This window comes from Ahaetulla prasina, chromosome 10 (genome assembly GCF_028640845.1).
Source record: "Ahaetulla prasina isolate Xishuangbanna chromosome 10, ASM2864084v1, whole genome shotgun sequence".
NCBI lineage: Eukaryota > Metazoa > Chordata > Lepidosauria > Squamata > Colubridae > Ahaetulla > Ahaetulla prasina.
In genome coordinates, this window is record NC_080548.1 from 26,922,561 (window position 1) to 26,985,320 (window position 62,760).

The window sequence follows — 62,760 nt, forward strand, 5'->3', positions numbered from 1 at the left end:
TCTAGGACAACAGGACAATTGGCCATGGGACAATTCAATGCTGTATTAATCATTTCATTCAGGTATTCCTTTTTATTGATGACCACACTTTCGTTGAAATTATTGTAACTCTTGGATTGACCTTTTTTTAATTTTAGTGTTATGGGTCATGGCTCCGTCAAAATTACAGGTAGTCCTTGGCAGTTTGTTTAATGACTGTTCGAAAATACATTTGAGGACAGACTCTCAGCCCTCTTACTCAACTCGATAGGTCTCCCTAGAAATATTTAATTGTCCCAGGTTCTACCTCAAGGAATTTCATTCGGTGGATTTTGTAGGGCAATAACTTAGCCTTCCTCAATTTTCAAAGGAGGGTGTGTCCACAATAAATCCAACAGGTTGATTTTCCTTTCATACCGCACTGCGTTTCCTTATTGCTTTTTTATGATCACAAAGGACTGGAAAACTCATGTCACCATCAACTTTTCACTTCAGGCATTTATGTAATCTACCCATCCTAAAATCTGCTGCTCCAGATGGATAAATCTTCTGATTTTTGGCATCCTAGAAACTCCACTGAGCAGACTTTGAAATTGCTCTTAGTCAAAGCCCTCTAACTAGGTGAACAAATGGGTCACAACTGATGCCATTTCAAGATAGGTTGCATTAAAGAAACTAATTAAAAACCATCACACATAAAATGGTTGCCAAATAACTTGGTGGATGTGTCCATGAGAAGCACCATCCATCCAGCTCAGCTCCTGTAAGAGGCTGTTTAGACTTAAGATTTATTAAAAAAAATTGCGAGGGGAGAAGAAAAGTGGGGAGACGGAGGGAGGGAGGGAGGGAGGGAGGGAAGGAAGGAAGGAAGGAAGGGGAGGGGAGGAGAGGGGAGGGGAGAGCGGGAGGGAAGGAAGGAAGGAAGGAAATAAGAAAGGAAGGAGAAGGTGGGAGGGAAGGAAGGGAGGGAGGGAGACAACTGTACGAAGTGGATCAGGTTGAGTGAGAGGGAGTTCCCAAATTCACCCAACCAGCTTTCATGCCTAAAACAGGAATAGAACTCATGGTCACCCGGTGATTGACCCAAAGTCATTAAGCCGGCTTCATGCCTATGGTGGGACTGGAACTCTCCATCTCCCAGTTTCTAAGATAGAAGATGCTTCAGAGCTGAAGATTTACCTAATGCCTTGACTATTCGTTTCTCTTCCAATGCTGCCAATAGTATTAGGACTTTTCCACAGCCAAGATTAACATGATTAAGGTAAAGGTTCCCCTTGCACAAATGTGCTAGTCATTCCTGACTCTGGGGGTGTGTGCTCATCTCCGTTTCAAAGTCGAAGAGCCAGCACTGGCCGAAGACGTCTCCATGGTCATGTGGCCGGCATGACTCAACACCAAATTCACATGGAATGCTGTTAACCTTCCCACCAAAGATGGTCCCTATTTTTCTCCTTGCATTTTTTATGTGCTTTCAAACTGCTAGGTTGGCAGAAGCTGGGACAAGTAACAGGAGCTCACCCTGTTATGCGGCACTAGGAATTCGAAATGCTGAGCTGCCGACCTTTCGATCGACAAGCTCAGCGTCTTAGCCACTGAGCCACTGCATCCCTCTCATAACATGATTATTTATTTATTTATTTATTTATTTATTTAGTCGAATATATATTAAATAATATATATAAGTATAAGCATGAATTGAATGTATAAAATGAATACAATTAAAGGGAACATTAGGACAGGGACGGTAGGCATGTTGGTGCTTTTATGCACGCCCCTTACAGACCTCTTAGGAATGGGGTGAGGTCTACAGGAGACAATCTTAGGTTAAAGTTTTGCGGATTTTGGGATGAGACCACAGAGTGTGGTAGTGCATTCCAGGCATTAACAACTCTGTTACTGAAGTCATATTTTCTACAATCAAGATTGGAGTGGTTCACTTTAAGTTTGAATCTATTGTGTGCTCGTGTATTGTTGCAATTGAAGCTGAAGTAGTCTTCAACAGGAAGGACATTGTAGCAGATGATTTTATGAGCTATGCTCAGGTCATACCAAAGGCGGCGTAGTTCTAAATTTTCTAAACCCAGAATTTCAAGACTGCTGGCCTAAGGTATTTTATTGTGAGCAGAGGAGTGGAGGACTCTTCTTGTGAAATATTTCTGGATGCACTCAATTGTATTAATTTCCGATATGCAGTGTGGGTTCCAGAAGATGAGCTGTATTCGAGAATTGGTCTAGCAAATGTTTTGTATGCTCTGGTTAGTAGTGTAATCTTACCGGAGAAGAAGCTACGCAAGATAAGGTTTACAACTCTTAATGCCTTTTTGGCGATGTTGCTACAACGGGCTTTGGCACTTAGATCATTTGATATGAGTACTCCGAGGTCCTTGACAAAGTGAGGGTCATCTACAAGGTCATGTCCACCTAGCTTGTATTTTGTGTTCTGATTCTTTTTGCCAATGTGTAAGACAGAGCATTTGTTGGTTGAGATTTGGAGTTGCCAATTTTTTGACCATTCCGACACAAAGTCAAGGTCTTTTTGAAGGCTAGCAGCATTGCTGGCAGTGTTAAATAGTTTAACATCATCGGCGAAGAGAACGCAGTTACTTATAATAGGATCACAAAGGTCATTTATGTATAGTATGAAGAGTGTTGATCCTAGAACGCTGCCTTGGGGGACACCACTATTAACAGGTGCAGGATTTGATAGGGTGCTGCCTATTTCGACCACTTGTTGCCTGTTCGACAGGAATGCAGTTATCCAATTACGGAGGGGTCTGGAGATTATCATGTCCTATATCCAAAAATGACTAGAGTGCTCAGCGCAAACATTTTCTTTTTCTTTTTGACTACTAGTCCAAAGGCAGAATCTTCAACACTGTAAGAAAATCCAGTTGTTGCAGTTTATACATTGGGGTTTGATGGCTTAATCTGTGAATCAACAAACCAACATTTAAATAAACCATGGCTTTCCCTTGGCATGACATGCGGCCTTCTCAGACTTTCCCAAAGAAAAAGGGTAAGAAAGGAAATGAATGGGAAGTTTTATGAGTAAGAAAAACACACCCCTACGAGTGGAGAGCTAATCTCTAATTTTTTTTATTTTAATATTGCGACAAATCAATGAGAATTACAATTTCGGAAAGGTAGAAAAACGCTGAAGCTGTTTTTCCAGAGAAAGAAAATGCCTGCAAACAGTGGTCTCAAACTGACCAAAGGATATTAGTCTATTTCGACAACAATTGCAATTGCAGCCTTTGGGTGGGATTCTCGACCTCATGTCAGGAGATGGGGCACAAAATTTGCTGGGGCAGGACATTTATACCACATTCATTGTAATTCCATAATAAGGGGATGAAAACTTACATGGACGGCAGTTAATAATTCCAATTTAGCCCATAATTTCTCCTGTTAAAAAATATAGATAGATGGCAACTTTGAGAAGGACATTAAGAGTGGCAACGGAGAGGTATAGAATTTTTGCAGCATAAATTTAGTTGTGGGCTCCTCGATGTTCTGTGAGCTTGGTGGTTTTCTTGTAGACGTTTCGATACCAAACTAGGTAACATCATCAGTGCTTAAAGGGAGGGAGACTGACCCCAACCTGATCCTTCTTAAGACCTTTGCCAGCTACCTTTGATTTAATTTGGAGAGAATTTTCACAGGAAAGATCCCAAGGATGCATGGAAGGAAGAAAGACACCTGAGGCCCAAGGTCCTTCTTCTCCAGAGTGAAAGCCAGGCATTACAACAATGGAAGAGCCACGTTGGCTTTAGAACACTGAAGCTTTTTAAATGTAAATATGTAAGTCCCACGCTGGACTGACTTCCCTTCAAGGTCACAAACCGATCGGCTGACACAACCTTTTCCAGCAAAAGGGATTTTTGCATCTAAAGCAGAAGGAAACAGTGATTTATTTTATGGGCTTGTTCAAAGTATTTCTACATTTTCCTCTCATCAAATGTATGAACGATTTCTAAACTAAGGGCAGGAGCACCAATCAGTGGTGGGTTTCAAAAATTTTTACTACCAGTTCTGTGGGTGTGGCTTGGTGGTGTGGCAAGGCTTGGTGGGTGTGGCTTGGTGGGCGTGGCAGGGAAAGGATACTGTAAAATCTCCATTCCCTCCCCAATCCAGGGGAAGGTTACTGCAAAATCCCCATTTCTTCCCGATCAGCTGGGACTTAGGAAGCAGAAAATAGATGGGGGTGGGCCCAGTCTGAATTTTTACTGTGCGTGATCCCCCTGCGTTCCATCTGCTTTTGGTACACGACGACAAAAAGAAAACTGGTGGGCCCAGTAGGCCCATTTTTCACTTTCCCCAGGCTCCAGAACCTTTCTTGGAGCCTGGGGAGGGTGAAAATGGCCTTCCCCATCCCCCCCAGAAGCCCTCTAGAGGCCGGAATTGTCCCGTTTTGCCGAATTCCGGTGGACTCACAAGGCCCAAAAATTAGCTGGCCGATGCACGCATGTGTGCTGAAGCTGAGTAAGGGCAATGCTTGCGTGCCATCTGTGGCACGCATGCCATAGGTTTGCCATCATGGATATAGGGTTTCCTATACTGAGTTGGAATAGAAGACCACAAGGGTCCCTTCCAACTCAATTATTCTGTTCCTATGAAGTATGTTTTACTCAGATTTGGAGTACAAATCTACTGCGTAATGTAGAGTTGGTTCATATATTTTTTTTTACAATCCACACATCTGAATCCCTAAAATTCAAGAGATGTAAAAAAAAAGTCTATTTTTTTAGTGCTGTCGTAACTTTGGTCACTAAATGAATAGTTAAAGTCACGGATTACCTGTATATTCTAATCAACTGAGGTTTTGTGAATTTTTATGACCTTTAGCGGTTTTGAAGTTGGCACTTTGTCCCTGGCAGGCTGCACGCCATCCAGTGGTGGGATTCAAATAAAACCAGTTCTCTGCCCTAATGACCAGCTGGGAAGGTGTGGCTCGGTGGTCATGTGACTGTGTGGGTGTGGCCAACTCAACATTACGTCAATGGGCGCTTCGCCTGTTACAATGTAATAAGGGTTAACCAGAGAGGCAGTTTCTGTAAGGAGGGCAATAAAGATTAGGCTAGAAACACCACCAGAACATTTCCTTCCTGCCTTCCTTACAGGATTAGCCCTGTAAAGTGGGGGGAAAAAACAAAATAAGATTTCTTCCAACAACCAGTTCTCGGAACTGCTTAGAAAGTTAACAACCGGTTCTCCCGAATAGGTGCGAACTGGCTGAATCCCACCACTGACACCATCATATCTGTAACATGTTCTTAGCATTCCGTAGCTTTTTAAAAAAACAAAAACTGAAGATACTGGCTGGCTTAATATAGCTAACAGGAAAGAGAGTTTAAATAGAAGAGGAACAATAAAGACAGCTTACCAGATCGCATACTGCTTATTTCTCCATTCACTTCAATACAGTTCACTAAATCACCCATACAAAGCACTTCTCCTTTGCTTGTACAGTTATCGTAACCTGTTCTGAAACATTTTGGGCAAGATTTCCCATTTTCATAGATGCGCATGCTATCTTCTGCAAGTCACAAAATAAGTTCATGTAGCAAAAGAATTAATTTTTTTTATTATTAAAAAGTTTTACAAAGTTTTACAAATTGTCCTTCCACCCTTCCCTCGTCCTCTCCCCCACCCCCCTCCCAGCTTCTCCCAATCCCCCCAGACACACCTCTCGGACTTCCTGGAGCAAAATACAGGATATAACATCTAACAATCATAAACTAAACTACGCTAACTATCCATAAACTCCCATCCCTCCCCTGGAACCTTAACTCCCTTCTTACATTAAAAAAAAAAAATACAGATACAATTCTTACATTCTATTCATTCAAAAGTTATATGATACTGCTTGGTCTGATATCTATTTTGAATATAATCAATTCATCTTCTCCATTCCAATATATATCTTTCTTGTGAGCGGTCTTTCAAATACGCTGAAATTTTTGCGATCTCTGCTAAATTTGCAACTTTTAATATCCACTCTTCAATAGTAGGTAATTGTTCCTTCTTCCAATATTGCGCTACCAATAGCCTAGCGGCTGATATTAAATTTAAAATCAATTTACTCTCTATTACCGTACAGTCTGTAATTATGCCCAGTAAAAACAACTGCGGGGTAAACTTTATCTTCTCTTTCAAAATATTTTGCATAATCCACCAGATTTTTATCCAAAATGATTTGATTTTTTTACAAGTCCACCATATATGATAATAACTAGCATCGTCACAATCACGTCTCCAACATTTAGCTTGTAAATTCGGGTACATGCACGCTAGTTTTTTAGGCTCTGAATGCCATCTATAAAACATTTTGTAGAAATTTTCTCTTAAATTTTGTGCTTGTGCAAAAGAATTGATTTAAAGCACTGATCAACACAGCTTGTTTTCCCTTTCACTGACTTTTTTTTACTCCTGGGGAATCTGCTAAACTGTAGAATAATTAGATTTCTAACCATTTTGGCTTTTTGATGTTCTGATGTCCCTTGAGCTCTCCTGCCCAAATATTTGGGTATTCTCTTCCAAATGTTTTTAACACTATCCAGTTATCTCTCCTTTCACAATTAAGAGTAGCTTTTTGAGATTTTTATTTTTATTTAATTTTGTCACAACAGTATACACAAACATTGTCATAAGTAAAAAAAACATATCATGAAGAAAATATATATATATATCTAAGTAAAGAATATGCATCAGCTATATTGGACTATACTGGACTAGGTTTTTTAAATTTATATGGGTTTTAACTGGGTTTTATTGTGTATATTGTTATTTTTAACTATTAGGCTATGTTGAATAAGTTTTTTAATCTGATGTTTTATTTTGTATCCTATATGTATTTTTATTTTGCCTGTGAACCGCCCTGAATCCTTAGGGAGATAGGGCGGTATATAAATATGAATAAATAAATAAATAAATAAATAAATAAATAAATAAATAAATATTAATTTGATATAATGAAGGGAACAATAGGACAGGAACGGTAGGCACTTTTGTGCTCTTATGCACGCCCCTTATAGTCCTTTTAGGAATGGGGTGAGGTCAATAGTAGACAGTTTTTGGTTGAAGATTTTGGGATTTTGAGTAGAGACTATGGAGTCAGGTAATGAGTTCCAAGCATTAACAACTCTGTTGCAGAAGTCATATTTTCTGCAATCAAGACTGAAGCGGTTGACATTAAGCTTGAATCTATTTTTTGCTCTTGTAATATTGCGATTGACGCTGAAGTAGTCAGCATTAAAGATTAGAAAGATGTCATTGGAATTTTCCTGTACATAGATTTCTTATGTCAACCATCCCAATAGAAAAGTGCCAAAAGCAGAATGAGATTCAAAGGCTTCAAAAAGGTTTACATACCTGCAAGGCCATCGGGGCAGTATGTGTCTGGATCATCGCAAACCTGAGAATCAAACTCAAAAATAAGTCTGTCTCCAAAATTGAAATGGAAGGCGCCCTCCAAATGATTTGCAGAAGCTACACAGGTTTTGGCCAAGGATTCGGATAAACCATGCTCTATTGAGAAAAATATAATGATTAAGGAATGTAATCAATTGAGGATCACATGGCACTGTTTTCCAACCAACACTATCAATGGAATCAGCCAAATGTCATACTCTGAAGCTTCTAACACTCATTTTTGGGTTCCTTTGTGGCCTTGTGACAGATACTCTACACCCCCACCACCCAGTCCCCCAGCTGACACTGACCCCCTAAAAATGAAAATTCTATTAGTTTTTCCCTTTGTTGGTTTTCTTCAGAGTTCTGCGCGGTGTGTGAACCCCTCAACATGAATAACTATATTGTTATAGTGCTTTTACAGCCCTCTCTAAGCAGTTTACAGAGTCAGCATATTGTCCCAACAACAATCTGGGTCCTCATTTTACCCATCTCAGAAGGATGGAAGGCTGAGTCAATCTTGAACCTGCTGAGATTTGATCTGCCAAATTGCAGGCAGCTGGCAGTCAGCAGAAGTAGCCTGCAGTACTGCACTCTAACCACTGCACTACCCTGGCTCACTAAACAAGCGGTTAAGAATATTGGGTGAATACCAGCCAGTGACTGGTATAGTGCAACAACACTCACTGAATATCTATGGGTACTTCCCAACTTTCACGCTGTACAGGCGCCACTGAAGATAAGGATATGCCCCAGTGAGCATCCTGAAACACCCAGGTGTGTTGCAGCATTAAAGCAACCTTCCTGTTATTGTGTCAGCTATACACAATGGAAGAATGGGATGTAAAAGAGCTATATGCAAAGTTCTCACTGCAGCAGTTAGCCCTCACAGCTGTTAACAAATTAGCCCTATAACAATTATGTATTGAATGGAAAGAATAGAATTGACATTGGCGAGTATCTAATCAGGCATTCACTTCTAGGGAATCCCTGACTGATGGGCCATCCAATCACTGTTAGTGAAAGATATCCATCACAGCTGACTCTACCATGACAATTTTTTCCATTGTTGAATAGTGCAGGAAGAAATCTGGTTCAGTTCCAAGCCAGGAGAAAGACACTGGAGACAAAATGAAGGCTGCTTTGAAAGAGGGTTTAATGATGAAGCAGAACCACCAGCAGTCCTGGGTTCTGATCACATGGAGATGAGAATGTGAGGTTTTTCTACTTTCTCTTGGGCTTTGAACATGAGCTTCCTGTTCCTGGGCAAGAATACGTATTTTATTGGCTGTTGTCAGACTCCCATGTGGCCATGTAGAAGAAATCCATGATTTCTCATCCTGTCTTTTGGTATAACTCTAACATTTCTGCTTCACCTTCTACAAGGCAGCTCTTCAGACACCCGAAAGTAGTTATCACATCTCCCCAATCTTGTGTTGAAGGCCCTTGATAGAGGACCTGAGATTGAGAAAGACATGGTCCACTATAAGGGTGAAAAAGGGATTTTTATACACCCAAACACACCCAAGTACCTATACATGGATAGACATACTTTAGATCAATATTTCTCAAAATTCTTGGAGCTGAAGTCCACGTGTCTGAAAATCGTCACATTTGAAAAACTCTGCTTTATATGAAACCAAACTATCGTGGAGGTAGATATGTCCATATCATCCAAATTAACCTAATAAAAAAGATGAACATAAAAATGAATCCACCTACCTCTCGACAACTTGGCCCTAGAGATAATACCTACGCACTTTTCTCCATCTGTGCAGTTTCTTTCCTTGTTACTGCAGTAAATTCCTACATCATTGAAGCACTCAAGACATTCTAGAGAGAATGGTAAGGATAAAAAAAAAGGAAATACATTTGTTTGAGACGCCTTCAGATTTCAGTTGCGATACAAATACACTTTAATACTGAAGTGGACACTAGACCTCTTCCAATTTTATTATTCCCATCCTAGCAGAAGGCTGGAAAGAAATTCCCTAAATGGTTTAGGATGAAACTCTAATCACAGAGAGGAAGACAGCCATGCTTGGGGTGGAATGAGAAACCATCCTCCAAAAATAAAAATCAGAAACTTACAAACAGACATGTGCTTTTTAGTGACACATGCATACACACACAGAGAGAAATACAGAGAGATATTACACCAGGGGGGAGCAGAAAGATACCCGCAGATGAACACACCTGGCTGAATTGCATATAACTTTCTTTGAAAAGAAGATAAAACAAGCCAAGTCAAACCATGGGCTAACCCCAAAGTAGCAGTAAGGTAACGACAGTAAGAAATGACTGTAACTATCTGCCGAGGTTCTGACTGCGCTCAACTTAGCTCGAATTCCATTGATTTGCATTCTCTTCCATGCAAAAAGTTTCTGCCTAACCCAATCTGAATGATTAATTTTATGAAATGCTCCGACGGCCAACACCGTTCCACGTTCAGAGGTCTAACTCAATCCACATTTCAGTATGTGTTCCAATATTGGTCCCGGATTGTTTGCTGCCTGAACTTCCAACTAACCCTGCTGGCTCAAGGAATCCCATTCCACCTTCCTTGCTTCCCCCCATCCATCCACTTGAAGGCCACCTGAAGTTGGTCACCTTAGCGGGCTTGCCTTGGAGACCCTATTCGCTTGATGCAATCTGAGAGGAAGAAAGAACTGCCTAACACAAAACATTGGTTGTCCACTAGAAAAGAGCTACAACTGCATCAGAAGACAATAAATTAATTCAAAGAACCCCAACGTACTTGTTGCCTCTGCATATCTTGCCACAGGAAGGAGGAAGATGGTGAAGATGAAGAGCACAAAGGAAGCCATCATGCTGCTATTCAGGTCGGTCTGGGTTCTGTGAGATGGAGATCTTTGAGTGAGGTACTTATAGGCAGGGAGTGGTTGGGAGCCCTAAGCCTCTTGGCAATAAAGGACAACAGGGTTCAGAATTCAGTTTATCTCTTAATAGCAGTTATATTGTCCAAGGACATCATAACGGTGATAACTAATTACATCCGTAATACCACTTTGTGCAACTCTGTAATAGGTCCACCTGGGTGGACCTATTACAAAATTGCCCTGTTCAGGGAGTGGTTGAAAAATCCCAGGTAGTTGGGCTTATGTGTGTGTGTGTGTGTGTGTGTGTGTGTGTGTGTGTGTGATGCACCCAGGGAGGACAATTTCTTCCAGCAACTCTGGTGTTTAATTTTTTATTATTACTTTATCATTAATCGAAAATAATGAGAAAGGAAGAATGTCAGGCCTGGAAGCCCTCTTTTGCATTGGATCTTCAGGCCTGCCACATTTAGTGCTGTGGGAATCTGGGAGGGGGAGATTGTATGGAGCAGGGAAGATATGTAGTCATAATAACATTCCTTTCTCAGAGAGTCGAGGACATCTTGCGCTGCATCTGGAGTGGTGTGACTGGGAGGCATCTCCAGTTGGGACGGTGCATTGATTGGGCCATATGGTGGACATGTAGGTGCTGGGCAGGGACTTGGACTTTTCTATGGGTGAGGAAAACCTGGAGGGTTTCCGATTCGGGTTCTCCCAGATGTGCCAATTTGACATCTCTAATAAAATGGAACTTTGAGGAACTTCTAGGCTTGGAGTCTTCTTTTGTTGGGCATGTTACTTGGAACCCAGACAAAGAGAGGAAAAACGGAAGAGGAAGGGGAAAGAAAAGCATTGATGTTTTTAGTGCAATAGAATAAGATAGTAATATATCTTAAAACATATGATGAACAGTTGCAGGAACTAGGCATGGCTAGTTTAATGAAAAGAAGGACTAGGGGAGACTTGATAGTGTTCTGATATCTCAAGGGCTACCACAAAGAGTCAAGCTATTCTCCAAAGCACCTGAGGGTAGGAGAAGAAGCAACGGATGGAAACTAATCAAGAAGAGAAGCAATTTAGAACTGAGGAGAAATTTCCTGACATTCAGAACAATTAATTATTAGAACAACTTGCCTCCAGAAGCTGCAAATGCTCCAACACTGGAAATTTTTAAGAAAATGTTGTATAACCATTTGTCTGAAGTGGTGTAGGGTTTCCTGCCTAGGCAGGGGGTTGGACTAGAAGATCTCCAAGGTCCCTTCCATCTCTGTTAGTCTATTCTATTTTGGCACGCAACAGCAAAAAGGTTACTGGTGGGCCTTGTAGGCCCGTTTTCACTCTCCCAGGGTCTAGAGGCTTTCTTGGAGCCTGGGGAGGGTGAAAACAACCTCCCCACTACCCAGAAGCCCCCCAAATGGCCTCCAGAGGCCAGAAACAGCCCATTTCCTGACTTCCAGTGGGACTAGAAGGCCCGTTTTTCACTCTCCCCAGGGTCTAGAGGCTTTCTTGGAGCCCGGGGAGGGCAAAAATGGCCTTCTCCCCTCCAGAGGCTGGAAACGGCACATTCCCACAGTATAATGTGTGGCAGGCCTGAAGGCTCAAAGATGGCTCCCAGGCCTGATAGACATCTTGCTCAGAGATGAAAAAAAATGTATTTATAGATGAAGGAGGTACTTTTTTCTAACTCCCATCGGTTGTGAAAAAATGCTCCTGAGGGACTTAAAAATCATTTTTACATGTTCCACTAGTGGCTTATCAATTCCAGGGTGGCAGCCATCTTAATAATGAGTGAACTTCCACATGGCAGCCATTTTATGACAACGTCCATTGCATTCTCTGGGAATTTGATCCATCACCTAACCAAAAAAAATCCTCTGGTTTATCTAGTGAGGCTCTAGGACAACAGGACAATTGGCCATGGGACAATTCAATGCTGTATTAATCATTTCATTCAGGTATTCCTTTTTATTGATGACCACACTTTCGTTGAAATTATTGTAACTCTTGGATTGACCTTTTTTTAATTTTAGTGTTATGGGTCATGGCTCCATCAAAATTACAGGTAGTCCTTGGCAGTTTGTTTAATGACTGTTCGAAAATACATTTGAGGACAGACTCTCAGCCCTCTTACTCAATTCGATAGGTCTCCCTAGAAATATTTAATTGTCCCAGGTTCCACCTCAAGGAATTTCATTCGGTGGATTTTGTAGGGCAATAACTTAGCCTTCCTCAATTTTCAAAGGAGGGTGTGTCCACAATAAATCCAACAGGTCGATTTTCCTTTCATACCACACTGCGTTTCCTTATTGCTTTTTTATGATCACAAAGGACTGGAAAACTCATGTCACCATCAACTTTTCACTTCAGGCATTTATGTAATCTACCCATTCTAAAATCTGCTGCTCCAGTTGGATAAACCTTCTGATTTTTGGCATCCTAGAAACTCCACTGAGCAGACTTTGAAATTGCTCTTAGTCAAAACCCTCTAACTAGGTGAACAAATGGGTCACAACTGATGCCATTTCAAGATAGGTTGCATTAATGAAACTAATTAAAAACCATCACACATAAAATGGTTGCCAAATAACTTGGTGGATGTGTCCATGAGAAGCACCATCCATCCGGCTCAGCTCCTGTAAGAGGCTGTTTAGACTTTAGATTTATTAAAAAGAATTGCGAGGGGAGAAGAAAAGGGGGGGAGATGGAGGGAGGGAGGGAGGGAAGGAAGGAAGGAAGGAAGGGGAGGGGAGGAGAGGGGAGGGGAGAGCGGGAGGGAAGGAAGGAAGGAAATAAGAAAGGAAGGAGAAGGTGGGAGGGAAGGAAGGGAGGGAGGGAGACAACTGTACGAAGTGGATCAGGTTGAGTGAGAGGGAGTTCCCAAATTCACCCAACCAGCTTTCATGCCTAAAACAGGAATAGAACTCATGGTCACCCGGTGATTGGCCCAAAGTCATTAAGCCGGCTTCATGCCTATGGTGGGACTGGAACTCTCCATCTCCCAGTTTCTAAGATAGAAGATGCTTCAGAGCTGAAGATTTACCTAATGCCTTGACTATTCGTTTCTCTTCCAATGCTGCCAATAGTATTAGGACTTTTCCACAGCCAAGATTAACATGATTAAGGTAAAGGTTCCCCTTGCACAAATGTGCTACTCATTCCTGACTCTAGGGGGGCGGTGTTCATCTCCGTTTCAAAGTCGAAGAGCCAGCACTGGCCGAAGACGTCTCCATGGTCATGTGGCCGGCATGACTCAACACCAAAGGCACACGGAATGCTGTTAACCTTCCCACCAAAGGTGGTTCCTATTTCTCTATTTGCATTTTTTATGTGCTTTCAAACTGCTAGGTTGGCAGAAGCTGGGACAAGTAATGGGAGCTCACCCTGTTATGCAGCACTAAGAATTCGAAACCTTTCGATCGACAAGCTCAGCATCTTAGCCACTGAGCCACTGCATCCCTCTCGTAACATGATTATTTATTTATTTATTTATTTATTTAGTCGAATATATATTAAATAATATATATAAGTATAAGCATGAATTGAATGCATAAAATGAATACAATTAAAGGGAACATTAGGACAGGGACGGTAGGCATGTTGGTGCTTTAATGCACGCTCCTTACAGACCTCTTAAGAATGGGGTGAGGTCTACAGGAGACAATCTTAGGTTAAAGTTTTGGGGATTTTGGGATGAGACCACAGAGTGTGGTAGTGCATTCCAGGCATTAACAACTCTGTTACTGAAGTCATATTTTCTACAATCAAGATTGGAGTGGTTCACTTTAAGTTTGAATCTATTGTGTGCTCGTGTATTGTTGCAATTGAAGCTGAAGTAGTCTTCAACAGGAAGGACATTGTAGCAGATGATTTTATGAGCTATGCTCAGGTCATACCAAAGGCGGCGTAGTTCTAAATTTTCTAAACCCAGAATTTCAAGACTGCTGGCCTAAGGTATTTTATTGTGAGCAGAGGAGTGGAGGACTCTTCTTGTGAAATATTTCTGGATGCACTCAATTGTATTAATGTCCGATATGCAGTGTGGGTTCCAGAAGATGAGCTGTATTCGAGAATTGGTCTAGCAAATGTTTTGTATGCTCTGGTTAGTAGTGTAATCTTACCGGAGAAGAAGCTACGCAAGATTAGGTTTACAACTCTTAATGTCTTTTTGGCGATGTTGCTACAACGAGCTTTGGCACTTAGATCATTTGATATGAGTACTCCGAGGTCCTTGACAAAGTGAGGGTCATCTACAAGGTCATGTCCACCTAGCTTGTATTTTGTGTTCTGATTCTTTTTGCCAATGTGTAAGACAGAGCATTTGTTGGTTGAGATTTGGAGTTGCCAATTTTTTGACCATTCCGACACAAAGTCAAGGTCTTTTTGAAGGGTAGCAGCATTGCTGGCAGTGTTAAATAGTTTAACATCATCGGCGAAGAGAACGGAGTTACTTATAATAGGATCACAAAGGTCATTTATGTATAGTATGAAGAGTGTTGATCCTAGAACGCTGCCTTGGGGGACACCACTATTAACAGGTGCAGGATTTGATAGGGTGCTGCCTATTTCGACCACTTGTTGCCTGTTCGACAGGAATGCAGTTATCCAATTACGGAGGGGTCTGGAGATTATCATGTCCTATATCCAAAAATGACTAGAGTGCTCAGCGCAAACATTTTTTTTTCTTTTTGACTACAAGTCAAAAGGCAGAATCTTCAACACTGTAAGAAAATCCAGTTGTTGCAGTTTATACATTGGGGTTTGATGGCTTAATCTGTGAATCAACAAACCAACATTTAAATAAACCATGGCTTTCCCTTGGCATGACATGCGGCCTTCTCAGACTTTCCCAAAGAAAAAGGGTAAGAAAGGAAATGAATGGGAAGTTTTATGAGTAAGAAAAACACACCCATACGAGTGGAGAGCTAATCTCTAATTTTTTTTATTTTAATATTGCGACAAATCAATGACAATTACAATTTCGGAAAGGTAGAAAAACGCTGAAGCTGTTTTTCCAGAGAAAGGAAATGCCTGCAAACAGTGGTCTCAAACTGACCAAAGGATATTAGTCTATTTCGACAACAATTGCAATTGCAGCCTTTGGGTGGGATTCTCGACCTCATGTCAGGAGATGGGGCACAAAATTTGCTGGGGCAGGACATTTATACCACATTCATTGTAATTCCATAATAAGGGGATGAAAACTTACATGGACGGCAGTTAATAATTCCAATTTAGCCCATAATTTCTCCTGTTAAAAAATATAGATAGATGGCAACTTTGAGAAGGACATTAAGAGTGGCAACAGAGAGGTATAGAATTTTTGCAGCATAAATTTAGTTGTGGGCTCCTCGATGTTCTGTGAGCTTGGTGGTTTTCCTGTAGACGTTTCGATACCAAACTAGGTAACATCATCAGTGCTTAAAGGGAGGGAGACTGACCCCAACCTGATCTTTCTTAAGACCTTTGCCAGCTACCTTTGATTTAATTTGGAGAGAATTTTCACAGGAAAGATCCCAAGGATGCATGGAAGGAAGAAAGACACCTGAGGCCCAAGGTCCTTCTTCTCCAGAGTGAAAGCCAGGCATTACAACAATGGAAGAGCCACGTTGGCTTTAGAACACTGAAGCTTTTTAAATGTGAATATGTAAGTCCCACGCAGGACTGACTTCCCTTCAAGGTCGCAAACTGATCGGCTGACACAACCTTTTCCAGCAAAAGGGATTTTTGTACCTAAAGCAGAAGGAAACAGTGATTTATTTTATGGGCTTGTTCAAAGTATTTCTACATTTTCCTCTCATCAAATGTATGAACAATTTCTAAACTAAGGGCAGGAGCACCAATCAGTGGTGGGTTTCAAAAAATTTTACTACCAGTTCTGTGGGTGTGGCTTGGTGGGTGTGGCAAGGCTTGGTGGGTGTGGCTTGGTGGGCGTGGCAGGGAAAGGATACTGTAAAATCTCCATTCCCTCCCCAATCCAGGGGAAGGTTACTGCAAAATCCTCATTTCTTCCCGATCAGCTGGGACTTAGGAAGCAGAAAATAGATGGGGGTGGGCCCAGTCTGAATTTTTACCGTGCGTGATCCCCCTGCGTTCCATCTGCTTTTGGCACACGACGACAAAAAGGTAACTGGTGGGCCCAGTAGGCCCATTTTTCACTTTCCCCAGGCTCCAGAACCTTTCTTGGAGCCTGGGGAGGGTGAAAATGGCCTTCCCCATCCCCCCCAGAAGCCCTCTAGAGGCCGGAATTGTCCCGTTTTGCCGAATTCCGGTGGACTCACAAGGCCCAAAAATTAGCTGGCCGATGCACGCATGTGCGCTGAAGCTGAGTAAGGGCAATGCTTGCGTGCCATCTGTGGCACGCATGCCATAGGTTCACCATCATGGATATAGGGTTTCCTATACTGAGTTGGAATAGAAGACCTCAAAGGTCCCTTCCAATTCTATTATACTGTTTGTATGAAGTATGTTTTACTCAGATTTGGAGTACAAAGCTACTGCATAATGTAGCGTTGGTTCATATATATATATATTTACAATCCATATATCTGACTCCCTGAAATTCAAGAGGTGTAAAAAAAAGTCTATCTTTTTAGTGCTGTTGTAACTTTGAATGGTCACTAAATGAATAGTTAAAGTCACGGATTACCTGTATATTCTAATCAACTGAGGTTTTGTGAATGGTTTTGTGAGTGGTGGGATTCAAATAATTTAAAAACCAGTTCTCTGCCCTAATGACCAGCTGGGTAGGTGTGGCTCGGTGGTCATGTGACTGTGTGGGTGTGGCCAACTCAACATTACGTCGATGGGCGCTTCGACTTAGCTGTTACAATGTAATAAGGGTTAACCAGAGAGGCAGTTTCTGTAAGGAGGGCAATAAAGATTAGGCTAGAAACACCACCAGAACATTTCCTTCCTGCCTTCCTTACAGGATTAGCCCTGTAAAGTGGGGAAAAAAAACAAAATAAGATTTCTTCCAACAACCAGTTCTCGGAACTGCTTAGAAAGTTAACAACCGGTTCTCCCGAATAGGTGCGAACTGGCTGAATCCCACCACTGACGCCATCATATCTGTAGCATGTTCTTAGCATTCCGTAGCTTTTAAAAAAAACAAAAACTGAAGATACTGGCTGGCTTAATATAGCTAACAGGAAAGAGTTTAAATAGAAGAGGAACAATAAAGACAGCTTACCAGATCGCATACTGCTTATTTCTCCATTCACTTCAATACAGTTCACTAAATCACCCATACAAAGCACTTCTCCTTTGCTTGTACAGTTATCGTAACCTGTTCTGAAACATTTTGGGCAAGATTTCCCATTTTCATAGATGCGCATGCTGTCTCCTGCAAGTCACAAAATAAGTTCATGTAGCAAAAGAATTAATTTTTTTTATTATTAAAAAGTTTTACAAAGTTTTTACAAATTCTCCCTCCACCCTTCCCTCATCCTCTCCCCCTCCCCACTCCCAGCTTCTCCCAATCCCCCCAGACACACCTCTCGGACTTCCTGGAGCAAAATACAGGATATAACATCTAACAATCATAAACTAAACTACGCTAACTATCCATAAACTCCCATCCCTCCCCTGGAACCTTTACTCCCTTCTTACATTAAAAAAAAAAAATACAGATACAATTCTTACATTCTATTCATTCAAAAGTTATATGATACTGCTTGGTCTGATATTTATTTTGAATATAATCAATCCATCTTCTCCATTCCAATATGTATCTTTCTTGTGAGTAATCTTTCAAATACGCTGAAATTTTTGCCATCTCTGCTAAATTTACAACTTTTAATATCCACTCTTCAATAGTAGGTAATTGTTCCTTCTTCCAATATTGCGCTACCAATAGTCTAGCGGCTGATATTAAATTTAAAATCAATTTACTCTCTATTACCATACAGTCTGTAATTATGCCCAGTAAAAACAACTGCGGAGTAAACTTTATCTTCTTTTTCAAAATGTTTTGCATAATCCACCAGATTTTTATCCAAAATGATTTGATTTTTTTACAAGTCCACCATATATGATAATAAGTAGCATCGTCACAATCACATCTCCAACATTTAGCTTGTAAATTCGGGTACATGCACGCTAGTTTTTTAGGCTCTGAATGCCATCTATAAAACATTTTGTAGAAATTTTCTCTTAAATTTTGTGCTTGTGCAAAAGAATTGATTTAAAGCACTGATCAACACAGCTTGTTTTCCCTTTCACTGACTTTTTTTTACTCCTGGGGAATCTGCTAAACTGTAGAATAATTAGATTTCTAACCATTTTGGCTTTTTGATGTTCTGATGTCCCTTGAGCTCTCCTGCCCAAATATTTGGGTATTCTCTTCCAAATGTTTTTAACACTATCCAGTTATCTCTCCTTTCACAATTAAGAGTAGCTTTTTGAGATTTTTTTATTTATTTAATTTTGTCACAACAGTATACACAAACATTGTCATAAGTAAAAAAAACATATCATGAAGAAAATATATATATATATCTAAGTAAAGAATATGCATCAGCTATATTGGACTATACTGGACTAGGTTTTTTAAATTTATATGGGTTTTAACTGGGTTTTATTGTGTATATTGTTATTTTTAACTATTGGGCTATGTTGAATAAGTTTTTTAATCTGATGTTTTATTTTGTATCCTATATGTATTTTTATTTTGCCTGTGAACCGCCCTGAGTCCTTAGGGAGATAGGGCGGTATATAAATATGAATAAATAAATAAATAAATAAATAAATAAATAAATAAATAAATAAATATTAATTTGATATAATGAAGGGAACAATAGGACAGGAACGGTAGGCACTTTTGTGCTCTTATGCACGCCCCTTATAGTCCTTTTAGGAATGGGGTGAGGTCAATAGTAGACAGTTTTTGGTTGAAGATTTTGGGATTTTGAGTAGAGACTATGGAGTCAGGTAATGAGTTCCAAGCATTAACAACTCTGTTGCAGAAGTCATATTTTCTGCAATCAAGACTGAAGCGGTTGACATTAAGCTTGAATCTATTTTTTGCTCTTGTAATATTGCGATTGAAGCTGAAGTAGTCAGCATTAAAGATTAGAAAGATGTCATTGGAATTTTCCTGTACATAGATTTCTTATGTCAACCATCCCAATAGAAAAGTGCCAAAAGCAGAATGAGATTCAAAGGCTTCAAAAAGGTTTACATACCTGCAAGGCCATCGGGGCAGTATGTGTCTGGATCATCGCAAACCTGAGAATCAAACTCAAAAATAAGTCTGTCTCCAAAATTGAAATGGAAGGCGCCCTCCAAATGATTTGCAGAAGCTACACAGGTTTTGGCCAAGGATTCGGATAAAGCATGCTCTATTGAGAAAAATATAATGATTAAGGAATGTAATCAATTGAGGATCACATGGCTCTGTTTTCCAACCAACACTATCAATGGAATCAGCCAAATGTAATACTCTGAAGCTTCTAACACTCCAGTTCATTTTTGGGTTCCTTTGTGGCCTTGTGAGAGATACCCTACACCCCCACCACCCAGTCCCCCAGCTGACACTGACCCCCTAAAAATGAAAATTCTATTAGTTTTTCCCTTTGTTGGTTTTCTTCAGAGTTCTGCGCGGTGTGTGAACCCCTCAACATGAATAACTATATTGTTATAGTGCTTTTACAGCCCTCTCTAAGCAGTTTACAGAGTCAGCATATTGTCCCAACAACAATCTGGGTCCTCATTTTACCCATCTCAGAAGGATGGAAGGCTGAGTCAACCTTGAACCTGCTGAGATTTGATCTGCCAAATTGCAGGCAGCTGGCAGTCAGCAGAAGTAGCCTGCAGTACTGCACTCTAACCACTGCACTACCCTGGCTCACTAAACAAGCGGTTAAGAATATTGGGTGAATACCAGCCAGTGACTGGTATAGTGCAAAAACACTCACTGAATATCTATGGGTACTTCCCAACTTTCACGCTGTACAGGCGCCACTGAAGATAAGGATATGCCCCAGTGAGCATCCTGAAACACCCAGGTGTGTTGCAGCATTAAAGCAACCTTCCTGTTATTGTGTCAGCTATACACAATGGAAGAATGGGATGTAAAAGAGCTATATGCAAAGTTCTCACTGCAGCAGTTAGCCCTCACAGCTGTTAACAAATTAGCCCTATAACAATTATGTATTGAATGGAAAGAATAGAATTGACATTGGCGAGTATCTAATCAGGCATTCACTTAGGAATCCCTGACTGATGGGCCATCCAATCACTGTTAGTGAAAGATATCCATCACAGCTGACTCTACCATGACAATTTTTTCCATTGTTGAATAGTGCAGGAAGAAATCTGGTTCAGTTCCAAGCCAGGAGAAAGACACTGGAGACAAAATGAAGGCTGCTTTGAAAGAGGGTTTAATGATGAAGCAGAACCACCAGCAGTCCTGGGTTCTGATCACATGGAGATGAAAATGTGAGAGTTTTCTACTTTCTCTTGGGCTTTGAACATGAGCTTCCTGTTCCTGGGCAAGAATACATATTTTATTGGCTGTTGTCAGACTCCCATGTGGCCATGTAGAAGAAATCCAAGATTTCTCATCCTGTCTTTTGTTATAACTCTAACATTTCTGCTTCACCTTCTACAAGGCAGCTCTTCAGACACCCGAAAGTAGTTATCACATCTCCCCAATCTTTGTGTTGAAGGCCCTTGATAGAGGACCTGAGATTGAGAAAGACATGGTCCACTATAAGGATGAAAAAGGGATTTTTATACACCCAAACACACCCAAGTACCTATACATGGATAGACATACTTTAGATCAATATTTCTCAAAATTCTTGGAGCTGAAGTCCACGTGTCTGAAAATCGTCACATTTGAAAAACTCTGCTTTATATGAAACCAAACTATCGTGGAGGTAGATATGTCCATATCATCCAAATCAACCTAATAAAAAAGATGAACATAAAAATGAATCCACCTACCTCTCGACAACTTGGCCCTAGAGATAATACCTACGCACTTTTCTCCATCTGTGCAGTTTCTTTCCTTGTTACTGCAGTAAATTCCTCCATCATTGAAGCACTCAAGACATTCTAGAGAGAATGGTAAGGATAAAAAAAAAGGAAATACATTTGTTTGAGACGCCTTCAGATTTCAGTTGCGATAGAAATACACTTTAATACTGAAGCGGACGCTAGCCCTCTTCCAATTTTATTATTCCCATCCTAGCAGAAGGCTGGAAAGAAATTCCCTAAATGGCTTAGGATGAAACTCTAATCACAGAGAGGAAGACAGCCATGCTTGGGGTGGAATGAGAAACCATCCTCAAAAAATAAAAATCAGAAACTTACAAACAGACATGTGCTTTTTAGTGACACATGCATACACACACAGAGAGAAATACAGAGAGATATTACACCAGGGGGGAGCAGAAAGATACCCGCAGATGAACACACCTGGCTGAATTGCATATAACTTTCTTTGAAAAGAAGATAAAACAAGCCAAGTCAAACCATGGGCTAACCCCAAAGTAGCAGTAAGGTAACGACAGTAAGAAATGACTGTAACTATCTGCCGAGGTTCTGACTGCGCTCAACTTAGCTCGAATTCCATTGATTTGCATTCTCTTCCATGCAAAAAGTTTCTGCCTAACCCAATCTGAATGATTAATTTTATGAAATGCTCCGACGGCCAACACCGTTCCACGTTCAGAGGTCTAACTCAATCCACATTTCAGTATGTGTTCCAATATTGGTCCCGGATTGTTTGCTGCCTGAACTTCCAACTAACCCTGCTGGCTCAAGGAATCCCATTCCACCTTCCTTGCTTCCCCCCATCCATCCACTTGAAGGCCACCTGAAGTTGGTCACCTTAGCGGGCTTGCCTTGGAGACCCTATTCGCTTGATGCAATCTGAGAGGAAGAAAGAACTGCCTAACACAAAACATTGGTTGTCCGCTAGAAAAGAGCTACAACTGCATCAGAAGACAATAAATTAATTCAAAGAACCCCAACATACTTGTTGCCTCTGCATATCTTGCCACAGGAAGGAGGAAGATGGTGAAGATGAAGAGCACAAAGGAAGCCATCATGCTGCTGTTCAGGTCGGTCTGGGTTCTGTGAGATGGAGATTTTCGGGTGAGGTACTTATAGGCAGGGAGTGGTTGGGAGCCCTAAGCCTCTTGGCAATAAAGGACAACAGGGTTCAGAATTCAGTTTATCTCTTAATAGCAGTTATATTGTCCAAGGACATCATAACGGTGATAACTAATTACATCCGTAATACCACTTTGTGCAACTCTGTAATAGGTCCACCTGGGTGGACCTATTACAAAATTGCCCTGTTCAGGGAGTGGTTGAAAAATCCCAGGTAGTTGGGCTTGTGTGTGTGTGTGTGTGTGTGTGTGTGTGATGCACCCAGGGAGGACAATTTCTTCCAACAACTCTGGTGTTTAATTTTTTATTATTACTTTATCATTAATCGAAAATAATGAGAAAGGAAGAATGTCAGTCCTGGAAGCCCTCTTTTGCATTGGATCTTCAGGCCTGCCACATTTAGTGCTGTGGGAATCTGGGAGGGGGAGATTGTATGGAGCAGGGAAGATATGTAGTCATAATAACATTCCTTTCTCAGAGAGTCGAGGACATCTTGCGCTGCATCTGGAGTGGTGTGACTGGGAGGCATCTCCAGTTGGGACGGTGCATTGATTGGGCCATATGGTGGACATGTAGGTGCTGGGCAGGGACTTGGACTTTTCTATGGGTGAGGAAAACCTGGAGGGTTTCCGATTCGGGTTCTCCCAGATGTGCCAATTTGACATCTCTAATAAAATGGAACTTTGAGGAACTTCTAGGCTTGGAGTCTTCTTTTGTTGGGCATGTTACTTGGAACCCAGACAAAGAGAGGAAAAACGGAAGAGGAAGGGGAAAGAAAAGCATTGATGTTTTTAGTGCAATAGAATAAGATAGTAATATATCTTAAAACATATGATGAACAGTTGCAGGAACTGGGCATGGCTAGTTTAATGAAAAGAAGGACTAGGGGAGACTTGATAGTGTTCTGATATCTCAAGGGCTACCACAAAGAGTCAAGCTATTCTCCAAAGCACCTGAGGGTAGGAGAAGAAGCAACGGATGGAAACTAATCAAGAAGAGAAGCAATTTAGAACTGAGGAGAAATTTCCTGACATTCAGAACAATTAATTATTAGAACAACTTGCCTCCAGAAGCTGCAAATGCTCCAACACTGGAAATTTTTAAGAAAATGTTGTATAACCATTTGTCTGAAGTGGTGTAGGGTTTCCTGCCTAGGCAGGGGGTTGGACTAGAAGATCTCCAAGGTCCCTTCCATCTCTGTTAGTCTATTCTATTTTGGCACGCAACAGCAAAAAGGTTACTGGTGGGCCTTGTAGGCCCGTTTTTCGCTCTCCTCAGGCTACAGAGGCTTTCTTGGAGCCTGGGGAGGGTGAAAACAGCCTCCCCACTACCCAGAAGCCCCCCAAATGGCCTCCAGAGGCCAGAAACAGCCCATTTCCTGACTTCCAGTGGGACTAGAAGGCCCGTTTTTCACTCTCCCCAGGGTCTAGAGGCTTTCTTGGAGCCCGGGGAGGGCAAAAATGGCCTTCTCCCCTCCAGAGGCTGGAAACGGCACATTCCCACAGTATAATGTGTGGCAGGCCTGAAGGCTCAAAGATGGCTCCCAGGCCTGATAGACATCTTGCTCAGAGATGAAAAAAAATGTATTTATAGATGAAGGAGGTACTTTTTTCTAACTCCCATCGGTTGTGAAAAAATGCTCCTGAGGGACTTAAAAATCATTTTTACATGTTCCACTAGTGGCTTATCAATTCCAGGGTGGCAGCCATCTTAATAATGAGTGAACTTCCACATGGCAGCCATTTTATGACAACGTCCATTGCATTCTCTGGGAATTTGATCCATCACCTAACCAAAAAAAATCCTCTGGTTTATCTAGTGAGGCTCTAGGACAACAGGACAATTGGCCATGGGACAATTCAATGCTGTATTAATCATTTCATTCAGGTATTCCTTTTTATTGATTGTTATGTATCTTTAAATATTTGGGCGGGAAACAAGCACGTTGCTGATTGGTTGAAGCCGCCGGGTGAACTGTATATAAGAAGAGGTTTTTCCCCAGTTTGGTTGCTGGGTTCACCCTATATTAAAGAGCTGTTGTCACTACCCTGGTCTCCAGCCTCGTTACTTCCCGAACTTAACACTGGCGACGAGGATGGGATTCCGAGGCTAAGGAGCACCAGAACCGAGCTGAAGCACGGAAGAACCGAACCCAGCAAGCCCAGGGCAGAAACGCGGAGATGGCCAGTTACACTCCGCCCGCGCCGTTTGACCCAGCCAGAGAGAAATGGGGAACGTACATGACCCGTTTCGAAAGCTTCCTAGAAGCAAACGAACTGCAAGGAGTTCCAGACAACCGCAAAAGGGCATATTTCTTGAGCCACTGCGGTCCCGAGGTCATCGACATCGCGGAAGCCCTGGCAGAGCCAACGCCGGTACAATCGGTATCGTGGCAAACTCTGCAAACCCTGCTAAAAAACCACTTCGCCAACGCCGTCCAAATACGTGCGGCGTTTTGAATTTGGAGAGCGCAGACAGCTGGGCGAATCCATCAGCGACTACATGGCCGCCGCGAAAGCCTCCAAAGACTGTGGGTACCGAGACCTGGACGAGGCGCTGCTAGAGCAACTCATCCGTGGGGTCAGAGACATTCGTTATGGAGGCGGCTGCTATCAAAAAGCAACCTAACGCTGGCAAACGCTCTGGACGAAGCCAGAGCTCATGAGATGTCCACCCAAGCGGCGGAAACCCTGCAAAAGCCGCTCACGCCGAAGGCGAGCACAAAACCAACCCCAGTACACCACGAAGAGATCCAGACCGAATCAGACGGTGAGGATGAGGAAGGGGTTTGTCGAACCGAGAAACGTGGCAAAGAAGACCGGGACGAATGCGGAAGTTGCGGAGGTCAACACCAGCGCCAACAATGCAAGTTCAAGGACGCTACATGTCGGCGGTGCGAGAAGAAGGGGCACCTGGCTCAAGTCTGTCGAGCTCCCCAACCTTCCCGCCGAAAATTCAAATCAGCCAATCAGAGCGCGGGATCGGCAAGGCGACCCGTGATTGGCTCAAACAAAAAAGGCGCGAACTCGAATCAAACGACCGTGATAATAGGCCGCGCCTCAACCCGGGTGGAGAAGAAAATCTTCACCAAGCCCAAAATAGAAGGAGTGCCGTGCCGACTAGAAGTGGACACCGGGTCAGCGATCACAATCATGTCCTGGGACACTCTTGCGGAAGCTTTGCCATCAGTCGCGAAACGCCACCTGCAAACACAACGGCTACGAGTCCACGACTACCAAGGGAATCGCATCCCTGTTCGAGGGACCACCTCTGTCCGAGTCGAGTACGGACCACACAAGAAGACCCTGCCCATCACGATCGTCGAAGGGACCCTGCCAAGTTTGTTGGGTCTGGACTGGTTCCGTGCATTGGGCATGGGAGTGACTGGCATCTACAGAAGTGACGTTAACCTTAAAGATGCACTCATGAGTGAATTCGAAGATGTGTTCAAGGACTGCCTGGGCAAGTACAAGGGGACCCCTATTTCCTTTAACCTAGACCCCCAGGTAGCCCCTATCCGGATAAAAGCAAGGAGGGTACCTTTTGCCCTTAAGCCCAAGATTGATAGGGAGATAGACAAGTTAATAAGGCAAGGGATACTGGTACCAGTCGACCATGCCAAATGGGAGACGCCAATCGTCACCCCGGTAAAACAAGATGGGTCAGTAAGAATCTGCGCTGATTACAAGGCGACGTTAAACAAAGCCTTACAAAAGAGCGCTTACCCAGTTCCCGTGGTGCAACACTTGCTGCACTCGTTGGGACAAGGGCAAGTTTTTGCTAAACTAGATTTGGCACAAGCCTATCAACAGCTACCCGTAGACGCAGCCACAGCCGAAGCCCAAACGATCGTGACGCATAGGGGGGCTTTCAAGTGCACCCGGTTGCAGTTTGGGGTGAGTGTGGCACCAGGTCTATTTCAAAACTTAATGGAGCGACTTCTGCAAGGGCTCCCCGGGGTAGTTCCCTATTTTGATGATGTGTTGGTGTCGGCAGAAAATTTAGAGGAACTGGGGGAGCGTCTGAGAAAAGTTTTGGGCATTTTCCGGTCAGCCGGTCTAAAGCTTAAAGTAAACAAATGCCAAATAGGGGTAGAATCCGTAGAATTCTTGGGCTACAGAATAGACAAAGAGGGAATTCACCCCACCGAGAGCAAGGTCAAGGCAATAAGAAAGGCTCCAGCGCCCAAAAACAAAACAGAGCTACAGGCTTTCCTGGGTCTAGTGAACTTTTACGCGGTCTTTTTAAAAAACAAGGCAACTGCTGAACCGCTACATAAGTTGCTGGGAAAGAAGGCTGTGTGGTCTTGGGGGAAGCCTGAAGCCAGGGCTTTCGAAGCAGTAAAAAACCTACTCTCAAGTGATAGCTTGCTAATTCAGTACCACAGCAAAATGCCATTGGTATCTAGTATATGCTTCCCTCACGGAGTGGGGCTGGGCTCACCCCCAGGGTCCCAAATGGCACAGAAGCCCCAATAGCATTCTATTCCAGAACAATGTCCTCAACAGAGAGGAACTATAGTCAGTTGGATAAAGAAGCCCTAGCTATAGTGTCAGGGGTAAAGAAGTTTCACGAATACGTGTTTGGCAGAGACTTTGAAATTGTTACAGACCATAGACCACTGTTAGGATTAATGGCTGGCGATCACCCAACGCCGTGGCACTTTCACCCGATTGACCAGATGGACTATCTTTTGGCTGCTTACTCCTACAAGCTGCAGCATCGACCAGGAAAAGACCTGGGGCATGCGGACGATTAAGCAGATGCCCACTGCCAGGGGCAATCGAGACCCCACCCGGGGCACCTGTACTACTGATTGACTCTCTGACTCTGGCCCAGTCACATCTAAGGAGGTGGCTAGGGCGACCGGACGTTACCTTAAGAACTGTACTGGGTTGGGTGCAAAGAGGGTGGCCCGCTGCGCCGGGCGAGCGTTTTAAGGAATTTGTGAAGAAGCGGGGGGAACTCTCGGCTCAAGGGGGGTGCCTGCTATGGGGCGATCGAGTGGTGATCCCGGAGAAATTGAGGGAAAAGGTATTGGACCTTCTCCACGAGGGTCACCCAGGGATCGTAAGGATGAAGGGGCTAGCGAGAAGCTATGTTTGGTGGCCATTAATGGACTCAGAAATTGCTGAGAGGGTAGGGAAATGCCTGGCCTGCCAGGAATCCAGGCCACTACCCCCAACGGCCCCAGTTAGGAATGGGAAACCCCAAGGGCCCTGGTCAAGAATCCACATCGATTTTGCCGCCCTTCCACGGCCAAACCTTCTTAGTGGTAGTCGACGCTTCTAAATGGTTGGAAATCATTCTCATGAGATCCATGACAGCCGAGTAATCGCAGCCCTGCGGCACCTATTTGCAACCCACGGGTTGCCCGACACGCTAGTATCCGATAACGCCCGCACCACGGCAACCCAGTTTGAGGAATACTTGGCAGATGAGGGCATCCGACATGCCCTCTGCGCCTTCCACCCCGCGGCCGAATGGCCTTGCAGAGCGCCCGTCCGAGCGCTAAAGAGGCATTGTCCAGACTCAAGCCAGGCGACTGGCAAACAAAGATAGATTTCTTTCTGGCCGCTCAGCATAGAACCCCAGCACTGCAACAGGCAGAAGCCCAGCCGAATTATTGATGGACGGAAGCCCGGTGCCCACTGACCGCTTAAATCCCCACTACACACCAGAGGGTTACAAGGGGAACTGGAAAAACTAGAGAAATGGGCATAGGCGATCGAGTGTGGGCCCGCAACTATGGGGACGGCCCAAGTTGGCTGTCAGGGCAAATCATAAAAGCAACGGTCCAAAGTCATACTTGGTTGAGTTAAAAGACAACCGAGTATGGGCGCCACATAGATCAAATAAGAAAAGAATAACCGACAATCCGAGCTCAATGAAACAGACCCTGACCACACATTATTTGAACCCACAGCTGAAAACCCGGGAGAGGCGGAAGACTTATCTGAGTCCCGGAGGTCCAGCGACGCCATCAGGTTCCCCTGAGAGAACAGCAGGGACGACTCTGCAAGTAATCCAGGGCCAGAGGGCCTAGAGAAAGAGCTGGGAGGAGCAGACAGCCCCTCCGACCAGCTCAACCCACTCCCAAAACTGAACTGCGCAGGTCCGAAAGAGTCAGGAGGCGCCAAGTTATTTACGTGACTACGAAAAATAACATGTAAATAATATGTAGATGTTGGTAAAGTGTTTTCTGGGAGGAGGAGTGTTATGTATCTTTAAATATTTGGCGGAAACAAGCACGTTGTGATTGGTTGAAGCCAGGGTGAACTGTATATAAGAAGAGGTTTTTCCCAGTTTGGTTGCTGGGTTCACCCTATATTAAAGAGCTGTTGTCACTACCCTGGTCTCTTACTCAATTAGAAATCAAAGGAGGTGTGTCCACAATAAATCCAACAGGTCGATTTTTTATTGCTTTTTTATGATCACAAAGGACTGGAAAACTCATGTCACCATCAACTTTTCACTTCAGGCATTTATGTAATCTACCCATTCTAAAATCTGCTGCTCCAGTTGGATAAACCTTCTGATTTTTGGCATCCTAGAAACTCCACTGAGCAGACTTTGAAATTGCTCTTAGTCAAAACCCTCTAACTAGGTGAACAAATGGGTCACAACTGATGCCATTTCAAGATAGGTTGCATTAATGAAACTAATTAAAAACCATCACACATAAAATGGTTGCCAAATAACTTGGTGGATGTGTCCATGAGAAGCACCATCCATCCGGCTCAGCTCCTGTAAGAGGCTGTTTAGACTTTAGATTTATTAAAAAGAATTGCGAGGGGAGAAGAAAAGGGGGGGAGACGGAGGGAGGGAGGGAGAGAGGGAGGGAAGGAAGGAAGAATGGGGAGGGGAGGAGAGGAGAGGGGAGGGGAGGGGAGAGCGGGTGGGAAGGAAGGAAGGAAATAAGGAAGGAAGGAGAAGGTGGGAGGGAAGGAAGGGAGGGAGGGAGGGAGGGAGGGAGACAACTGTACGAAGTGGATCAGGTTGAGTGAGAGGGAGTTCCCAAAGTCACCCAACCAGCTTTCATGCCTAAAACAGGAATAGAACTCATGGTCACCCAGTGATTGGCCCAAAGTCATTAAGCCGGCTTCATGCCTATGGTGGGACTGGAACTCTCCATCTCCCAGTTTCTAAGATAGAAGATGCTTCAGAGCTGAAGATTTACCTAATGCCTTGACTATTCGTTTCTCTTCCAATGCTGCCAATAGTATTAGGACTTTTCCACAGCCAAGATTAACATGATTAAGGTAAAGGTTCCCCTTGCACAAATGTGCTACTCATTCCTGACTCTAGGGGGGCGGTGTTCATCTCCGTTTCAAAGTCGAAGAGCCAGCACTGGCTGAAGACGTCTCCATGGTCATGTGGCAGGCATGACTCAACACCAAAGGCACACGGAATGCTGTTAACCTTCCCACCAAAGGTGGTTCCTATTTCTCTACTTGCATTTTTTATGTGCTTTCAAACTGCTAGGTTGGCAGAAGCTGGGACAAGTAATGGGAGCTCACCCTGTTATGCGGCACTAAGAATTCGAAACCTTTCGATCGACAAGCTCAGCATCTTAGCCACTGAGCCACTGCATCCCTCTCGTAACATGATTTTTTATTTATTTATTTATTTATTTATTTAGTCGAATATATATTAAATAATATATATAAGTATAAGCATGAATTGAATGCATAAAATGAATACAATTAAAGGGAACATTAGGACAGGGACGGTAGGCATGTTGGTGCTTTTATGCACGCTCCTTACAGACCTCTTAGGAATGGGGTGAGGTCTACAGGAGACAATCTTAGGTTAAAGTTTTGGGGATTTTGGGATGAGACCACAGAGTCTGGTAGTGCATTCCAGGCATTAACAACTCTGTTACTGAAGTCATATTTTCTACAATCAAGATTGGAGTGGTTCACTTTAAGTTTGAATCTATTGTGTGCTCGTGTATTGTTGCAATTGAAGCTGAAGTAGTCTTCAACAGGAAGGACATTGTAGCAGATGATTTTATGAGCTATGCTCAGGTCATACCAAAGGCGGCGTAGTTCTAAACCCAGAATTTCAAGACTGCTGGCATAAGGTATTTTGTTGTGAGCAGAGGAGTGGAGGACTCTTCTTGTGAAATATTTCTGGATGCACTCAATTGTATTAATGTCCGATATGCAGTGTGGGTTCCAGACAGATGAGCTGTATTCGAGAATTGGTCTAGCAAATGTTTTGTATGCTCTGGTTAGTAGTGTAATCTTACCGGAGAAGAAGCTACGCAAGATTAGGTTTACAACTCTTAATGCCTTTTTGGCGATGTTGCTACAACGGGCTTTGGCACTTAGATCATTTGATATGAGTACTCCGAGGTCCTTGACAAAGTGAGGGTCATCTACAAGGTCATGTCCACCTAGCTTGTATTTTGTGTTCTGATTCTTTTTGCCAATGTGTAAGACAGAGCATTTGTTGGTTGAGATTTGGAGTTGCCAATTTTTTGACCATTCCGACACAAAGTCAAGGTCTTTTTGAAGGGTAGCAGCATTGCTGGCAATGTTAAATAGTTTAACATCATCGGCGAAGAGAACGCAGTTACTTATAATAGGATCACAAAGGTCATTTATGTATAGTATGAAGAGTGTTGATCCTAGAACGCTGCCTTGGGGGACACCACTATTAACAGGTGCAGGATTTGATAGGGTGCTGCCTATTTCGACCACTTGTTGCCTGTTCGACAGGAATGCAGTTATCCAATTACGGAGGGGTCTGGAGATTATCATGTCCTATATCCAAAAATGACTAGACTGCTCAGCGCAAACATTTTTTTTTCTTTTTGACTACAAGTCAAAAGGCAGAATCTTCAACACTGTAAGAAAATCCAGTTGTTGCAGTTTATACATTGGGGTTTGATGGCTTAATCTGTGAATCAACAAACCAACATTTAAATAAACCATGGCTTTCCCTTGGCATGACATGCGGCCTTCTCAGACTTTCCCAAAGAAAAAGGGTAAGAAAGGAAATGAATGGGAAGTTTTATGAGTAAGAAAAACACACCCCTACGAGTGGAGAGCTAATCTCTAATTTTTTTTATTTTAATATTGCGACAAATCAATGAGAATTACAATTTCGGAAAGGTAGAAAAACGCTGAAGCTGTTTTTCCAGAGAAAGAAAATGCCTGCAAACAGTGGTCTCAAACTGACCAAAGGATATTAGTCTATTTCGACAACAATTGCAATTGCAGCCTTTGGGTGGGATTCTCGACCTCATGTCAGGAGATGGGGCACAAAATTTGCTGGGGCAGGACATTTATACCACATTCATTGTAATTCCATAATAAGGGGATGAAAACTTACATGGACGGCAGTTAATAATTCGAATTTAGCCCATAATTTCTCCTGTTAAAAAATATAGATAGATGGCAACTTTGAGAAGGACATTAAGAGTGGCAACAGAGAGGTATAGAATTTTTGCAGCATAAATTTAGTTGTGGGCTCCTCGATGTTCTGTGAGCTTGGTGGTTTTCCTGTAGACGTTTCGATACCAAACTAGGTAACATCATCAGTGCTTAAAGGGAGGGAGACTGACCCCAACCTGATCTTTCTTAAGACCTTTGCCAGCTACCTTTGATTTAATTTGGAGAGAATTTTCACAGGAAAGATCCCAAGGATGCATGGAAGGAAGAAAGACACCTGAGGCCCAAGGTCCTTCTTCTCCAGAGTGAAAGCCAGGCATTACAACAATGGAAGAGCCACGTTGGCTTTAGAACACTGAAGCTTTTTAAATGTGAATATGTAAGTCCCACGCAGGACTGACTTCCCTTCAAGGTCGCAAACTGATCGGCTGACACAACCTTTTCCAGCAAAAGGGATTTTTGTACCTAAAGCAGAAGGAAACAGTGATTTATTTTATGGGCTTGTTCAAAGTATTTCTACATTTTCCTCTCATCAAATGTATGAACAATTTCTAAACTAAGGGCAGGAGCACCAATCAGTGGTGGGTTTCAAAAAATTTTACTACCAGTTCTGTGGGTGTGGCTTGGTGGGTGTGGCAAGGCTTGGTGGGTGTGGCTTGGTGGGCGTGGCAGGGAAAGGATACTGTAAAATCTCCATTCCCTCCCCAATCCAGGGGAAGGTTACTGCAAAATCCTCATTTCTTCCCGATCAGCTGGGACTTAGGAAGCAGAAAATAGATGGGGGTGGGCCCAGTCTGGATTTTTGGTGATCCCCTGCGTTCCATCTGCTTTTGGCACACGACGACAAAAAGGTAACTGGTGGGCCCAGTAGGCCCATTTTTCACTTTCCCCAGGCTCCAGAACCTTTCTTGGAGCCTGGGGAGGGTGAAAATGGCCTTCCCCATCCCCCCCAGAAGCCCTCTAGAGGCCGGAATTGTCCCGTTTTGCTGAATTCCGGTGGACTCACAAGGCCCAAAAATTAGCTGGCCGATGCACGCATGTGCGCTGAAGCTGAGTAAGGGCAATGCTTACATGCCATTTGTGGCACGCATGCCATAGGTTCACCATCATGGATATAGGGTTTCCTATACTGAGTTGGAATAGAAGACCTCAAAGGTCCCTTCCAATTCTATTATACTGTTTGTATGAAGTATGTTTTACTCAGATTTGGAGTACAAAGCTACTGCATAATGTAGCGTTGGTTCATATATATATATATATATTTACAATCCATATATCTGACTCCCTGAAATTCAAGAGGTGTAAAAAAAAGTCTATCTTTTTAGTGCTGTTGTAACTTTGAATGGTCACTAAATGAATAGTTAAAGTCACGGATTACCTGTATATTCTAATCAACTGAGGTTTTGTGAATGGTTTTGTGAGTGGTGGGATTCAAATAATTTAAAAACCAGTTCTCTGCCCTAATGACCAGCTGGGTAGGTGTGGCTCGGTGGTCATGTGACTGTGTGGGTGTGGCCAACTCAACATTACGTCGATGGGTGCTTCACCTTAGCTGTTACAATGTAATAAGGGTTAACCAGAGAGGCAGTTTCTGTAAGGAGGGCAATAAAGATTAGGCTAGAAACACCACCAGAACATTTCCTTCCTGCCTTCCTTACAGGATTAGCCCTGTAAAGTGGGGAAAAAAAACAAAATAAGATTTCTTCCAACAACCAGTTCTCGGAACTGCTTAGAAAGTTAACAACCGGTTCTCCCGAATAGGTGCGAACTGGCTGAATCCCACCACTGACACCATCATATCTGTAACATGTTCTTAGCATTCCGTAGCTTTTTAAAAAAACAAAAACTGAAGATACTGGCTGGCTTAATATAGCTAACAGGAAAGAGAGTTTAAATAGAAGAGGAACAATAAAGACAGCTTACCAGATCGCATACTGCTTATTTCTCCATTCACTTCAATACAGTTCACTAAATCACCCATACAAAGCACTTCTCCTTTGCTTGTACAGTTATCGTAACCTGTTCTGAAACATTTTGGGCAAGATTTCCCATTTTCATAGATGCGCATGCTATCTTCTGCAAGTCACAAAATAAGTTCATGTAGCAAAAGAATTAATTTTTTATTATTATTAAAAAGTTTTACAAAGTTTTTACAAATTCTCCCTCCACCCTTCCCTCATCCTCTCCCCCTCCCCCTTCCCAGCTTCTCCCAATCCCCCCAGACACACCTCTCGGACTTCCTGGAGCAAAATACAGGATATAACATCTAACAATCATAAACTAAACTACGCTAACTATCCATAAACTCCCATCCCTCCCCTGGAACCTTAACTCCCTTCTTACATTAAAAAAAAAAAAATACAGATACAATTCTTACATTCTATTCATTCAAAAGTTATATGATACTGCTTGGTCTGATATCTATTTTGAATATAATCAATTCATCTTCCATTCCAATATATATCTTTCTTGTGAGCGGTCTTTCAAATACGCTGAAATTTTTATGATCTAAATTTGCAACTTTTAATATCCACTCTTCAATAGTAGGTAATTGTTCCTTCTTCCAATATTCTACTAATAGCCTAGCGGCTGATATTAAATTTAAAATCAATTTACTCTATTACCGTACAGTCTGTAATTATGCCCAGTAAAACAACTGCGGGTAAACTTTATCTTCTTTCAAAATATTTTGCATAATCCACCAGATTTTTATCCAAAATGATTTGATTTTTACAAGTCCACCATATATGATAATTAGCATCACACAATCACATCTCCAACATTTAGCTTGTAAATACACTAGTTTTTAGGCTCTAAATGCCATCTATAAAACATTTTGTAGAAATTTTCTCTTAAATTTTGTGCTTGTGCAAAAGAATTGATTTAAAGCACTGATCAACACAGCTTGTTTTCCCTTTCACTGACTTTTTTTTATCCCTGGGGAATCTGCTAAACAGTAGAATAATTAGATTTCTAACCATTTTGGCTTTTTGATGTTCTGATGTCCCTTGAGCTCTCCTGCCCAAATATTTGGGTATTCTCTTCCAAATGTTTCTAACACTATCCAGTTATCTCTCCTTTCACAATTAAGAGTAGCTTTTTGAGATGTTTTTTTTTAATTTAATTTTGTCACAACAGTATACACAAACATTGTCATAAGTAAAAAAAACATATCATGAAGAAAATATATATATATATCTAAGTAAAGAATATGCATCAGCTATATTGGACTATACTGGACTAGGTTTTTTAAATTTATATGGGTTTTAACTGGGTTTTATTGTGTATATTGTTATTTTTAACTATTGGGCTATGTTGAATAAGTTTTTTAATCTGATGTTTTATTTTGTATCCTATATGTATTTTTATTTTGCCTGTGAACCGCCCTGAGTCCTTAGGAGATAGGTGTATATAAATATGAATAAATAAATAAATAAATAAATAAATAAATAAATAAATAAATATTAATTTGATATAATGAAGGAACAATAGGACAGGAACGGTAGGCACTTTTGTGCTCTTATGCCTTTATAGTCCTTTTAGGAATGGGGTGAGGTCAATAGTAGACAGTTTTGGTTGAAGATTTTGGGATTTTGAGAGACTATGGAGTCAGGTAATGAGTTCCAAGCATTAACAACTCTGTTGCAGAAGTCATATTTTCTGCAATCAAGACTGAAGCGTTGACATTAAGCTTGAATCTATTTTTGCTCTTGTAATATTACATTGAAGCTGAAGTAGTCAGCATTAAAGATTAGAAAGATGTCATTGGAATTTTCCTGTACATAGATTTCTTATGTCAACCATCCCAATAGAAAAGTGCCAAAAGCAGAATGAGATTCAAAGGCTTCAAAAAGGTTTACATACCTGCAAGGCCATCGGGGCAGTATGTGTCTGGATCATCGCAAACCTGAGAATCAAACTCAAAAATAAGTCTGTCTCCAAAATTGAAATGGAAGGCGCCCAAATGATTTGCAGAAGCTACAGGTTTTGGCCAAGGATTCGGATAAACCATGCTCTATTGAGAAAAATATAATGATTAAGGAATGTAATCAATTGAGGATCACATGGCTCTGTTTTCCAACCAACACTATCAATGGAATCAGCCAAATGTCATACTCTGAAGCTTCTAACATTCATTTGGGTTCCTTTGTGGCCTTGTGAGATACTCACCCCACCACCCAGTCCCCAGCTGACACTGACCCCTAAAATGAAAATTCTATTAGTTTTTCCCTTTGTTGGTTTTCAGAGTTCAGTGAACCCCTCAACATGAATAACTATATTGTTATAGTGCTTTTACAGCCCTCTCTAAGCAGTTTACAGAGTCAGCATATTGTCCCAACAACAATCTGGGTCCTCATTTTACCCACCTCAGAAGGATGGAAGGCTGAGTCAACCTTGAACCTGCTGAGATTTGATCTGCCAAATTGCAGGCAGCTGGCAGTCAGCAGAAGTAGCCTGCAGTACTGCACTCTAACCACTGCACTACCCTGGCTCACTAAACAAGCGGTTAAGAATATTGGGTGAATACCAGCCAGTGACTGGTATAGTGCAAAAACACTCACTGAATATCTATGGGTACTTCCCAACTTTCATGCTGTACAGGCACCACTGAAGATAAGGATATGCCCCAGTGAGCATCCTGAAACACCCAGGTGTGTTGCAGCATTAAAGCAACCTTCCTGTTATTGTGTCAGCTATACACAATGGAAGAATGGGATGTAAAAGAGCTATATGCAAAGTTCTCACTGCAGCAGTTAGCCCTCACAGCTGTTAACAAATTAGCCCTATAACAATTATGTATTGAATGGAAAGAATAGAATTGACATTGGCGAGTATCTAATCAGGCATTCGCTTCTAGGGAATCCCTGACTGATGGGCCATCCAATCACTGTTAGTGAAAGATATCCATCACAGCTGACTCTACCATGACAATTTTTTCCATTGTTGAATAGTGCAGGAAGAAATCTGGTTCAGTTCCAAGCCAGGAGAAAGACACTGGAGACAAAATGAAGGCTGCTTTGAAAGAGGGTTTAATGATGAAGCAGAACCACCAGCAGTCCTGGGTTCTGATCACATGGAGATGAGAATGTGAGGTTTTTCTACTTTCTCTTGGGCTTTGAACATGAACTTCCTGTTCCTGGGCAAGAATACGTATTTTATTGGCTGTTGTCAGACTCCCATGTGGCCATGTAGAAGAAATCCATGATTTCTCATCCTGTCTTTTGGTATAACTCTAACATTTCTGCTTCACCTTCTAAAAGGCAGCTCTTCAAACACCTGAAAGTAGTTATCACATCGCCCCAATCTTGTTTTGACGCCCCTTGATAGAGGACCTGAGATTGAGAAAGACATGGTCCACTATAAGGGTGAAAAAGGGATTTTTATACACCCAAACACACCCAAGTACCTATACATGGATAGACATACTTTAGATCAATATTCTCTAAATTCTTGGAGCTGAAGTCCACGTGTCTGAAAATCGTCACATTTGAAAAACTCTGCTTTATATGAAACCAAACTATTGTGGAGGTAGATATGTCCATATCATCCAAATCAACCTAATAAAAAAGATGAACATAAAAATGAATCCACCTACCTCTCGACAACTTGGCCCTAGAGATAATACCTACGCACTTTTCTCCATCTGTGCAGTTTCTTTCCTTGTTACTGCAGTAAATTCCTACATCATTGAAGCACTCAAGACATTCTAGAGAGAATGGTAAGGATAAAAGAAATACATTTGTTTGAGACGCCTTCAGATTTCAGTTGCGATACAAATACACTTTAATACTGAAGTGGACACTAGACCTCTTCCAATTTTATTATTCCCATCCTAGCAGAAGGCTGGAAAGAAATTCCCTAAATGGTTTAGGATGAAACTCTAATCACAGAGAGGAAGACAGCCATGCTTAGGGTGGAATGAGAAACCATCCTCAAAAAATAAAAATCAGAAACTTACAAACAGACATGTGCTTTTAGTGACACATGCATACACACACAGAGAGAAATACAGAGAGATATTACACCAGGGGGGAGCAGAAAGATACCCGCAGATGAACACACCTGGCTGAATTGCATATAACTTTCTTTGAAAAGAAGATAAAACAAGCCAAGTCAAACCATTGTAACTATCTGCCGAGGTTCTGACTGCGCTCAACTTAGCTCGAATTCCATTGATTTGCATTCTCTTCCATGCAAAAAGTTTCTGCCTAACCCAATCTGAATGATTAATTTTATGAAATGCTCCGACGGCCAACACCGTTCCACGTTCAGAGGTCTAACTCAATCCACATTTCAGTATGTGTTCCAATATTGGTCCCGGATTCTTTGCTGCCTGAACTTCCAACTAACCCTGCTGGCTCAAGGAATCCCATTCCACCTTCCTTGCTTCCCCCCATCCATCCACTTGAAGGCCACCTGAAGTTGGTCACCTTAGCGGGCTTGCCTTGGAGACCCTATTCGCTTGATGCAATCTGAGAGGAAGAAAGAACTGCCTAACACAAAACATTGGTTGTCCGCTAGAAAAGAGCTACAACTGCATCAGAAGACAATAAATTAATTCAAAGAACCCCAACGTACTTGTTGCCTCTGCGGATCTTGCCACAGGAAGGAGGAAGATGGTGAAGATGAAGAGCACAAAGGCAGCCATCATGCTGCTGTTCAGGTCAGTCTGGGTTCTGTGAGATGGAAATCTTTGAGTGAGGTACTTATAGGCAGGGAGTGGTTGGGAGCCCTAAGCCTCTTGGCAATAAAGGACAACAGGGTTCAGAATTCAGTTTATCTCTTAATAGCAGTTATATTGTCCAAGGACATCATAACGGTGATAACTAATTACATCCGTAATACCACTTTGTGCAACTCTGTAATAGGTCCACCTGGGTGGACCTATTACAAAATTGCCCTGTTCAGGGAGTGGTTGAAAAATCCCAGGTAGTTGGGCTTATGTGTGTGTGTGTGTGTGTGTGTGTGTGTGTGTGTGTGTGTGTGTGTGATGCACCCAGGGAGGACAATTTCTTCCAGCAACTCTGGTGTTTAATTTTTTATTATTACTTTATCATTAATCGAAAATAATGAGAAAGGAAGAATGTCAGTCCTGGAAGCCCTCTTTTGCATTGGATCTTCAGGCCTGCCACATTTAGTGCTGTGGGAATCTGGGAGGGGGAGATTGTATGGAGCAGGGAAGATATGTAGTCATAATAACATTCCTTTCTCAGAGAGTCGAGGACATCTTGCGCTGCATCTGGAGTGGTGTGACTGGGAGGCATCTCCAGTTGGGACGGTGCATTGATTGGGCCATATGGTGGACATGTAGGTGCTGGGCAGGGACTTGGACTTTTCTATGGGTGAGGAAAACCTGGAGGGTTTCCGATTCGGGTTCTCCCAGATGTGCCAATTTGACATCTCTAATAAAATGGAACTTTGAGGAACTTCTAGGCTTGGAGTCTTCTTTCGTTGGGCATGTTACTTGGAACCCAGACAAAGAGAGGAAAAAAGAAAGAGGAAGAAGAAAGAGGGAAGAAAAGCACTGAAGTTTTTAGCGCAATAGAATAAGATAGTAACATATCTTAAAACATTTGATGAACAGTTGCAGGAACTGGGCATGGCTAGTTTAATGAAAAGAAGGACTAGGGGACACATGATAGTAATGTTCTGATATCTCAGGGGCTACCACAAAAAAGAGGGAGTCGGGCTGTTCTCCAAAGCACCTGAGGGTAGGAGAAGAAGCAACGGATGGAAACTAATCAAGAAGAGAAGCAATTTAGAACTGAGGAGAAATTTCCTGACATTCAGAACAATTAATTAGTAGAACAACTTGCCTCCAGAAGCTGCGAATGCTCCAACACTGGAAATTTTTAAGAAAACGTTGTATAACCATTTGTCTGAAGTGGTGTAGGGTTTCCTGCCTAGGCAGGGGGTTGGACTAGAAGACCTCCAAGGTCCCTTCCATCTCTGTTAGTCTATTCTATTCAATACAGTATATAAGGTACTCACCATTTCAGTAACATCCAATCACAGTTGAAAGATATCCATCACAGGTGACTCTACCTAAGCATCTAAGCATTTTTCTCCATTTGTACAGTTTCTTAAAGTGCTACTACAGTAAAGTGCTCCATCATTGAAGCACTCAAGACATTCTAGAGAGAGTACTAAGGATTTTAAAAAAAGGAAATACATTTGTTTGAGATGCCTTCAGATTTCAGTTGCGATATAAATACACTTTAATACTGAAGCGGACACTAGCCCTCTTCCAATTTTATTATTCCCATCCTAGCAGAAGGCTGGAAAGAAATTCCCTAAATGGCTTAGGATGAAACTCTGATCACAGAGTGGAAGACAGCCATGCTTGGGGTGGAATGAGAAACCATCCCCCAAAAATAAAAATCAGAAACTTACAAACAGACATGTGCTTTTTAGTGACACATACATACACACAGAAGGAGAAACACAGAGAGCTATTACACCAAGGGGGAGCAGAAAGATACCCGCGGATGAACACACCTGGCTGAATTGCAGATAACTTTCTTTAAAAACAAGATAAAACAAGCCAAGTCAAACCATGGGCTAACCCCGAAGTAGCAGTAAGGCAACGACAGTAAGAAATGACTGTAACTATCTGCCGAGGTTCTGACTGCACTCAACTTTTAGCTCAGATTCCATTGATTTGCATCCTCTTCCATGCAAAAAGTTTCTGCCTAACCCAATCTGAATGACTGATTTTATGAAATGCTCCGACGGCCAACACCGCTCCACGTTCAGAGGTCTAACTCAATCCACATTTCAGTATGTGTTCCAATATTGGTCCCGGATTCTTTGCTGCCTGAACTTCCAACCTACCCTGCTGGCTCAAGGAATCCCATTCCACCTTCCTTGCTTCCCCCCATCCATCCACCCAAAGGCCACCTGAAGTTGGTCACCTTAGCGGGCTTGCCTAGGAGACCCTATTCGGTTGATGCAATCTGAGAGGAAGAAAGAACTGCCTAACACAAAACGTTGGTTGTCCGCTAGAAAACAGCTACAACTGCATCAGAAAAAGTGAACATTAATTCAAAGAACCCCAACGTACTTGTTGCCTCTGCATATCTTGCCACAGGAAGGAGGAAGATGGTGAAGATGAAGAGCACAAAGGAAGCCATTGTGATGCTGTTCAGGTCGGTCTGGGTTCTCTGAGATGGAGATTTTATCCAGGTGAGGTACTTATAGGCAGGGAGTGGTTGGGATCACGTTGCCTTTTGAGGAAAAAGAATGGTAGAGTCCAGCATATATTTTTCCTCTTAAAAGTATTTACACTGTACAAGGACGTCACAATAGGTGATGCCTGCTTATGCGCGTAACGCCTCTTTGTGCAAACCTGAAGAATTACACGGGCAGATCCATTGCAAGTTTGCTCTGTTCAGGGCGGGGTAGAAAAATCCCAGGTAGCCAAGGTAACACAAACTGGTGTTTTCAGTTTTAGGGCGAGTGTGAGCTCCAAGCTATAAGCGCACACAGGCCTGCATACATAATGGTTGGAATCGCACAATACAGAGTAAGTGTGTTGTTATATCAATGCATTTCCACATTCCCAAATAATCCATAGGCAAGGTTCAAATTAAGCAATTAAATAGGCTGTGCTAATTGCTTCTGGATTTTGTGCTAGAGATGGGGAAGAATTGACTGAGATTTGCTAATTTGAAAGGTTTGTTGTTATAGAAATGGCTAGTACATATTAAATATTTAAAAATAAAAAAGTTGAGGCTGTATGTAGAGCTATGTTATTGTACTGTGCTTCAGAGTTGGAAGTCAATGTTTTTCTTTCTTCCTTTCTTTCTTTCTTCCTTTCTTTCTTTCTTTCTTTCTTTCTTTTTTCCTTTCTTTCTCTCTTTCTTTTTTTACCTCCCCTGTTTTCCCACTATTTTTATTTGTATGTTATAATTCAATAAGTTTAATAAAATTGTTTTTAAAACAGGCGTTGGAAATTCAGCCACTAGTTTATTTAGGCAATGATCTCATTGTGCATGTTGATGAATGCGTGTGTTTGTTTATGTATTTATTTAGAGAATTTAATATGTTGAAACATAAAAAACAGAATGGATGGATTCATATAACAGGCTAAACCCTAATCCTGCATTATCCAAATTCTTTTCCAGAATTTGGGGAAAAAAAACACAATTTGGAATCAACTTGAAAATAGATACCTATGTGAGGGATGGGTGGTTCCAAAATATGATAGATAGATAGATAGATAGATAGATAGATAGATAGATAGATAGATAGATAGATAGATAGATAGATAGATAGATAGAAGACAGATAGATAGATGATAGACAGACAGACAGATAGACAAACAAGATAGATAGGTAGATAGATAGATAGATAGATAGATAGATAGATAGATAGATAGATAGATAGATAGATAGATAGATAGACAGACAGACAGACAGACAGACAAGATAGATAGATAGATAGCCAGACAGACAGACAGACAGACAGATGATAGCTAGCTAGATAAATATATAGATTGTTAGATAGATATATAGATGATAGATAGATAGATAGATAGATAGATAGATAGATAGATAGATAGATAGACAGACAGACAGACAGACAGACAGACAGACAGACAAGATAGATAGATATAGCCAGACAGACAGACAGACAGATGATAGCTAGCTAGATAAATATATAGATTGTTAGATAGATATATAGATGATAGATAGATAGATAGATAGATAGATAGATAGATAGATAGATAGATAGATAGATAGATAGACAGACAGACAGACAGACAGACAGACAGACAGACAGACAGATAGATAACATAAAACAAAGTTTGGGTTGCTCACGTATTTATGATTTATTTACTCATAGTGAATAACTAGACTAATTTTTAAAAATGCAGTAAGAAAATGCAAGAAACTAAAACCTACGGCAACGAAGTGAGTTTTCAGACAATATTAAAATATTCCTGACCCAAAGTAGCTGGGGATATTGCTGTAATACTGCCTTTTTCCTGGTCTCAAGAGAACACCGTAACATTTTTAAAAATGAAAGAAAGAGAAGCATTTTAAGGGGTTGTGTAGTGCCTAGTCTATTAGGATTAGTTTATTCAGATTTTGTCAGGGTTCCAAGTAATACACCCAACAAAATCAAACTCCGAGGCTTGAGCTTCCTCAAAGCTAATTTTTATTAGAGATGTCATATTGGCACATCTGGAAAAACCCGAATCTGAGAGCTTCCGGGTTTTCCTCATCCAAAAGAAAGTTCAAGTCCTTGCCCTTCACCCACATGTCCATCACACGAACTTTTCCACAGCCAAGATTAACATGATTAAGGTAAAGGTTCCCATTGCACATATGTGCTAGTCGTTCCTGACTTTAGGGGGCAGTGCTCATCTTCCTTTCAAAGCCAAAGAGCCAGCGCAGTCCGAAGACGTCTCCGTGGTCATGTGGCCGGCATGACTCAATGCCAAAGGCGCACGGAACGCTGTTACCTTCCCACCAAAGGTGGTCCCTATTTTTCTATTTGCATTTTGTACGTGCTTTCGAACTGCTAGGTTGGCAGAAGCTGGGACAAGGAACGGGAGCTCACCCCGTTATGCGGCACCAGGGATTCAAACTGCTGAACTGCCGACCTTTCGATCGACAAGCTCAACGTCTCAGCCACTGAGACACCACATCCCTCTCTTAACATGATTATCATGTACTATATCCAGAAATGACTAGAGTGCTCAGTGCGAACATTTTTTTTTCTTTTTGACTACTAGTCAAAAGGCGGAATCTTTAACACCGTAAGCAAATTGTTGTGTCTCGTCCGATCTCACCACAGCCGGGGCCTTCTTATCTGCTTCCGAACATGGAGGAATGTTCTAGTATGCCTCCCGGCCCCAGCCCTGGCTCCATGCCCAGACAGGCTGAAGAGGAGGAAGTTCTCCAGCCCCCAGCTCTGGCTCCATGCCCAGGCAAACGGAGCAACTAGACCCCTCCCCCACAGCATGTGAGCCTGAGGGAGGTCAATTACCAACAGCTGCAGACTGGAGTGACCCTCGCGTCAGAAGACTTGATAGGCGGAGGCAACAGAAGGAAGGGAGGGGCAGGCCTGGATAAGTGCTGAGTCATGGAGCCACACCCCATGGCCTATATAAAGGACCTGCTTTCTGGCATTCTCTGAGTCAGGCAAAGTCTAAACCAGTGATTCTTCTGAAGCCGCTATTCTGGTCTGCCCTGTCTGGCGCTGATGCGCCATTTCTGGGGCGTCTGGTGCGCATGCGCAGTTGCAGGTCGGATTTCCGGGGGAGCCGCGGGCGAAAAAGATTGGGAACCTCTGGTCTAAACATATCTTGCTGAAGTCACTTTCTGGTCTCCTGCCTGCCCTGAGGACTTTGCTAGGACTTTGGCAGAGCTGCAGAGGCACGCCTGATTCGGATTTCCCTGACCCGGCCGTCAGCGGAGGAGTGGGACACGACACAAATCCAGTTGTTGGAGTTTATTCATTGGGGTTGATGGCTTAATGTGTGAATCAACAAACCAACATTTAAATAAACCATGGCTTTCCCTTGGCATGACATGTGGCCTTCTCACACTTTCCCAAAGAAGAAGGGTGAGAAAGAAAATGAATGGGAAGTTTTATGAGCAAAAAAAACAAAACCCTAAGACTGGAGAGCTAATCTCTAATTTCTTTTATTTTAATATTGCAAAAAATCAATGAGAATTACAATTTCGGAAAGGTAGAAAAACGCTGAAGCTGTTTTTCCAGAGAAAGGAAATGTCTGCAAACAGTGGTCTCATACCGACCAAAGGATATGGGTCTACTTCGACAACAATTGCAACATTTCAGAGTCAAGTTTTAAGAATAACCATTAAAGCATTGCGTTATATAAATATATCACTCAAATCCTGATAAAGTGTGCATGTACATCTATAGATATACCTAAATTGATTGAAGGAAATTCAGGTGTGAGAACACTGTATTTTGAGGTAAATTATTTTTCGGTGGATCAATTGCTTTGAAATATGAAGTCATATTGTGAATGCCTAGATGTTGTGGCTCCAGTCACCAAATTCATTCTGCTTCAAGCAAAACCTGTGGTTGAATGCCACCAAACTCTTCAAGGAAAATATCCTGCAAGTAAGCAAATTTGGGGGTTTGAAGTTGAATTTAGCCTTTGGGTGGGATTCTCGACCTCATGTCAGGAGATGGGGCCCAAATATTTGCGGGGGCAGGATATTTATACCACATTCATTGTAATTCCATAATAAGGGGATGAAAACTTAGTTAATAAAGTTATTATTGGAATTAATAAAGTTAATAATTCCAATTTAGTCCATAATTTCTCCTGTTAAAAATATATATAGATGGCAACTTTGAGAAGGACATTAAGAGTGGCAACAGAGAGGTATAGAATTTTTGCAGCATAAATTTAGTTGTGGGCTCCTCGATGTTCTGTGAGCTTGGTGGTTTTCTTGTAGACGTTTCAGTACCAAACTAGGTAACATCATCAGTGCTTAAAGGGAGGGAGATTGACCCCAACCTGATCCTTCTTAAGGCCTTTGCAGGTTATCTTTCACTTAACTAGGAGAGAATTTTCACAGCAAAGATCCCAAGGATGCATGGAAGGAAGAAGGACACCTGTGGCCCAAGGTCCTTCTTCTCCAGAGTGAAAGCCAGGCGTCGCAACGATGAAAGAGCCCCGTTGGCTTTAGTGCACTGAAGGTTTTTAAATGTGAACGTGTAACTCCCACGCTGGACTGACTTCCCTCCAAGGTTGCAAACTGATCGGCTGACACAACCTTTTCCAGCAAAAGGGATTTTTGTACCTAAAGCAGAAGGAAACAGTGATTTATTTTATGGGCTTGTTCAAAGTATTTCCACATTTTCCTCTCACCAAATGTATGAACAATTTCTAAACTAAGGGCAGGGGCACCGATCACTGGTGGGTTTCAAAATATTTTACTACCGGTTCTGTGGGAGTGGCTTGGTGGGTGTGGAAGGGGAAGGATACTGTAAAATCTCCATTCCCTCCCCAATCCAGGGGAAGGTTACTGCAAAATCCCCATTTCGTCCCGATCAGCTGGGACTTGGGAGGCAGAGAATAGATGGGGGCAGGACCCATCAGAATTTTTACTACCAGTTCTCCGAACTACTCAAAATTTCCACTACCGGTTCTCCAGAACTGGTCTAGAACCTTTCTTGGAGCCTGGGGAGGGTGAAAACTGCCTTCCCCATCCCCCCCCCGGAAGCTCTCTGGAGGCTGCAACTGGCCCGTTTTGCCAACTTCCAACAGACCCAGAAGGCCCAAAAATTAGCTGGCGATGCACGCATGTGCGCTGGAGCTGAGTAAGGGCAATGCTTGCGTGCCCACAGATATGGCTCTATGTGCCATCTGTGGCACGCATGTCATAGGTTCACCATCACAGATATAAGGTTTCCAAACTGAGTTGGAATAGAAGACCTCAAAGGTCCCTTCCAATTCTATTATACTGTTCGTATGAAGTATGTTTTATTCAGATTTGGAATACAAAGCTACTGCATAATGTAGCGTTGGTTCATATATATATATATATTTACAATCCATATATCTGAATCCCTGAAATTCAAGAGGTGTAAAAAAAAAAGTCTCTCTTTTTAGTGCTGTTGTAACTTTGAATGGTCACTAAATGAATAGTTAAAGTTACGGATTACCTGCATATTCTAATCAACTGAAGTTTTGTGAATGGTTATGACCTTTAGCAAGTGGTGGGATTCAAGCAATTTAACAACCGGTTCTCTGCCCTAATGATTTCTTCCAACAACCAGTTTGCCAAACTGCTCAGAAAGTTAACAACCGGTTCTCCCGAAGTGGTGCAAACTGGCTGAATCCCACCACTGCCTTTAGCTGTTTTGAAGTTGGCACTTTGTCCCTGGCAGGCTGCGCGCCATCTTAGAATGCATATTCTTAGCATTCCGTAGCTTTTTTTTTTAAACTGAAGATACTGGCTGGCTTAATATAGCTAACACAGTGGTTCTCAACCTTTATAGTGCTGCGACCCCTTTAATACAATTCTCCACGATGTGGTGACCCCAACCGTAAAATTATTTTCGTTTTGAATTTATCGCCTGAAGTCAGACATAGCGATCTGAACTGCTTGCGATTGCCTTGAGGACGGAGGCATTAAAGCGGAGACTCCTCCCCTATTAAATTTATCGCGCTTGAAGCCAGATTAGGCTAGCGATTGGGAGTGATTGCAGCTGGCTTGATAGGGAGACATCAGAGCAAAGATTTCTCTCTTTTTTAATTCATCGCGCCTGAAGCCGAATTCAGCTAGCGATTTGAAGAGCCTGCAGCTGGCTTGTGGAGTCAACCATTGGAGCGCGATTCTGCGACTTGCAAGTATACTTCCCATATTTCCGATGGTCTTAGGCGACCCCTGGCAAATCGTCATTCGACCCCCAAAGGGGTCGCGACCCACAGGTTGAGAACCACTAAGCTAACAGGAAAGAGAGTTTAAATAGAAGAGGAACAATAAAGACAGCTTACCAGATTTCCTATTGGTTATTTCTCCATTCACTTCAGTACAGTTCACTAAATCACCCAGACAAAGCACTTCTCCATCGCTCTCACAGTTATCGTAACCTGTTCTGTAACATTTTGGGCAAGATTTCCCATTTTCATAGATGCGCATTATGTCTCCTGCAAGTCACAAAATAAGTTCACGTAGCAAAAGAATTTAAAGCAATGATCAACACAGCTTGTTTTCCCTTTCACTGACTTTTTTTTTTTTTAACCCCTGGGGAATCTGCTAAACAGTAGAATAATTGGATTTCTAACCATTTTGGCTTTTTGATGTTCTGATGTCCCTTGAGCTCTCCTGCCTTTCAATTCCAGAAGGAATTCCAGGATGTTCCTGGCACGCTTTGCCCTGACCCAAAGAGGAAATCTTTGGTTCTTCTTTCGATCGGAAAATATATTCTTTAAAAATCCAATAGCAGTTATATACTACTTTAAAGTGCTTTACCTTTAAAGTGCGCTTCAAGATTCTGGTTACCACCTTTAAAGCGCTCCATGGCTTAGGACCCGGGTACTTACGAGACCGCCTGCTGTTACCCTATGCCTCCCACCGACCCGTACGGTCTCACAGAGAGGGCCTTCTCAGGGTGCGATCCGCAAACAGTCGGTACGGCGCCCCCCAGAGTAGGGCCTTCTCTGTTGGAGCATCACCCTGGAATGAACTTCCCCTGGCCTATGTCAAGTGCCTGATCTTCGGACCGTCTGCCGTGAGCTAAAACATATTTATTTATTCAAGTGACTGCATAATGTAGCGTTGGTTCATATATATATATATATATATATATATATATATATATATTTACAATCCATATATCTGAATCCCTGAAATTCAAGAGGTGTAAAAAAAAAAGTCTCTCTTTTTAGTGCTGTTGTAACTTTGAATGGCACTAAATGAATAGTTAAAGTTACGGATTACCTGCATATTCTAATCAACTGAAGTTTTGTGAATGGTTATGACCTTTAGCAAGTGGTGGGATTCAAGTAATTTAACAACCGGTTCTCTGCCCTAATGATTTCTTCCAACAACCAGTTTGCCAAACTGCTCAGAAAGTTAACAACCGGTTCTCTGCCCTAATGATTTCTTCCAACAACCAGTTTGCCAAACTGCTCAGAAAGTTAACAACCGGTTCTCCCGAAGTGGTGCAAACTGGCTGAATCCCACCACTGCCTTTAGCTGTTTTGAAGTTGGCACTTTGTCCCTGGCAGGCTGCGCGCCATCTTAGAATGCATATTCTTAGCATTCCGTAGCTTTTTTTTTTAAACTGAAGATACTGGCTGGCTTAATATAGCTAACACAGTGGTTCTCAACCTTTATAGTGCTGCGACCCCTTTAATACAATTCTCCACGATGTGGTGACCCCAACCGTAAAATTATTTTCGTTTTGAATTTATCGCGCCTGAAGCCAGATTAGGCTAGCGATTGGGAGTGATTGCAGCTGGCTTGATAGGGAGACATCAGAGCAAAGATTTCTCTCTTTTTTAATTCATCGCGCCTGAAGCCGAATTCAGCTAGCGATTTGAAGAGCCTGCAGCTGGCTTGATAGGGAGACATCAGAGCAAAGATTTCTCTCTTTAATTCATCGCGCCTGAAGCCGAATTCAGCTAGCGATTTGAAGAGCCTGCAGCTGGCTTGATAGGGAGACATCAGAGCAAAGATTTCTCTCTTTAATTCATCGCGCCTGAAGCCGAATTCAGCTAGCGATTTGAAGAGCCTGCAGCTGGCTTGATAGGGAGACATCAGAGCAAAGATTTCTCTCTTTAATTCATCGCGCCTGAAGCCGAATTCAGCTAGCGATTTGAAGAGCCTGCAGCTGGCTTGATAGGGAGACATCAGAGCAAAGATTTCTCTCTTTAATTCATCGCGCCTGAAGCCGAATTCAGCTAGCGATTTGAAGAGCCTGCAGCTGGCTTGATAGGGAGACATCAGAGCAAAGATTTCTCTCTTTAATTCATCGCGCCTGAAGCCGAATTCAGCTAGCGATTGGGAGTGATTGCAGCTGGCTTGATAGGGAGACATCAGAGCAAAGATTTCTCTCTTTAATTCATCGCGCCTGAAGCCGAATTCAGCTAGCGATTGGGAGTGATTGCAGCTGGCTTGATAGGGAGACATCAGAGCAAAGATTTCTCTCTTTAATTCATCGCGCCTGAAGCCGAATTCAGCTAGCGATTTGAAGAGCCTGCAGCTGGCTTGATAGGGAGACATCAGAGCAAAGATTTCTCTCTTTAATTCATCGCGCCTGAAGCCGAATTCAGCTAGCGATTGGGAGTGATTGCAGCTGGCTTGATAGGGAGACATCAGAGCAAAGATTTCTCTCTTTAATTCATCGCGCCTGAAGCCGAATTCAGCTAGCGATTTGAAGAGCCTGCAGCTGGCTTGATAGGGAGACATCAGAGCAAAGATTTCTCTCTTTAATTCATCGCGCCTGAAGCCGAATTCAGCTAGCGATTGGGAGTGATTGCAGCTGGCTTGATAGGGAGACATCAGAGCAAAGATTTCTCTCTTTAATTCATCGCGCCTGAAGCCGAATTCAGCTAGCGATTTGAAGAGCCTGCAGCTGGCTTGATAGGGAGACATCAGAGCAAAGATTTCTCTCTTTTTAATTCATCGCGCCTGAAGCCGAATTCAGCTAGCGATTTGAAGAGCCTGCAGCTGGCTTGATAGGGAGACATCAGAGCAAAGATTTCTCTCTTTAATTCATCGCGCCTGAAGCCGAATTCAGCTAGCGATTTGAAGAGCCTGCAGCTGGCTTGATAGGGAGACATCAGAGCAAAGATTTCTCTCTTTAATTCATCGCGCCTGAAGCCGAATTCAGCTAGCGATTGGGAGTGATTGCAGCTGGCTTGATAGGGAGACATCAGAGCAAAGATTTCTCTCTTTAATTCATCGCGCCTGAAGCCGAATTCAGCTAGCGATTTGAAGAGCCTGCAGCTGGCTTGATAGGGAGACATCAGAGCAAAGATTTCTCTCTTTAATTCATCGCGCCTGAAGCCGAATTCAGCTAGCGATTTGAAGAGCCTGCAGCTGGCTTGATAGGGAGACATCAGAGCAAAGATTTCTCTCTTTAATTCATCGCGCCTGAAGCCGAATTCAGCTAGCGATTTGAAGAGCCTGCAGCTGGCTTGATAGGGAGACATCAGAGCAAAGATTTCTCTCTTTAATTCATCGCGCCTGAAGCCGAATTCAGCTAGCGATTTGAAGAGCCTGCAGCTGGCTTGATAGGGAGACATCAGAGCAAAGATTTCTCTCTTTAATTCATCGCGCCTGAAGCCGAATTCAGCTAGCGATTGGGAGTGATTGCAGGACTTCGGTCGCAACCCAATTTGGTCATGGCCGGAAGCAAGACTGACTGCACACGCGCATACACAAAAAAAAAATGGTGTAGAGGGGAAATTGCCGCGACTGTGTTTGATCGCCAGCCAGGATGTGTTCGTGACCAGAGTGAAACATTTAGCAGATTTTTTGGTCGGCACCTGATTTAGTCGTGATCCGAAGTATTTGTGACCTGAGGTTCCACTGTATATAGGATAATTTGCTCATGATATTTATTTGACATAAGGTTTGTTGTTGTTCTTGTTGTAAGTGTATCAAAGGGAAACTAAAAATGGACCATGAATGGACATTGAAGATTAAACAACTGGAACCATTTTGCCTATATCTTTTTTTTTTTCAAATTTTACTGATAGATTAGATTAGATTTGAATTCTTTACTGGCCAAGTGTGAATGGACCCCCAAGGAATTTGTCTTTGGTGCATAGGCTCTCAGTGTACATAAAAAGAGAAGATACGTTCGTCAAGAATCATAAAGGTACAACACTTAATGATAGTCATGGGGTCTGTTATAGATGGCCAAGCCTTTTCTTTCTCTCCTTCCAACTACCTTAAAAGATCATTTGGTCAAATATTTGGGCATTCTCTTCCAAATGTTTTATCTCTCCTTTCACAATTAAGAGTATGTTCTTGATAAAAGATTAAAAGATTTAAAGATTAGAAAGATGTAATTGGCATTTTCCCGTACATAGATTTCTTATGTCAACCATCCCAATAGGAAAAATGCCAAAAGCAGAATGAGATTCAAAAGTTTCAAAAAGGTTTACATACCTGGAAGGATAGTGGGGCAGTTTGGATTTGTTTCATTGCAAACCTGAGACTGGAACTCAAAAATATGTTTGTCTCCAAAATTGAAATGGAAGGAGCCCTCCAAATGATATGCAGAAGCTACACAGCTTCTGGCCATGGATTCACTTAAAATAGGCTCTATTGAGAAAAATATAATGATTAAGGAATGTAATCAATTGAGGATCACATGGCTCTGTTTTCCAACCAACACTATCAATGGAATCAGTCAAATGTAATACTCTGAAGCTTCTAACGCTCCAGCTCATTTTTGGGTTCCTTTGTGGCCTTGTGACAGATACCCTACACCCCCACCACCCAGTCCCCCAGCTGACACTGACCCTCTGAAAATGAAAATTCTATTAGTTTTTCCCTTTGTTGGTTTTCTTCAGAGTTCTGCATGGTGTGTGAACCCTTCAACATGGATAACTAGCAATAGCACTTCAACTTATATACCACTTTATAGTGCTTTTGCAGCTTTCTCTAAGTGGTTTACAGAGTCAGCATATTGCCCCAACAACAATCTGGGTACTCTTTTTACCCACCTCAGAAGAATGGAAGGCTAAGTCAACCTTGAACCTGGTAAGATTTGATATGCCAAATTGCAGGTAGCTGGCAGGCAGCAGAAGTAGCCTGCAGTACTGCACTCTAACCACTGTGCCACCCTGGCTCACTAAACAAGCGGTTAAGAATGTTGGCTAAATACCAGCCGGTGACTGGTATAGTGCAACATTTGGTAAAGGTAAAGGTTCCCCTCGCACATACGTGCTAGTCGTTGCCAACTTTAGGGGGCGGTGCTCATCTCCGTTTCAAAGCCGAAGAGCCAGTGCTGTCCGAAGACATCTCCGTGGTCATGTGGCCGGCATGAGTCTACACCAAAGGCGCACGGAACGCTGTTGCCTTCCCACCAAGGTGGTCCCTATTTTTTCTACTTGCATTTTTGCAAGGTTGGCAGAAGCTGGGACAAGTAACGAGAGCTCACCCCGTTACACGGCAGCACCAGGGATTTGAACCACTGAGCTGCTGACCTTTCGATCGACAAGCTCAACGTCCTAGCCCCTTGAGCCACCGTGTCCCTAGTGCAACATTACTCATTGAATATCTATGGGTACTTCTCAACTTTCAGACTGTACAGGCTCCACTGACGATTAAGGATATGCCCCAGTGGGCATTCGGAAACAACCCTCCCATTGTTATGTCAGCTATACACAATGGAAGAATGGGATGTAAAAGGACTATATACACAGTTCTCACCGCAGCAGTTTGCTCCCTACAGCTGTTAACAAATTAGCCCTATAACAATTATGTATTGAATGGAAAGAATAGAATTGACATTGGCGAGCATCTAATCAGGCATTCGCTTCTAGGGAATCCCTGACTGATGGGCCATCCAATCACTGTTAGTGAAAGATATCCATCACAGCTGACTCTACCATGACAATTTTTTCCATTATTGAATAGTGCTGGAAGAAATCTGGTTCAGTTCCAAGCCAGGAGAAAGACACTGGAGACAAAATGAAGGCTGCTTTGAAAGAGGGTTTAATGATGAAGCAGAACGACCAGCAGTCCTGGGTTCTGGGTTCTGATCACATGGAGATGAGAGTGTGAGGTTTTTCTACTTTCTCTTGGGCTTTGAACATGAGTTTCCTGTTCCTGGGCAAGAACATCTATTCTATTGGCTGTTTGTCAGACTCCCATGTGGCCATGTAGAAGAAATCCATGATTTCTCATCCTGTCTTTTGGTATAACTCTAACATTTCTGCTTCACCTTCTACAAGGCAGCTCTTCAAACACCTGAAAGTAGTTATCACATCGCCCCAATCTTGTGTTGAAGGCCCTTGATAGAGGACCTGAGATTGAGGAAGACATGGTGCACCATAAGGGTGAAAAGGGGATTTTTATACACCCAAACACACCCAAGTACCTATACATGGATAGACATACTTTAGACCAATATTTCTCAAAATTCTCGGAGCTGAAGTCCACGTGTCTGAAAATCATCATGTTTGAGAATCTCTGCTTTATATGAAACCAAACTATCGTGGAGGTAGATATGTCCATATCATCCAAATCAACATAATAAAAAAGATGAACATAAAAATTAATCCACCTACCTGTCGACAAGTTGGCAAAAGATCTAACACCTATGCACTTTTGTCCATTTGGGCAGTTTTTTTCCGTGCTACTGCAGTAACTTGCTCCATCATTGAAGCACTCAAGACATTCTAGAAAGAGCAGGAAGAAATTTTTTTTAAAAAGGAAATACATTTGTTTGAGATGCCTTCAGATTTCAGTTGCGATACAAATATACTTTAATACTGAAGCGGACACTAGCCCTCTTCCAATTTTATTATTCCCATCCTAGCAGAAGGCTGGAAAGAAATTCCCCTAAATCGCTTAGGATGAAACTCTGATCACAGAGAGGAAGACAGCCATGCTTGGGGTGCAATGAGAAACCATCCCCCAAAAATAAAAATCAGAAACTTACAAAAAGACGTGTGCTTTTTAGTGACACATACATACACACAGAGAGAGAAACAGAGAGAGATATTACACTATGGGGGAGCAGAAAGATACCCGCAGATGAACACACCTGGCTGAATTGCAGATAACTTTCTTTAAAAACAAGATAAAACAAGCCAAGTCAAACCATGGGCTAACCCCGAAGTAGCAGTAAGGCAACGACAGTAAGAAATGACTGTAACTATCTGCCGAGGTTCTGACTGCACTCAACTTTTAGCTCAGATTCCATTGATTTGCATCCTCTTCCATGCAAAAAGTTTCTGCCTAACCCAATCTGAATGACTGATTTTATGAAATGCTCCAACAGCCAACACCATGCTCTGTACATGTTTAGAGGTCTAACTCAATCCACATTTCAGTATGTGTTCCAATATTGGTCCCGGATTCTTTGCTGCCTGAACTTCCAACCAACCCTGCTGGCTCAAGGAATCCCATTCCACCTTCCTTGCTTCCCCCCATCCATCCACTTGAAGGCCACCTGAAGTTGGTCACCTTAGCGGGCTTGCCTTGGAGAGCCTATTCGGTTGATGTAATCTGAGAGGATGAAAGAACTGCCTAACACAAAACGTTGGTTGTCCGCTAGAAAAGAGCTACAACTGCATCAGAAGAAGTGAAAATTAATTCAAAGAACCCCAACGTACTTGTTGCCTCTGCATATCTTGCCACAGAAAGGAGGAAGATGGTGAAAATGAAGAGCACAAAGGAAGCCATCGTGCTGCTGTTCATGTCGGTCTGGGTTCTGTGAGATGGAGATCTTTGGGTGAGGTACTTATAGGCAGGGAGTGGCCATGAGCCCTAAGCCTCTTGGCAATAAAGGAGAACAGGGTTCAGAATTCAATTTACCTCTTAATAGCAGTTATATTGTCCAAGGACATCATAACGGTGATAACTAATTACATCCATAATACCACTTTGTGCAACTCTGTAATAGGTCCACCTGGGTGGACCTATTACAAAATTGCCCTGTTCAGGGAGTGGTTGAAAAATCCCAGGTAGTTGGGCTTATGTGTGTGTGTGTGTGTTTGTGTGTGTGTGTGTGTGTGTGTGTGTGATGTACCCAGGGAGGATAATTTCTTCCAGCAACTATCTTTAAAGCGCTCCATGGCTTAGGACGGGACTGCCTACTGCTACTGATTGCCTCCCCCCGACCCGTGCGCTCTCACAGAGAGGGACTCCTCAGGGTGCCGTCAGCCAAGCAATGTTGGCTGGCGGCCCCCAGGGGCAGGGCCTTCTCTGTGGGGGCTCCCACCCTCTGGAACGAATTTCTCCCAGGACTCCGTCAACTTCCCGACCTTTGGACCTTTCACCGCGAGCTGAAGACATATCTATTTATTCGCGCAGGACTGGCATAGAATTTTTACAAGTTTTAATGCTGGGGTTTAAATTTTTATTTAATGGGTTTTATTACTTTATATGTATTTTAATTTGGGCCTATATTTAATAAGTTTTTTAATTATTGTTTTTACTGTATATTTATTCATTGTTTTATCTGGCTGTGAACCGCCCTGAGTCCTTCGGGAGAAGGGCGGTATAAAAATTTAATAAATAAATAAATAAATAAATAAACTTTCTCATTAATTGAAAATAATGGGAAAGGAAGAGTGTCAGGCCTGGAAGCCATCTTTTGCATTGGATCTTCAGGCCTGCCACATTTAGTGCTGTGGGAATCTGGGAGGGGGAGACTGTATGGAGCAGGGAAGATATGTAGTCATAATAACATTCCTTTCTCAGAGAGTCGAGGACATCTTGCGCTGCATCTGGAGTGTTGTGACTGGGAGGCATCTCCAGTTGGGACGATGCATCTACATGCTGGGCAGAGACTTGGACTTTTCTATGGGTGAGGAAAACCTGAAGGCTTTCCGATTCGGGTTCTCCCAGATGTGCCAATTTGACATCTCTAATAAAATGGAAGTTTGAGGAACTTTTAGGCTTGGAGTCTTCTTTCGTTGGGGGTGTTACTTGGAACCCAGACAAAGAGAGGAAAAACGGAAGAGGAAGGGGGAAGAAAAGCATTGATGTTTTTAGTGCAATAGAATAAGATAGTAATATATCTTAAAACATATGATGAACAGTTGCAGGAACTGGGCATGGCTAGTTTAATGAAAAGAAGGACTAGGGGAGACTTGATAGTGTTCTGATATCTCAAGGGCTACCACAAAGAGTCAAGCTATTCTCCAAAGCACCTGAGGGTAGGAGAAGAAGCAACGGATGGAAACTAATCAAGGAGAGAAGCAACTGACAGTCAGAACAATTAATTAATGGAACAACTTGCCTCCAGAAGCTGCGAATGCTCCAGCATTGGAAGTTTTAAAGAAGATATTAGATAACCATTTGACTGAAGTGGTGTAGGGTTTCCTGCCTAGGCAGAGGGTTGGACTAGAAGATCTCCATGGTCCCTTCCAACTTTGTTAGTCTATTCTATTAAATATATACGGTACTCACCATTTCAGTAACATCAAACCTATCTAATCAGCAAAACCCAAAGTCAAAGTTTCATATTTTTCCATCTCAAGCACAATGTCCAGAAGCAATTTCCAAGTAGAAACAAAGATAGTTTATTCTTTTCTTCAATTAAAGAAGTCAATTTAACCATCTCTGTTAACTCTATCATATTTTACAGCCAATCATCCTTTGTGGGAATTAAAATATCTTTCCATTTTTGGGCATAGAGCATTCTTGCTTCTGTCAGCATGAATAACATCAAGGTTCCATTTTTCCCCCAAGTTCTTTGTCCATTATTTATTTATTTATTTATTTATTTATTTATTGTTTAAATTTATATACCGCCCTATCTCCCAAAGGACTCAGGGCGGTTTACAGGCATTTAAAAAACAGGTAAATACAATCTAAAAACAGTTAAAAAACTTATTCTAAAAGCCTAAATTAAAAATATGAAAATAAAACCCAATTTAAAAACCGTAAATTAAAATCTAGCTCAGTCCTGCGCAATTAAATAAGTATGTTTTAAGCTCGCGGCGGAAGGTCCGAAGGTCCGGAAGCTGACGAAGTCCTGGGGGTAGTTCGTTCCAGAGGGTGGGAGCCCCCACAGAGAAGGCCCTTCCCCTGGGTGTCGCCAGACGACATTGCCTCGCTGACGGCACCCTGAGGAGTCCCTCTCTATGAGAGCGCACGGGTCGGTGAGAGGTATTCGGTAGCAGAATATATCTAAAAGAAATTAAATTAAATCTAAAAGAAAAGTTTCTGGTTTTATCTTTATATTCACTTTCAGAATTTTCTGTATTAAGGTGTGAATCCTACTCCAATATTTCTTTTCTTTGTCGCAGGTCCACCATAGATGATAAAAAGTTCCTTCTTTTCATTTACATTTCCAACATCTATTTAAAATACATTTATACATTTTTGGCAATTTATCTGGTGTTAAATACCAACAGTCCATCATTTTATAAAAACTTCTTTTTAAATTATAATTTAATGTAAATTTCAAACCCCTTTTTCCGTGTGTTTTCCCATTGTTCAAATATTAGATTGCATCCAAAATGCTTTGCCCATTGGGTCAAACAGTGTTTCACATACTCATTCTCCAAATTCAATTTCAATAACAGTTTATAAGCAGTAATGTGTTCATCATTGTCACACAGTAGAATTTCCAATTCATTTTTCTGCCAAGTCAAGTCCATAACTTTTTAAAATCTAACTTAAACCTTTCTTTCAATGATAATTATCTAAACCAGGGGTCTCCAACCTTGGTCCCTTTAAGACTTGTGGACTGCAACTCCCAGAGTTCCTCAGCCAGCTTTGCGGAAAACAGAAATATAGGTGAGTATAACACAGGGGCGGGCGGGCAGGCCCACTTCAAAATCGGAGCAAACCGGTTCACTCCCGGCTGAAAGTCGGTGGTAACGGTTCACCTGAACCGGTCTGAACCGGTAGAATCCCCCCACTGGTTCACCATGATTAAATAGTATTATTTGACTATACCAGTCTTGCCTCACCAACATTTCTTTTCTTAAAAAAAACTTCATGAGGTGACACCCAAAGAGGTATCTTCTCAGGAAACTTTATTTCATATTTATTTGAAACCCTTCTATTGGCACATCTAACAAAGTGGTTATTAAAATTAACGGTTATTTTATCCTTATCATACCATAAATAGGAGTGCCATCCAATTTTAATTCATGGCTCTTTAGTTCAAGAAACCCTTTATTTTTGAGAGTCGCCCACTCTTTAAGCCAGACCAAACAAGAAGCAACAAAGTACAATTTCAAATCTGGTAGACCCAAACCTCCTCTTCAGTATCTTGAAGTAATTTATAAATGTAATTCTTGGGATTTTTTCCCCCTTGCTATATGAATTTAGAAATATCCATTTGCTATTGTTTAAAAAGAGTGTTGGTTATAAATATTGGTAAAGTCTGAAATAAAAATAACACCCCTGGTAAAAGCATTCATCAATTACAGAGATTCTACCCCCTAAAGACAATTATAATTTGTGCCAACTTAACAAGTGTTTTTTTGATATCATTCCACAGACGTGCAAAATTATTTTGAAACAATTTAGAATTAGTATTTGACAAGCTAATCATAAGATATTTCCTCTTTTTCTCCACGTTGGAGCCCAGCTTTTTTGTCAATATTTCATAGTCCTGAGAAATCATATTCTTAACAAGAATCTGTTTTCCTTTTATTTATTTTTCAAGCCCACTGAAGCTACAAAGTCAATTAGTTTCTTCATCAGGTATTCTATATCAATGTGGGGTCTTGCAAAAATATAACTTCCTTATTAATATTTATGCTGTCATTTTCTCATTCAGTCTAATATCCCAGTTCAAAACTACCAGAGCTAATATAAACAACCAAGGGGATAAGGGGCATCCATGTCTTTTGAATTTCACAGGGTTTAGTTAAATCTCCATTAATAATAACCTTGGCTTGTTGTCAAGTACAAATTGCTGAATGAATTTCTCCTCAAAATTCATATCTTCCAGGACTTTGAACATTAAAAACCCAATTTAAATTGTGGTAAAGGTTTTCTCTGCTTCCAGGGATATTAGAGCGACTTGTTTCTCATTATGGTATTTTAAGGACTCAGTAAGATTCAAAACAGTTCTCACATTGTCTCTCAACCAGGGGTGGGCTTCAACATTTTTTGCAAGGGGTTCTCTGCCCGGTTTGCATGGCCATGGTGGGCGTGGCTTAGTCAGCCTCCTGAACCACTGCAGACGGGGTATTTTTGCCCTCCCCTGGCTCTGGAGGCTTTTCCTAAGCCTCCAGGAAAGCAAAAACAGCCTCCCCAGGCTCCGGCGGCCGGAAACAGTCCCATTTCCAGCCTTCCCGAACTTCTGGGAGGCCCGTTTTTCACCCTTCCCGAACCTCCACGCATGCTCTGCACTTACCTGCATCCAAAACGGGCTGTGTAGGGACTCCTGGGAGGGACGGGGCAAGGCCAGCCAGGAGTGGGATTTGGGGGTTCTCCGAACTGCACAGAATCTTAGCTAGAGGTTCTCCCGAACCCCCAGCAGCCCACCTCTGCTCTCAACCATCTTTCTGGTAAAAAAAGCCAGATTGATCTTCATGGATATATGATTCTAAGATCTTATTCCATCTTTTTGCCAATATTGCAGGAAAAAGTGTATAATCGTTATTTAGCAATGAAATTGGTCCTCTAGAAATTTTAATCCTCAGGATATTTTGACCCTCCTTTGGTAGTAGCCCAATGTTGGCTTCTTTCCACGTTTGAGGCATCTTTGCTTCCTGTAACACCATTTAATGGCTTTAGGACTGGGTCTTGAAAACATTTATAATATTCACTTGTGAGACCATCTGGGCCCAGTGTTTTATCTGCTTTCGTATTTTATTTTTTTAAATAGCTTCTGGTATTTCAAAGGAAGTTACTGGATCATTCATCGGTTGCCTCTTGAGCTTGTGAAAGTTTAGGTCAATGTTGTCTTTGCAGATAAGCATCTGGGTTTTTTTATATGTCAGGTTCCTGCTTCTTGTAAAAGTTGGAACAATGTTTTTAAAAAGACTTTTTAATGAGGCCACTGACTGTCATGACCATGTCGCCTTCATGGTTTTTCCTCTACTATTTTCTTTTCACTCCCCTTTCGGAGTTTGTATGCCAGCTATCTCCCTGGTTTATTGAAAAATTTAGAACTACCCCGCCTTCGGCATGACCTGAGCATAACTCATAAAATCATCTGCTACAATGTCCTTCCTGTTGAAGACTACTTCAGCTTCAACCACAACAATACATGAGCGCACAATAGATTCAAACTTAAAGTGAACTGCTCCAATCTTGATTGTAGAAAATACGACTTCAGTAACAGAGTTGTTAATGCCTGGAATGCACTACCTGACTCCATGATCTCATCCCAAAATCCCCAAAGCTTTAACCAAAGACTGTCTACTATTAACCTCACCCCATTCCTAAGAGGTCTGTAAGGGGCGTGCATAAGAGCACCAGCGTGCCTACCATTCCTGTCCTAATGTTCCCTTTGGTTGTATTCAATTTGTGTGGTTATTTCATGTTTATACTAATATATATTGTTGCGTTTGACAAAATAAATAAATAAATAAAAATAAAATGAAATTCAAAATTCAGTTTAGTTTCTCTTTCTTGAACTCTTAACGTGGATCATCCATGGTTGATGCAGCAGTTGGTGGAAAATTTTAGATTCCATTGGTGTCTTTTGCAATTCAGGTGTTTTTTTTTATTCTTTCTAATGTCATCGGATATTTTTGCACCTTTTCCTGGGTTTTCTTCTTCTCTAGATGATTATATTGTGTAAAGCTGCCTCTCACAGCTGCTGCTAGCATCCCAAACAGCTTAAATTTGCCTCATCTTAATAATGAGTGAACTTCCATGTGGCAGCCATTTTGTCAGAATGTCCATTGCATTCTCTGGGAATTTGGCCCAATCACTTAACTAAAAAGATCACCTGGTTTATCTAGGAAGGGAAAAGATATGGTTTGTTGCTGTTGTTGTTGTTGTTGTAATTTGGAAACCTTGTTTATCTAGACCAGTGCTTCTCAGTCTCAGCATCTTTAACGAATGGAGTTCATCTCCACTGCTGGCTGAGGAATTCTGGTTATTGATGTCTACCTGTCTGAACATTGCTAGTATTGTCCTAGACCAGGGGTCTACAAACTTGGCTTTTTTAAGACTTGTGGACTTCAACTCCCAATAGTCCCCAGAAAGACAGCTGAGAGTTGAAGTCCACAAGTCTTAAAAGAGCCAAGTTTGCAAACCCCTGTCCTAGAATAGGGGTGTCCAACATCGGCAACTTTAAGACTTGTGAACCTCAACTCCCAATAGTCCCCAGAAAGACAGCTGAGAGTTGAAGTCCACATGTCTTAAAGTTGTCAAGGTTGGACACCCTGGCCCTAGATTATGGGTGGCTCACACTTGTGAATGTTCATATTACTTCTTGCCAGTGAATCTAACATCGACCACTCTCAGATGCAATCAATTGCCTGAATGGATCCAGCAACAGCTGGTTGTGGGTTAGGGTTAGGGTCAAGAAACGGGGGTATTGTTAAGACTTAGCTTTTGAGTTCATAATTGTTGGATCCATTTGCTACTCTCTTGATTTGAAACCCAAGTGAGAGAGAGAGAGAACTGAATAAATTATCTATTTCCTGATCTTTCAGCCTTTGGACTATCTCCATCCATTTCTCTATTAGTCACCAAGAGCATTTCTCAACCACTCAGTAATAATAGTACTTCCACCCAACCTTATGTCAACAGAAATGCACCCTGAATGAAACGTGCCTGTCTCTATCCTTCCTCTAATTTCTTCAGCCCCCACCTATTATCAGTCCTTTGATTTCCCTCCAAGGTAAAGCAGGTAAAGATTCTGCCAACCTTGAAGCTGACCTTGGGTGGTATTGGAATAAAGAGTAAAAGACAACTTTAACTGTGGAATATCTAAGGAGGCTTCCTACTCATGGCCAGAAGATGAACAGAAGGCCACAAGAGAGGGAAAAAAGAGGGGAAACCTTGAGGATCTGTTTGTCCTTGCAAGTGGAGAAGGTCCTATCTCCTAGTCATCCAACCATCAGTAGACTGATACCACCATAAGAAAGACATGGTGTATAGATGGCACAGTCACACTCCACACCAGAAGCGTTAAGCTCTGGATAATATGTTTGAGTGGAGACTTTCAGTCCTGTTATTCAGAGCAACAGGTCTTCATAGAAATATTTAATTGTCCTAGGTGCCATCTCAAGGGATTTTACCCAATGGATTTTATATGGCAATCATTTAGGCTTTAGCATTTTTCAAAGGAGGGTGTGCCCACAATAATTCAGCTGAGCTTCTTTAATGTTCTTTTGTACCACACTGTATTTCCTTGTTGGTTGTTTTTATGATCACAAAGAACAGGAAAATTCATGCTACCATCAATTTTTTTAATTTATGCATTTGGGTAATCTGCCTATCCTAAAACCTGCTGCTCCGGATGGGTAAATCTTCTGATTTTCCTAGAAAATCCACTGAGCAAACTCTGAAGCTGTCTAACTAGATGAAAAAAATTGACCATAATCGATGCCGTTTCAAGCTTGGCTTCATTAATGAAACAATTTTTTAAAAAAAACAACCATCACACAAAAAATTGTTGCGAAAGAACTTTGGGGATATGTTCATAACATCACCAAGTCTGGAAAAATTTGGAGAAAAAGAAAGAAAGAAAGAAAGAAAGAAAGAAAGAAAGAAAGAAAGAAAGAAAGAAAGAAAGAAAGAAAGAAAGAAAGAAAGAAAGAAAGGGGGGAGGGACGGAGGGAAGGAAGGAAGGAGGGAGGGAGGGAAGGACAGGGAGGGAGGGGAAAGGTGGGTGAAGGGAGGAGGGAGGGAGGCAGGAAGGAGGAAGGAGGAAGGAGGGTCAGGGAGGGAGGG

General features: G+C 42.1%; 2 protein-coding genes and 2 long non-coding RNA genes across 4 annotated transcripts; all 4 read right to left on the bottom strand.

Moving 5' to 3' along the window:
• Nucleotides 1-3,094: 3,094 nt before the first annotated feature.
• Nucleotides 3,095-7,469, bottom strand: LOC131204732 (uncharacterized). The gene is made up of 3 exons (XR_009156629.1): nt 7,351-7,469; nt 5,363-5,515; nt 3,095-3,866 (listed from the first exon to the last, which is right to left on the bottom strand). It is a non-coding gene; the product is annotated as an uncharacterized LOC131204732 (long non-coding RNA).
• Nucleotides 7,470-15,164: 7,695 nt separating this feature from the next.
• Nucleotides 15,165-22,319, bottom strand: LOC131204594 (uncharacterized). The gene is made up of 5 exons (XM_058196002.1): nt 22,210-22,319; nt 21,174-21,284; nt 19,409-19,564; nt 17,416-17,568; nt 15,165-15,956 (listed from the first exon to the last, which is right to left on the bottom strand). Exons 1-5 carry the CDS (start codon nt 22,280-22,282, stop codon nt 15,811-15,813), a joined length of 639 nt encoding a protein of 212 aa, XP_058051985.1. The 5' UTR covers nt 22,283-22,319; the 3' UTR covers nt 15,165-15,810.
• Nucleotides 22,320-31,447: 9,128 nt separating this feature from the next.
• LOC131204728 (uncharacterized) lies at nt 31,448-35,678 on the bottom strand. Its single transcript, XR_009156628.1, has 3 exons — nt 35,612-35,678; nt 33,671-33,823; nt 31,448-32,212 (listed from the first exon to the last, which is right to left on the bottom strand). It is a non-coding gene; the product is annotated as an uncharacterized LOC131204728 (long non-coding RNA).
• An 8,879-nt stretch (nt 35,679-44,557) lies between these two features.
• LOC131204883 (uncharacterized) lies at nt 44,558-54,632 on the bottom strand. The gene is made up of 5 exons (XM_058196520.1): nt 54,549-54,632; nt 53,499-53,609; nt 51,370-51,525; nt 47,241-47,393; nt 44,558-45,540 (listed from the first exon to the last, which is right to left on the bottom strand). The coding sequence occupies exons 1-5, from the start codon at nt 54,616-54,618 to the stop codon at nt 45,296-45,298; spliced, it is 735 nt and encodes a 244-aa protein (XP_058052503.1). The 5' UTR covers nt 54,619-54,632; the 3' UTR covers nt 44,558-45,295.
• Nucleotides 54,633-62,760: the final 8,128 nt, after the last annotated feature.

Bases quoted from the DNA above. Each gene is read 5' to 3' on its own strand.
- LOC131204883 (XM_058196520.1), bottom strand. From the start codon at position 54,618: ATGGCTTCCTTTGTGCTCTTCATTTTCACCATCTTCCTCCTTTCTGTG. The intron at 53,610-54,548 runs GTACGTTGGGGT...TGCTCTTTCTAG, and splicing joins AAGATATGCAGAGGCAACAA to AATGTCTTGAGTGCTTCAAT. The intron at 45,541-47,240 runs GTAAGCTGTCTT...CTTCTGCTTTAG, and splicing joins AATAACCAATAGGAAATCTG to GTACAAAAATCCCTTTTGCT.
- LOC131204594 (XM_058196002.1), bottom strand. From the start codon at position 22,282: ATGATGGCTTCCTTTGTGCTCTTCATCTTCACCATCTTCCTCCTTCCT. The intron at 21,285-22,209 runs GTATGTTGGGGT...CATTCTCTCTAG, and splicing joins AAGATATGCAGAGGCAACAA to AATGTCTTGAGTGCTTCAAT. The intron at 19,565-21,173 runs GTAGGTGGATTC...TTTTCTCAATAG, and splicing joins TAGGGCCAAGTTGTCGAGAG to AGCATGCTTTATCCGAATCC.